Below are 69,666 nucleotides of genomic sequence, written 5' to 3'. Positions count from 1 at the left end.
TTTGCACTTTAAAGTGAAACTTGTATATTTGTGAGTTCATATGCAAAAAATTGTAAGTAGGCATAACATATGTTCCATTAAAAGGGTATTACGTACGTTTCATTGCCAACAAAGGTTTCAAATGTGTTTACAAAAATGTTGAAATCTCAATGATATGAAAATGCCAATCAAATATAGATGTTGTTGAATTCTTATTTATTGATATTGTATTCACATTAGCAACACTTTATTTTATTTTATATGTTTTATGGATTTTTAATGAAATAATGCAAATGTTGATTCACCTCTCATATTTAAATATGAAAATAACGTTAATATTCTTAAAAGTTGTGATGATTCCGTGGAGTTATTGTTGTAAGAGCTTTTATGTACTTTTAAGGGATGGATGATGGCTAACTCATTCTTCCAATATGTTGGTTGTCGTCAAAATGTACGATTTGTCTATAGAGAATGCACGAGTTGATTAGCCATAACTAATGCTAATACATTATTTTTTTTTCTAGACAACTTAACTATAAGTTGGTAGTATTGACTAATATAAAAAAAAAAAACTTGCTGCAATTATATTCATTAATTTTGACATTTAAATGTTCTTCAGCTTATAATGTCTTGAAATAGGATTGTATTGTTAACGTAAGCAATTAGTACAATGTTTATACCTGAGTTAGATGTATGAGTTTCTAATATAATACTTTTATATATAAAAAAAAACTTGAGCTGTATTTTAGCCGAAAATCATATAAACTCTTTCATCCTTTATTAACTTTACAAATTAAATATAGCTTTTTTTCACATTTTATCACAAAATTTTAAAAGGATAATTATTTTGATTTGATTTAAAGTTTAGAAATAAAAGGAACAATAATAATAGTTAAAAAGAAAAAAACATGATTAATTTTTTTGGTTGAAATTAAGTTTAAAATTTATAAATAATCAAATCATGAAAACCAAATCAAATTTGAACTCTTGCAAAATAAATTTAACTAATATATATTTTCGTTCAAGAAAATACTTTTAAAATATTACAATTTATTTATTTTTAAATCATAATTTTATCTCGAACTAAAACAATAAGATCTTTCGAGAATACAAGTTAAAATGATTGAACTACCACTAATTTTTTTAAGATTTATTATGGTTTACATTTGTCTATTCTTTTATAATAACCGTTTAGCTTAAATTTAGCATACCATAGCTAGATTTAAAAATGAGATTTTTTTAAATGGATGTTTGGTTATATTTATAAATTTAATATATGTTATTTTTTTTTTAATCATATAAGTTTAAATTTAATTTAAAATGTGAATGAGAAAGAATAAATATAGAAAAGGGAAAAGGAATTGGGATAGCGAAAATAAATGAAACTAACAAATAAATAACAATAAGAGAGCAAATCTCAACCATTTTGACGGATTGGATATATCGGCTTTGCTTTCTCTCGTCGGAGTTTCCACAACTCGGTCTCACCTTCTCTCTCATTTACGCCATTAAAGGTTTCTTCAATTTCCCTTCTCCCATCACTTCCTTTCTTACTCTTGCATTACTTTTCGATCCAACTTCTTTCTTCTAATTCTTTTCCCCATTTTTGTTTCCATTCTGTGCTCAATCAGATTTTCGTTTTCCTCCCACTTTTCTCACCAATTTCTTTGCTTTCTTCCGGATTTTTATTCTTTCCTTTGCCTCTGCTTGTGGGTAATTGCCTGTTTTTCAAGTAAGATAAAAGTAAGCGAAGATTGAGCTTGTATTGTAGTGAAGCCTGTGTCGTTTCTTTGGATTGCAAAAAGGAATAATTTTGATGAGAGCTGTTTCAATTCTAATTATACCCTCGAATTTCTTGTATTTTTATATAACTTGTAACAATCCACATCTGAGTCAAACGAGATGTTTGATCTCAGTGTAGGACTTTGCCTGTTCTGATTAAACTACGAGTTTCAGAACCTTTTCTTTTGCTCATGGGGTTTTCTATGATTTACATCTTTGTATGTTTACTGGGTATTTGTTAAATGGGGAGTCTTTTACCTTGAGCTGCATTTTTTTTTAACTGGCATTCCTTACTTCCATTGTGGTAGGTTCGGGGTTTTGGGAGATACTCTGCAAGTTTCTGCACTATGGTAAGTTATTTTACTCTTATTTTAGCCAACCCTAATTAGGAAAATGGTAACGTGTGACATTTGTTTGAGCTTAAAGAAAGGCAGGATTTTTGTAACCAGACCTTTGGCCTAGTTAGTTTTTAGTGTTTTATTTGGGTATCTATGGGCTGTTTTTAGGTATGTTTTTTAATTTTTAGACTCTTGAATATAGAACTTTTCATGTTGAACTGAAATGGGCACAATTTTCCTAATTGTGGGAGGATTCGTCTATGGTTCACTCTTGGACTATTACTTTAATGTTATTTGATAGAATATTTCCTTATTCATTAGGACCTTACATGAATAGGATTTTTTCTATAGGTTGTACAACCGTGTCTTTGAGTTCTAAATATGTTGAATATTTCCTTAGTGACATATTTGTTCTTTCTAATTTTTGTTCTTTAAAGTTTAAAGCTTACCATCACATCATAATGTAATTTTTGTGCAGTTCTTCGACGGGTATGGATATCATGGGACTTCATTTGAGCAGACATATCGGTGCTATCCTGCATCTTTTATTGAAAAGGTTGCTGAACATCATTTTTTAACTCAATTATTTACCTTTAGGCTACTATAGTTTTCTTTCAAAAGGTCAGCAAAAAGCTGTTTTAATTCAATCATCATTATTCGGTCTCTGGATAGTGAAGGTAGCCACATCATTCTATTTTCTTAGTCATCCTCGTCTTATTATGCACATCAACAAGATTTCTGAAATGAAATTATAACAGGAAGGATGTTGGTCTCATTGAGTCATGAATGTGTCTGTGTAGTTTGAGTTGCTACTTCTTGAGTTGTTTAGCTTGATGAATTTAGACATGGAGATAAAATATGATTTGTATTTTGGAATATCTTCTTAAATTCTTAACATCTTTTTTCTAGTCTAAACTCTGTTTATTCAATCTATTTTGCAGCCACAACTTGAAACTGGTGACAAAAGTAAGTTCTCATGATTTATGTTACTTTCTATGGTCAAATATCCCATTCGTGCTAACTTATCTTCGTATGCCTATCTCTTCATTTCAGTCATAATGCCACCATCAGCCCTTGATCGCCTTGGTATTTTCTAGTTTTCTATGACATAGTTCCTTTTACCTTAATATTTTTATACATAATACATTTATTATTCTTCATGTATTGTGCAATGGTAATTTAAAATCAAGCTAATATCTGCAGCATCTTTACATATCGATTATCCAATGTTGTTTGAGCTTCGGAATGATGTTACTGAACGACTTTCCCACTGTGGTGTTCTCGAGTTCATTGCTGAAGAGGGAATGATCTATATGCCTTATTGGGTAGTCACTGAGTGCATTTTAAACTTATTTGTATTTTCATCTCATTTTCTTTCCAGGAACATGTACTGATTGGTTAGTTTCCTCCACAGATGATGGAGAATATGCTTTTACAGGAGGGAGATGTTGTGAGAGTGAAGAATGTTACACTGCCGAAGGGAACTTATGTTAAATTACAACCTCACACAAAGGACTTCTTGGATATATCCAATCCAAAAGCCATGTGAGTTGCTAATTATAAATTTTTTATTGCCCCCAATCTATAGTTGTGACCCTTGGAGTAGAGACATTTAAGTTTTTTGACTTGAGAGGCCCTTGATCATGATTTATGGGTAGTATTTCTGCTAATAAAACCACGATATATTTGGTTCCACTTGCTTGGAGAAGAGACCCTTCGTAGTTTTTAGATTTAAAATTTCTTCTCTCTTGAGTCTCAGAGAAATTTTTTTGGGGCAGAAGCCTAGTTTAGGTAGAATAAGACCACAGTAATTATTTGAGACTTTGGGTTGGGTAAAGTCCCCAGATTCGATGGGTTCACTAGAGCAAGAATGACGGTGGTGTTAAGAGTTTAAGATTATTGATCAGGTTTTCTTCTTCTTTTTTCGTTTTAATATCGTCTCACGTTTGAAGGTATAGTTTTCCCATTTTACTATTGCTTCCCATTCAGAAGATTGTCTGAAGACGTAATAGGTGGAAGCAGGATTTTCTTTCTAATTAGACACTATGCTCCATTTTTACCCCTCCATATTCCCAGAAGAACAAGAAGGTTAAAGTTATATGAAAATTTTCTACTAAGGTATTGTCGTATTTCCATTTGTGATTCTGATTTAATCAAATCATTTTTACCCCTCCATATTCCCAGAAGAACAGAAGGCAAAAACCCTCTTCGAAAAGGTTTGATAGATTCTGATTTGCTGTGTGTGGGACAGATTAGTTTTTTTGTTAATTGGTCGTGAAGTTCCTCCTAGAAACTCACTTTGTGCGTCATCTTGTTAGAAATGGTGAGAGCCAATCTTGGTCAAGCAGCTACTACTAGCGTCCCTTGGAAACCATACCCTAGCTGATTCGCACTGTAGTCTTTCAAGATTGGCAAGGCAGGGCATGGTCAGCTTTAAAATGGATTGTTTACAGATAAACCCTTTTCCTTCTTGTTCTTAAGAGTCTAAGATTGTAGGTTCTCTTTGTCAATAGGAACACTATTTTCAAGATTTTTAGGTGGGGACTCTCAGTGTTTGAAGTAGATCTTCTGAAGGAATCTGACAACACTCTCTGCCTACTTTTTTTGGTTAAGAAACTATTTCATAAATGCGAAATAAGAAAATAATTAAGACACAATCATATTTTCTTCATTGCCCTAACTATGAGCCTCTAGAGAAGAGGTACCACTTGGATCATTTCCCTTTATGAAATGGTTGAAATCTTTTTTCGTTTTGTGGTAATTTTGTACGTGAAGATTTTGAAAATACTTTAGGGTATTGAGTTCAATCTATTTTTGTTATTGTTAACTGATGGGCTTTCTTGAATTAACATTATCTCTAGATTGGATATTTTGAATACCTGCTCCTCCACTCTTGTAAATGTTTCATGTCGTGTGTAGTTTTTCCTCTTTTCTTTTACTAAAATACATTTCATATCCTAAAATCTCAATCTTCCTCCAAATATCAACAAGCTCTTTTAACCTCTGTCTAATGTATCAATCACATGTCGTTATGCTAAATCCCATATTATCTGTTGCTTCTATGGTAGACATAGATCCTCAGGTTGGTAAATATAATCCCTATAACACAATTAATATGCAGCTCAAGTTCTTTCCATGAAATAAGATGAACGTAGTTCTTTGTGCTTTAAACTAAAAGAGTTCACTTAATGTAGAGTAAAGCTTCTGAAAGTCAGTCTTCTGCATATCTAATGGAACTCAAATATATTGAAGTTAAACAGTAATGAATTATAAGATAAATCAAGTATTTGAGCTACTTGGACCCCGAAGCCATTCATTCCACCCTACCTTCCACCTTCCCTACTCTCTTTATAACCAACAAGCTTAACATACTCTTTAATTAATTACTAACATATCTTTATAATATTCCAATTAAACATAGCTATCAATGTCATACAGCTTGGAGACGACTTTGAGAAATTTTTCATGCCTGACAACCGGAGACAGTATCATGGTGGCATACAACAACAAGAAATATTACATTGATATAATTGAAACTAAGCCTTCAAATGCAATAAGTATAATTGAGACTGATTGTGAAGTGGACTTCGCACCCCCTTTGGATTACAAGGAACCTGAAAAGCCCGTTCCATCTCTCCCAACAGGCAAGGCTCCAGTCCAAGGTCAGACTATTTTTGTGTAGTGACTTCATGAACTTACAAAGCAAAATAGTATTGCTAATCTTATTTGCTGGGAACTCTTTTTATTTATTTATTTGTACTTTTTTCCATATTTGAAACATGACCAAATGCATTTGCATATTCTTTTTTCTTGTAGATGAGGAACCACCTGCAGAAGCTGAACCCAAATTCAATCCCTTCACTGGAGCTGGGAGGCGTTTGGATGGGAAACCATCTATGCAACAGGCACCACTATCTTGGACTTCAATATCCAAAGACAAGCAAGTGGATACAAGAACTGTCACTGGTCAGCCTTCATCTGGATCTACCTCTCGGAATGCTTCCAGGCAGTCCGAAGGAAAGCTCGTTTTTGGAGGAAATGCAAGCCGAACCCCCAAGGAAACTAAAAAGGTTTGGCTGCTTGCTCTGTGTCATTTTAAAATGTCTGGAAGTGCTTTGAACTCATTTATAAACCAGGATTATCTACGATATATGCATATTTCTTACCTCGAGATTGATACTATAAGTTTATGATAGTTGCGCTATATTTGTAATGGCTAATATTCCGTGTCAATCTTGAATTGAAATGATTAACTTACTAAATAAATGGATATTTTGCAGGAAGGTGAAAAGGATGGTAAGCAAGAGCAGACTAAAGAGAAAGAAGAGGCCAAGTTTCAACCTTTTGGTGGGAAGAAGTATTCATTAAGAGGTTAATTAATTAAATTAGATGACCAATACTTTATCTTGTTTATCTATATGCTTTTGTGATAGCAACAGTTTTAAAAATGAAAAATTTAGCACAAAAATTTCTTTTACATATAAAAAATTGTACATTGGGAAAATCATGAGTCACTGCTGATTTTATTTGCTCTTCCCATTGTTGGCTGTCTGTACCAACAGACATTTGAACTAAGAGTTCTTGAGAGAAAGCATTTATGTGGTTGTGGCTGTAATGAGCAGGATGTGTAAATGAAACTTCCTTATTTCGATTCTTATTAGTTAATCTCGACTTTCCACTTTCATTTAGTTTGTTTAGATACAATCCTTGAATTCTTAGTCAGTAGTTATCAAATAAATTTTGGTTTGGTTTTAAAACTATTGATGAAAAGTAGATTAAGGAAAATAAGGAAACTACTGTTCTTAGGCTTAACTTTTGTAAAAACAAAAACTAACAAAATAGTTACCCAGTCTTAGAAATGTTACATTTTTTCTCTTTGATTCTATATTTCAATGGTTTGCACTTTTACCTCAAAACTAATTTTCATTTTTATTAACTAAATTTTATTCCCCTTTAGTACTTATAACTATGGAGAATTATTTTATTATGGATATCGAAAAAAAAATGAAATTGATTATAAAATATAGTAAAAAAGTTTAAATAAATTCTAAAGAATGAATGTTCCTGCGATTTATAAATAGTTTTAATAATTTGCTAAAAATGCCAACATCATTTAATAAAAATGGATTTTGATAAATCAAAAACATTTAAAAGGGTTAAACATGATAGGGTTAATTTTAACTATTTGGTCATTAATTACCACAGAGAAATGGTTTTAAGGACACACATTTTAATCATACTTAAAAGGACTTCCTAAAGAGTCTCTTGATAAATACTTGGGACAGATTTTAAGATCCTTTCCATCGTTCTGTAATCCATTTGAAGTATACCTAATATTAACTATTAGGTGACACATTCTTTAAAAAAAAATCCTTCGAAACAAAAGATGCATATAAATGGACGTAGCTACAAACCATTTTAGACATCCTTTCATTGGCTTCACAGGAGCCGCACAGAAAGTCATAGATCGGCAACACAAACTATGCATTTTATTTCAACAAGTAGAAACACAATTTTATTAAATTTCCAAAAAGCTTTTCAAATACTAAAAGGATTTCCTATTGTCTTTTAATTCATGTACTTCCTCGCTCACATTTTCAACATCTGATGCCATTATTACAAGCAATCAGACAAATTAGGAAAAGAAGAAAAGTTGGTCACATTAACAGAAAAATAGGTATATGCAACGGATGAACACTTAAATTAACCAAAAGTTGAAGCATGTCACACACTCTTCTAGTGGTGATTTTTTCTATGTCAAATTTGCATATCTGAACAAAAACTAGAAAGCAAATCAACAAGGAAATACTATAATTGTGTTCATTCAAGTTTACACATCAAAGAACTCCTTTTATCATCATCAACTCTCATGAGGCCACGAACCATTTCGACCTGCAATAGTCAAACCAAAACATTGTGTTCGACATTAGACCTCCAAGCAAAAAGTAACCAAAACTTGAGTCATTGTATATCGAGAATTATAGTTAATTGTAATATTACGTAAATGGTTGCTTTAGAAAGCAGTTTGAACACTTGCAAAAGTAGAGCAATTTTTAAAATTTTGTTTTCAGCAACATCAGACAAAATGGGTGAATTTCACTCGGTAAAGCCAGCCTTACGAACAAAACACATTTTTTTCTAAGAAATAAAAAATATGATAGAAGAAATGGAAACAAGACTAGTGCTAAAAAAGATACAAACTCAGCAAGGAAGCGAATAAGCAAGAAATAAAATTTAAATACAAGAACAATATAATAGTTCATTAAGTTACAATCCAACTTGAGTTACACTCAGATGGAGGAAAATAAACATTGTTGCTATCAGCAGCCAAATGTAAGCTTACCTTTATTTATTCCCACGATAATGAAGATTTCAGTGATCTTCCCGCCCATAGTCATATATGATCTCGATCTGTATCATTACACATAGATGTTGATGTTATATTGACTGATGAGATTACACTCTTAACAATTGCATGCAAATTTATCAAAGGACAGTGTAGAGAACTCAAGTCCGCAACAAAATATCAGATTAAAACAGCCAAAAAAAGAAAAAAGAGAAATAGTGTGAAGCTGAGTTCCTATGCTCTAAGTCTCTAACCCCTGGGAAAAGAACTTCAACTTTTCCATTTTCATGTGCTTCCTCCAAGATTAGGGCAAAGGACGTTTAGCTTACACAAATGCTTATCTTTGGCCTTTGTGGAAAAAAATGCCACTTGAAAACTATACATATTTCAAAACTGTGATTTTAGTAGACATTTCATTTGAGCAATAAACCAATCACAGATCATTATAATTATTATGTAGTTTCTACATTGTAACCTCTCTTAAAAAGCACTGAGGACGAGGTGGTTAATGATGATGCTATATGGTTTTTCATAGGGAAAAAACTGTACGATCAATAGAAGTTGACAAGGTTATTGATGATGTAGCTATAAAGTCCCGTGAGGCGTAAAAACAAGTAACAAGACATATGCAAATAAACAAAAATAATCCTTTTTTAAGAAAAGATTGAAGTGGTGAGAAGGAATTAAGACCTAAAACATTTTACGAAAAGAAAAACGTGAACAATCTTCAAAAGAGAACTTACCCCTGCAGGTGGAATTGGGTTTCTCGTAAACTTAGAACCACCGGGAGCCCATGGAACTACAGAGTAAAGGTAAAAAAAAATTAGGATTAATGACTGCATAAATAGTCTTGTTCAAAGCAGAACAGAAAAACAAACAATGAAACGATACTTCAAAGTTTTAGGTAGGAGCTGGCAACCATCAGGGAGTGGGGGGAAATTGTTTTTACATTCGCACGTCTGCAACTTAACTAACAGTCAACTAAAAATATACTCTAGAATTGAGGATTCCTTCTCCCAAACTCATCAAAGACCGTCATACTTCATAAAAAAAAAAAAGTCTATATTTCAGAAAAGGTTTTCACAAAGGATGATGATAGGCATGTAAAACTGAAGATCTTGTGACAAAGATATCCTCATACCTAATATGGTGCTAGTTCCTTTGATGTAATCATGGATGTTAAGGGGATGGTATACATATGCCTGGGTTAAATTTATAGAAATTAAGGACACTAAGCAACTAGGAGACCAAGGTTTCCAAGAAAATTTGAATCATGATACGGAAGAAGAGAAATAGGAGAATTTTTCAACATAGGTTGTCTTCAGTGGATTATTTTTTATCTAAAGCATAGTAGCATACTACGAGGCAGTGTTCAACTTCAAACCATGTGAACTTTTACTATAGCCTACTCATTATTACAAATAATTAGAAGGCTTCGATATAATATGTTGCTTCTTATCAGAAGTAGGTTTCTCATTCCCCCTATCCTACAGTTGTTCTTCATTTTGTGTTTATACATCACTCGTTTCTCATTTAAAAATAATTTTTTTACTTATATGAAATGATATTGTATTAGAACAAAAGAAGGAACAATCTACAGGCTTTGGGTAGCAAAAATCCCTCCCAACAAATATAAATAAATAAATATAAAAAATTTCATGCAAGCATCTTAGATTCTTGGATACTCAAGAAGCAACAACTAAAGGAAAATCTAAAGTTTATGGCTAGTTACTATAATTCCAATCCACTAAATTGATTCTTAGAATGGAGAAACCCATAGGGTATTGTCTTTTTTTAAAATTAAACTAGAAATATCTTGTTCATATTGGTTCAACAATACAGTTTCTATTATATTATTCAAAAGGGAGAAAAAGAAAATCAACGACTTAGCAGCATTTCAAATAAACAGAAAACACACCTGATATCTACAGGACAGATATTAAAGTATAAGACCAGGAACTTAAGAGAAGTCAATTTCATCATGACAATACCATATTACATAATCAGTAAAAGCATTTAATTTGGCAACCTTACTTTTTATTAACTGCCACACGACCAAATTTACTCATCATTGTGCTTACCGATATAGGGATCAGGATGGCGCCACTTATCATAGGAAGCTTCCCCATTCTCTATCAGCCTATCTATCGTGTCAAGATCTTCCTGCAAATCCACCCCAAAAAGGATCCATAAACAATAGATCAATAGCATAGAAATCATAGCTTGCTGAACAAAATCACGTTGATATATACATGTAGACCTTTCACAGCTTGAATTCCCTGATCTAATATTTTAGTTTTAACCTAATGTCCTAGAACAGATCTCCAAGTCCTACTCGGTATTAATAAGACCTATCAAAGCTCTGAAGTTTCAAGTATAATTCCAAGTTAATTCTCATAACTTTCTAACTGCCATCCAACATCAGTCTTCAAACCTTTTTTTTTCTTATTTAACTCCATGGTTCAAGAGAGAGCAACAAACACATGTTAGACAAGCAACTCAATGGTTAAACTTAAATTTATAGGAAAATAATTTCCACAAGAGAATGCATGCTTAGTTGAAACACAAATTGAGGGCAACATAAACCTTAAAGATGATGTATCCTACTGAATTTCCAAGTTAACACAATTTGAATCTGGAAATGGTCATATTTGATTACCAGGATATCAGAATATTTCTCCGCAAAATCCACACTTCTCCAGATGCAGTAAGCACTAAGCAGACGATATTCAAAGATCAACCAATAATATTCATCCCAGAGAACAGATAGACTAACCGCATGTTTAAGAGTGATTCTAAAATAGTTAGAATCACTTTTTTTTTTCATTTTCAAAATCACTCTGAAAATGCTTTTAATCAATCAGAATAAATTTTAAGAGTGAAAAAAGCCCTCAAAATGTAAAATTAAACATTGATTCGATTTTGAGTAATCAAATATGTGTTTCAAAATGATCTTAAACACAACAAAAGTGAAATTAACAATTTCAAAATCACTCCACTAGATCATTCATCCAAAACTATCAATAAAAACCACATTTTAATATCCCATCAAGTAACGCAAGACAATTTACACAAAAAATGCTTGAAAGAAAAATCCATGCAAGTAAAAGAAGAGTGTACAGCTCAAACAATCAATCTAGCCGCACACCCTAAAAAGAAAAAAAAAAAAAACCTTCATCATTTCATATCCACACCCCTATATCAATTAACTCACAAGAGGTCGAAATGCATGAAATTTCTACTCAACGAAAACATAGAAAAATAACAAAAAAAAAATCGATCAAAGGAACAGAGAGAGAACAAACCACATGTCTGTGCGCTTCGAATCTCTCCCGGAGGTCCGACGCCTGAATCAAAGGGAGATTAGAAGAATCAATGACAAAATCAGTTCAAGATCGAAGAAATGTCAAAACAATGAAGTGGGAAATGGGGATGAAGAAAACAAATACATCTTTGTAAAAGAGATGGCGATGAACGGCCCAGTTGAGAGTGTCTTTGAGAGCTCGCCGGTAAAGGATCCGAACCCTCTCCTTCTGGGCGGCTCGCCGAGCCAAATATCCCGCCGTCGACAAAAAGCTCATTTCTCTCCTTCTTCTTCTTCTTCTTCTTCAGATGGCTTTTGTATTTATTGTTTATTGTGGTTTTGTTTTGATTTGGACCAACAATGGAGATAACGGCGTCTAAACGATTTTCATGCATCAACGCACCGTTTTTTACTCTTTTTCTTTTTTATGTGAATTAGAGATAACCGGCGGTTTATATTCCGTCACCGTTGATGGGTTTCAAAATTCTCTAAAGTCATCTATATATATAAAGTTTGATTTTTGTGTTATTTTGTCCAAAAATGTTACTAATTATTTAATTAGTATTTTAAATTTTCGTTTTTCTAAAAAGACTTTAAGAGTTAATCGTGGGATTGTAAATCTAAGAAAATTTGAAAATTTAGAGATTAGATATATATGTAAATTTAAAACTCAAGTTCAAGTTAGAATCAAGTTTATAATGTAAACTAATGTAAAAGAATTTGGCTAAATATTATATTTTGATTTTTATATACAATTCAATAATTAATACACCAAAAAAAATGCCACAAATAGTGTCACGAGTTGTCTAGGGTGTTGTTTATCTATGGACATGTTTAAATACCTCAAACCACTTTTTTTTTTTTATGTTTGTACTTAGTTTAGTATATTGCTTTTCCTTTTTATGTTGTCAACTTTGGGTATGACGTCTTTGTCAAAGCTAAAAAAAGTTTAAAATGTACTGTAGGAGAAACCCACTAGTTGAATCTCTGACCAAGTTTTGTCATACTCTTTGCAAGCAAAACTTTCTTTGCAATTAAGAGTCTTCAATGTTTTCTTTAATGGTGTTTTCAATGGTTTTCTCTCTCTCTCATGTTTTATTAAACAATTTTCTCAAGAATATGAAAGGAGATTACATCATATAGTGAGTTTGTTTGCAATTTTTGAATTTTGCATGTCTTATTTGTTGACTGAGCATAACAAGTGTTGCACAATCATTCGTCCTGTGTATGAAAGTTTGTGATTGTGACAAATAGCATATAAAGTACGATGATAGTTGTAATTATACTCTTAAACTTTTAAATTTAAAAATTGAGCCCTAAACTTTATTCAATTGTTAAAGTGAACTTTCAAATTCACATAATTGTATAAGTTGTAATAAGTGTATGAGCTTGAGGATTTGGTTTTTATCATTTGAATGTTTAATTTTTAAAATTATAATAATTAAGTTTAGGGACCCAATTGGTATCGTGGGTGAGTCTCATTTTTGTAACTATTTTTGTAACGTTCTTGGAATCACTTCTCACTATAAATAAAGTTCATCTCTCCTTAATTGTGGAAGAAATCATTTTATAAAAATTCAGATATTAGTATTACACCAAATTGGTATTAAAACTTCAAGAAAATCTTTGGATTGATGGCGAAAATGAGAAACTAGTTACGTGGTGGGAATGCTCACCAAGAACAAGAGGCGGAGAAGATCGTCGCCCTCTCTCCAAGATCCTCTACCATACGCTTCTATTGAGGCTTCTATATGAGATTTAAACGACATGATGAAACTTACTAAAGAAAAAAAAAACTAATATGTTTGAATTGGTAGTCTCTAGCACGAGGAAGAAGAAGTCAACTCTACAATTCCCTAGCTAAGAAGTGCAAGGAGAAATTCAAGAAAATCAAAGAAAAACTTACAAACTTGAATGAGCCCAAAAGTTTGAGTCCATTTTCAAAACGACTCTTCTTACTCCAGAAAATGATGGAGGAAGGAGGATGTGTGTGGATAGTCGAGCAATTCTAATTACAACTACTACCATACTTTATAAGTTTATGCACTTTATCCAAAAAAATATATATTTTTTAATTGTAGTGTTATATTATTTTGTTGGTTCTATTTTTTTTTTAAAAAAAAACATTATTTTGAATCACTTGTAATCATTTCAAAATTTCTTTGGTTTTGAGACACCATTTAATTATACTTTATTTGGGTTAAGTATTTAATTTCATGGCAAATAAAAATTTTAATGGCTAAATCAATCATTTTGTTTGATGAATTTGTATTGATTTTCAATTTTGTTATTAGCAAAGGTACAATTATCAAACATTTTAATCCTTTATATAATTTTTTTTCTAAGGAAAAGTGGAATGAGAAAGTCGAAATTGGATTTTTATTAACTAAATTATCTTCATGTTGAAGACTATAAATAAGGTTAATAGAGTTTAAACCTTCCTTTACATGTAATCATCTTTTACTCATTTTTATGTTTTGTTGATGATTTGTTAATTTCTAATGTTTAGATCCGATTCTTTGAGTTTTGTTGAGATTGTTTGAGTTTTAGATGTCATTTGATCCGGTTGTCAATGATATGAAGATCAATTCAATGTTTTCTTTTCTAACATGTATGTTGGTGAGATTAAGGAGATTTTAGTGTTCGTAATTCTAGTTGGCCTCACTCCTCATTAGTTAATAATGTGGGTGAGATTGAGGAGTTTTCAATTCTCCCGATTCTCATTAACCTCACTCCCTATTAGTTGTCTTCACTTCTTATTTTGGGAAAACGATAGAATTAGAAAAAGTTACTATTCAAGTGAAGAGTTGGTTCACTAAGGATCTAACTTTGTTGGCTAGTTCAACTTATTCGTTTTGTTATCCAGAGTTTTCAAGTTTCACTTCAAGTGCTTATTTTGTCTCCTAAAGTTAGAATTTTGTTAATTTGATTCACTTCTTTCTTTTGAGAAGGAAGTTAGAAAGTGTTCGGAGTACTTTTCTAGATGGATGTTTGCCTAACGTGCTACATGGTTGGTCTTGACATATGTCATTCCTTCATGCAAAAGTGAGTAATTTCTAACTATAAAGAGATGGTTGACCTCTTGGTGTTCTAGGCATTTAGTGGTGCAATGGGCGAGCCTGGTTTTGGTTTGATGTAAAATACATTCGCATTCTTTCATTTCATGGCTTGTTATTTGAAATTATTTGTAGATGCATGGTCATATATTAAGTTATAATGCTCTTATATTTTGTCACAATGAAACTAACCCCGAAAATTCAAATAAAATTGTAACTATACATCTAAACTATTGATTTTCCTTTTAGCACTGTCTATGGAATGTCCACCAGAGTTTAGGATGGGATCATATATTTTTTTTCAAATCTTACCAGTCTTTTCCAACTTTAAAAACTGCACTTCAGCCACCTTGGGATGCATTTAGATAATTGGTAAAATCTATTTGAAAAATAAGATAATTATAAATATGCTCATGATTATTATTTAAGCTAATTTCTTAAGAGGGAACTAATTGTGAAAGATGAAAGTATTTTAATGTTATTTATGAGAAAAGAATCCTACAAATTTGTGGTTGCAAATTTTGTTGTTTTAAACTTCTCACCTTAAATTTCAATTTCTCCTCAAACAACACCATGTTCTTTTGTTTGAAGTTTTTGCTTATTTCTTCTCTCAACTAAGTCGATCTCCATGATTTCAATGTTACATAGATCAACAAATAGTTTTATAAGTCACAAAATTGATTAAATTTGTTTAGATTAAAAACCAAATTGGAGAAAACATTTGAAGGGATGCATGGTGAGATTATGGCATAGAAAGCAGAGCCAGGAATGATCAAAATCAAATCAAGTAGGATCCAAAAAATTTCTAACCTTGTTGAAAGTGGCCATTTCTCAAGCTAAGTGGGTGGTTCCATACCATGCACTTGTCTCTTTCACTCTACACGTTAAAATATTACACTTTTGATAGAAATATGTTTGTAATCTTCTTATCTTAATGCATGGATCACAAAATTTATTGAATTTCTTACAAGGGTATTTGGTTCAAAGAGTTGAGTTTGGTGTTTGGTTCAATGAGTCCATGGCCCTACAACTAAATAGCTCCTACCCAAATGTTCTTTTAGTTTTAATTGAGGCTCTTACAAAACGAATGCTTCTTCATCAAATTTACTCCCACTAAATGGATAGAGTATACTTAAATTCTATGGCCCGTGAATTTCTATTATTTTCTTTTATGATTTTAGTTTTTTTCCATCCATATATGTTAGTTGTTCTTGATATGAAATAATTAAGAAATCTTGAGACCGAAGGAAAAGCCTTATTATATATGCTCATGATTAATGCGAATTCAAGCATCTTACATAGGATTTGAGAAGAAGACAAACTAAACTAAAAATCATCACCAAAATGTTCATTAAGCTGCTAAGAATACACAAAAATAGTTTTTTTTTTTTTTGTTCTTTTTAAATTGCTATAAAGCATCATCATCATAAACACAATAAACATAGCAATTAGTCTTCAACCATCATCATCTTCTTCTTCTTCTTCTTTCATCTTCTTGATCTATAGAAAAGCTTAGTATGTGTAGCCCTTGACGTACATATCCTGGTTGGCTTCTTCGGACTCACCCTCACCGGTGTACTTCCCAAGCTGGGCGAGGGAGTTCGACTTGGCTCGTTGAATCAGAGCATCCTGTGCGATCTTCACATTTTCTGGTAGTCCACCCCATGTCTTCAAGCAAGTGTTTTGGAGAGCTCTAGCATATGAGAAGGACACATGCCATGGGTTTGGTGCTTGGTTCATCGCATTCAAGTTCAATGTAGCCTCTATCTCAGATTGCCCACCTGATAAAAACTGTTCCACAACAACCACAGAAAAACAACCCACATTCAATTCATCAACTTAATTCTCAAATCACCGTTATACCTAAAACGTTGAGCTAATAACTAATACGCATGACTTTCTAGATGACATCCTTTTATACCATCTTAAATCACCAATTATTCTAAAAGTTTGAGTTAATAGAGGAAGATAAATTTAATTTATATCATCTAAGGGTAATAAGCGTTCAAAGTTTAAGATATGTTGTAATGACTTGCCATGATTCCAGGAACAGCAGGAGGGATTCTTCTTTTGAGAAGAGAAAGAGTGTACTCAGCAACTGTCTGAGGGCTTGCTTTGTCTTTGCTCTCAGCTCCAGGAGTAACCATGCTTGGTTTCAAAAGAATTCCTTCAAACAAAACATTGTTCTCTGCAAGGTAGAAGAAAACCTCTGCCCAAACTTTCTGTGCTACCTCAAAGGTTCTGTCGATCCCGTGCTCACCGTCAAGCAAGATCTCCGGCTCGACGATCGGAACCAACCCATTGTCCTGCAAATTGCAAATTCAAAATCAAGTTATAATAAATCAAAATGGGGTATTATTAAAAGTTTGATTTGTTGAGACCTGTGAGACTGCAGCGTAGCGAGCAAGACCCCAGGCGGCTTCCTTGACGGCAAGGGCTGATGGGCCGTTGGGAATGCTCACCACTGTGCGCCTGGAAACTAACATTGTCAGTGTTTTCAAGTTTTGGGATTTCGAAAACGCTTGATAACTATTTAGTTTATAAAAAAAATTTGAAATAAGACGGGTTTTTTTATTAAATGAAGCTGAAATGAATGATGATTTGTACCATTTGGCGAAACGAGCGCCTTGTTGGTAGTAAGCAGCAGCACGAGAAGCAAGGCCGTCGAGACCTTGGCACCACGATTCGTTGTTGGAACCAGGAAGTGGCACCAAACCCTGTTTATTTTTTTACAGACGTTGGAAAAACAGAGGAATCTATGTTAATAAAAACAAACAAGCTAGTTCACTACGAAAACAGGTTAATTTTTTTCTTTTCCGGAGCCAAGCCTTTTTGTTGAATTCAAACTCTCAAAATTTCCAATGCCTTTTTGAATTTCTATTAGGATTATATAGGGACAATGGTCTTACCTTGTCAACTTTGATTCCAGGGACAATGCCTTGCTTGACCAAAACGTCGACTATCTTCTCGCCATCGACAGTGGATTGGTAGAGAGTCTCTTCAAAGAGGATAGCACCGGAGATGTACTTGCCGAGTTCGGGTGCAGTTACGAGAAGAGTTCGGTAAGCTTGACGGTTGGCCTCTGTGTTTTCTAATCCAATGGAAGCCAAACGCTTTCCACAAGTTGCATTTGACTCATCCATGGCCAAAATTCCACGTCCTGGAGATGCCACAGTTTTCTGCAACAACACAACACAAGTTGAAAGATTAAGACTCCATTTAGTAAAGATTTTTAAATTTATTTTTATTTATTCTCATCTTGTTCCTGTAGTTTTCAAGTCTCTTTAAGAACAAAATAAATAAATAAATGTAAAAGTAGTTTTAAAAACTTGGTATGGTTTATGGAAACATGAGTAGAAAGTGAAAAATACAATAAAGTAACTCATTAATGAAATGGGTTCAAAATAGAATGGACACACAAAAAGATTCAAAGAATTCTATCTTTTCTTTAAAAAATAAAATTGTTCGATGACAGAGGTTTACTGGACAACTGCTTGAGCTACATAGAGATGACAGAGTTTCCTACAACAATCCATCACCTCTGGGTTTCAGCAAGCAAAAATTTAGAAAGTTGAAAGGTCTTGTTTTAGCTTTTCTATCCATATTTTCATACCATAATTTTCACGTTTAGAAGTAATATTGAAAAACATCTATTTAAAGTTAGGCATCGTTTCCTATCTTATAATCTCATGCAGTCAAATTATTTATATAAAAAATATCAAAACCGTAGTGTTTTTAAGTATTCAAAACTTGTCTTGATATTTGAAAACATCAGTTGGAAGTGAGAAAGAAGAGAGGAATGGAGTGTAAAAGAGAATATTATTATACTTACGGCGGTTTTGACCAACTCATCATTGTAAGAGCCAGCGCGGACGATGAGAGTGGATGGGGCGGCGGTGGGGTGGCAGCGGACGACGGAGACGGAGGGTTGGCGGAGGGACTGGCCCTTAACCCACTCGAACTTATCGAGAACAAGGGAGGATTTGAGAAGAGAAGCAGAAGCCATTGATGAGTTGAAATGAAGGAAGGAGGTTGAACAGAGTGTTGAGAAACGAAGGTAAGGTTCAAAAAAAAGATCTTATCTTTTTTGTTTCTTCACCAACGCTCTCTGATCTGGTTGCTGCCTCCGTGGCCACAAATGTGAAGCCATTCTCTTTGTATTTATAGTTGCTTTGTGTTTGTTTAAAGATTGCCAATTTGAGGCCCTTGTCCATCTTCCAATATTTCTTTGCCACCTGGATGATAACTTTGCTGACTTGGCACCCCCTCACTCTTCCTCATGCTTTTACTCCATAAAAACCAAACCCAACCAAACCAATCCGGTTTTATGAAAAATGAATCTAAACTAGTTTTACTTGACTTAGTTTATTATCACTTTGGTTCTCGGTTTTTTACATTTCCTTTTTTTTAATTATCACTTGGTTCTCGGTTTGGTATTGGTTGGTTTTTTAATGAAAAAACCTATATGAACCAATACGTTCTGGTTTTCTTCTAATATGGCCAAACCAAACTAGTTGATTGATTTGGTTTTCCAATTCTACATTTTTTTTTGTTGGACTTTTAGCTTTTTTTTGTTTTGTTTCTCTTATTATTATGTAATTATTTTTTTTTAAATTGAAAAAAAAAACAAAAGAGAAGGAATTGGACAAAGGGTTATCACATTCATGGTTTTGTAAAGAATATGAGGCTATGATTCTGTGTTGATTTGAGAAGAGAGGAAGAAAAAAAGGGATTAATGGCTATGGTTCAGTAAGAGGATTTGATGAGATTTGTGATCACAATGGAACAACGGTAGATATCTTGCCACGTCATCATTTTGGAGGTGATTTTTGTTTTATTTTTGTATTATGCTGATGCATTTCCAAATAGACCTTTTTGGTTTTATTTGTTTTGATGCAAATATGTGTGGTTAATAGTACTGTGTGGATGGGAGGGAGTATGCTTTGTGCATACGAAATTTCATTGTTTCTTTACACAAATGCTTCACAAATTATTTGGGTATTGTTCGGTTCGTGTTAAAGTTCGTTTAAAGAACAATATGATAGCTAGCACGATTTTGCAAAAAAAAGTACAGTGTGGTTTATCGATCAAATTCCTAACCACTTGTAAACATGATGAGGGAAAAAAAATGGTACAAAAAGAAATATATGCATTAAGTACTTGATAATGTTGATTTTTATATCAAATTTATGCTTAAATTTCGAAATTTTGATAAGTGTTACAATTCTTTAATAATTGTCACAATTTTTTCTTATACACTTTACTCGGGGGCAAGAAATAAACAGAAATTTGGTATATATAGTGTAAGTATCAAGCTCAAAGTTTGACGTTTTATTCCTCTACTCCATTCACATCGTAAAAAGATAATAATAGTTGTACAATTTGATGAAAGTAAAAATTTAGGTTAAAATTTGATATATTCAAACAATTTAAAAGGTGGGTTTAATTTTTTTTCATATATAATATACTAGTGTGTTGCCACATGCCTTCACAGTAATACTTTTAAATTTTAAATTAACTTAATTTTGGTTACAGTGCATATTTATTGTTAAGTAAACTTCACAATAGTTTAACAATAAATTTTCACACTACAAGAAATTAGGCATTCTCAACATCGAAATGGACATCGGCGAAACGTACATCAGGAATGTCCCACCATTTCCGACACCGTTAAGCAAGCGTCGGCGAAGATATTCATTTATGACGTCTACGTTTAGACGTCGAAAATGGTCCACTAACCCCTAACATTAATGTTCATGGCGTCGGAGAAAGAGATATTATTATTTTATTTTAAATTTTTCCCGACGCCATAAGTGAAATGTCAGGAATGAATGACACTTTTTCTAACGTTTTACTTTACGACGTTGGGAATAGGTGAATCTTCCGACATTTACAAAGTTCGGTCAGGAGATCCCCTAAATATTTGAGTTTTGTTTTCACGTAACACAAAAGTCCAAAATTAATTGTCGTGACAGCTAAGAATGATAAAAAAACTATTTAATTGGAGAAATGTACACCAAAAAAAGAGTAGAGCTTAACATCAATCAAAAATGATAAATCGTCTTTACAACTATATATATATATATATATATATATATATATATATATATATATATATAACACAATTATATCATCCTCCCAATAATATCGATGGAGAACAATTTCCATAGATAATGTTGATTACTATGAGATGATCTGACCCTTGATCCATTTACATTTGGTTGCTTTCAATGATCCCCATACGTCCTACCATTCATAACATATGTATCTAAATGTGTTTTTTTTATTGTATAGTATTTAATTAATTATCATACTTTTACCATTAAATAAATCAAATATAGAATGGTAAGTTAATTATCATATTTCATTGTCAAGAAATATGATTTTCTTAACTATTCTTTTAGTCCAACAAAGTAGGTGTTCTTTCTTGAGAATAATCATAAACTTGCAGCTTTCATCTTAAATAAAGGCATTTATGTTTTTAAGATACTATTAATGAATCTTTTAAGAGAAGCATTGAATTTTCATCTCCATATAATGTGGTTTTATGGCAACCTTCCATAGCTTTTTCTTTCTTGCTATTACTTACCCTTTTATTTATTTATTTATCTTACTATATATATAAAATAGAGAAAATCTTTACTTCCCATTTTGTCCCTCATTTTTAACAAAATGACTATTATACCCTTGTGGGTAATTATTATTTGTATGTTTTCCTTAAATTTAATTAGTAGTTCTTTAGATTTAGTAGCAAAATAAACGAATTTAAAATATTTATGCATCCACAATATTAGGAAAAGTGTTGTGTAAAGAATGTCATGGAGGGCTCTCATCATATGATCAATATTCGTATTGTAAGTGATTATCAAAATATCTCTACATTACTAAACTAACTATTTGATCAAACTTAGACCAATTCTATATATATATTAAAATTCATTCAAGTTTGTTTTTATTTTAGCGATGGGAGTTTGAGGTAGAGGTCCATGGGCTGTCTTTGGATGGGCTTAATGTTTTACTAATAATCAAACCCTTTCTAAACATATTTTAGAAAGATTTAGAGGTATAACATTAGACTACTAAATTTTATTTTAATTTTAGAATAAAAATTAACTTTAATGCGTTTTTTTAATAAAGTTTCTAAAATTTTACCATTTAATTTTATTAAAAATGAATTGAAAATATTTTTAAATAAAAAATTAAAAAACCGTTTCCAAAATATAGCAAAATAGCGATATTGTATTTTTTATTTGATTTTGATTAGAGGAAAATTGTTAAACAACAACCAATAAACTATTTACATTTGATGGCAAAATCAACTTTAATGAGTTTATTCTAATATAAAGTATAAATTTTTGTATTTTTATATTATTCTTAAAAAACCTCTTAATTATATTTATTGTACACGTTTCTTCTTGTTTTTTTCAATAAGACATTTCTCTTTTTTATAAAGGTACATTTTCGTCGATTTATTCAACAAAGAAGAAAATCGTGAATATGACGTATTATATAGATATTATATATATATATATATATATATATATATATATATATATATATATATATTAAAATATTATTTTAATTACTATAGCTTAGTTTGATTAGAGTGCTTATATATTTCAAATGTATAATTTTCATTAAAAAAATAAAAGAATAATAAAATATATTGACTAAAATGATATTACAAGTTACGAGTGGAGAAAACAAATAAAAATAGAATTTGAAGCCACATACCAATGAAGTGTATATTAATTCAAGAATTATATTAAAAAAAACTAATTTAAGTTAATATTTTCCAACTCCCAAAGCTGTATTTAATAATTAATAATATCTTCAATAATACTTTTTTTTTTCCTCCTTTAACATTGTCAGGGAAAGCAAAGCAGAATTTCCAATGCTTCACATTTATTCTGAAAAAGGTATAAATAAATAAAAATATCTTACTTATATAAATTAAAACAAAAACCCTAATTGTTATAAAATAATAACAAAAAAGGATTCCGTTGCCGGGACTTGAACCCGGGTCTCTCGGGTGAGAGCCGAGTATCCTAACCAACTAGACTACAACGGATCTTGAGATCATTAAATTAATCTCTCTTGTTTTATTTTAAAATAGTTGAGGTGGAATTTTTGTTTAAACACAATCTTTAATTTTAGAGTTAAAGTGGGAGCTTGAATTTTACTTATTTATGTTGAATTCCACTTGGTACTTGAAAAATATTGTTTAAGTTAATCCATTTGAATGTTATACAAAAATATAGTCAAATATTTAAACATAATTACAATTACCACTAAAATTAGATGAAATTAAAATTTTGTATATTTTTAATGCAAAACAACCCTACAATATTATTTTTGTTGAAATCCACGGATTCATATAGTATTATTGTTTTAGTAATTCCTACCACAAACATTTGTTAATACATTCCATATAACTCAGTCTCTCGAGTAAAAAAGTAAAGGAAATACAAGAGAAAAAAAATAGTCACAACAACATAGCTATTGACCCATCCATTGTGGAATGCGGACTCTTTTTTAGACGTAAAATTTAGTATTATAAAATTCCAATGGTAATTGAAGTAAAATTACCAAATTAAGCCTCTACTCTCTTCGTAAAACCACCAAAGATGAGAGACCATCCTTTTCCCTTTTTTAAACTAAAAAAAAAAAAAAAAAAAAAAAAAGAAACCCCACAAAACTTCCTTCCTTTTTCCGGCGACCCCCGACGCCGGAAAATCCAAATCAACCTCCCGGGTTCGCAGCAAAATACGCCAAAACTCCAACAAAAGGCGCATTAATATAAGTAGTCGGCTCCGATTTCCGAAAATCCGCCCGATCATCCTCATACACATCATCTTCCCCCGGACCACCAACTAAGGCTCCAACCAACACATTAGGGTTCGGATCTGCCGAGTTGAAGTACGCCGACCCTTCCTTACAAGCGATCGGCTGCGGATGGTCGTGTACAGAAGGAAGGGAGGAGCCGCGGTGGTGGATCCGCTGAGGGAAGTAGTTGCCATAGCCGACCATGTAGGAGATGCCCTTGGGATTTTCGCCGAGGATGTAGTCGACTTGTTGTTTGGCTTGGCGGCGGAGGGTGGCGGGACCGACGACGACGTTGCCGCAGTTGACGGTGGAGGAAGTGCGTTCGAGGTAGTTAGCGTAGGCGAGGAGGAGGAAGGTTATGGAGGTGGCGTGTTGGAGGTTGCTGCCGCCGGGCTTGTAGATGAGGCCGCCGGGAGTGTATTGGATGTGGGAAGAAGAAGACTCCGGAATTAATGTGCACATGAAATTATCTGCCGAGGCTCTGTATGATTGGAGTGTGAATATGTTTCCTTCAAGTGCTTCCTGAGAACAGAAAAGGACGACGTTTTTGGATAAACAATGTCATTTAAGAAAGATTAAGATTAAAAGAAAGAAAAAATACCTTAGAGACGAGAACGTTAAGACCAGCATGCTTGTTGTCCCATCCAAACTCATTGTAGCTATCTTCAGCACCAAGAGTTTTACCATTGTCTTGAATATAATTCAAATACGACTCATTTTGACTCGCCCTTCTTAGCCAAGCTGCTCCCCATAGTAGCTCATCCTGTCCCACATCCATATAATTCAAATACTTTTGTATGTGTTTGTGTATGCATGGTGGCAACTAAACTTTTCTTTCTTTTGTGATAACAAAACAATTTTGATTTATTAAGTTTTCTCATCCAACAAAATAATTATGTAAATACGTGAGAAAGTAGTGCTAATTTTTTCTTCTACTTTTTCCTATTTAGTCCATAAATGACAAAATAAGAAAAAGAAAAGAAAAGAAAAAACAAGTCAAATTGTCTGGTGAACAGGACAAAATTATGCCATCACGGGTGCATCTAAATACAAATAATAATTTTTTTATTCTATTTAATTTTGTTATTAAAAGAAAATTTCTTTTTTTATAAAAGAAAAAAAAAAGAAATTTAATCTACATTTCAAAGTATAATTAAATTGTCGAACCTGATAGCCATCAAAATCGCAGTAGAAAGGACAAACACCGTCTCTAATATTAGCATTATCACTATAAGCTCCTCTATAGGTATCAGCCAACTCGAATGCCTTAATTCCATTTCGTAGCAACGTCTCTGCATACTCTGGGTTCGACGACCGGAACGCCATCGACGCAGCAGCTAATGCTGCTGCAGTCTCCCCCGCCACATCTGAAGCAGTCCCTGGTGCGTCCACGGCATACACGGTTCTGGTCGTGTCCATGTCCTCGGGTCTCTCCCAACAAGAATGGTCCGCACTCGGATCACCCACCTTTAAGTTAAATCACAAAATTAGTGGTAATTAGAACGTAAAAAGTAAAACTAAAAAAATGCGGAAGAGAGAGGCATTGATGAGAGATGGGTTGGTTGGGGGTCATATGCCCTTAAATAGTAGGGAACATGATGTACGGTTAGGACAGTCTCTTTCTTTGGGTCCTAACTCCTTCATCATTCACGGAATTCAACTGGGGTCCTTTCACTTTACTTCCAGGCCACTCATTTTTTTGTTCTTCTCAACATATATTTTTAAGATTAACATATTTCGGTACATTCATATTATACCCCATCTGCATGCATCACATTCAAATTACATAAAGAAAAAAAAAATTGTCACTGACATCGTGTAATTAAACATCTAGATGTGTGGAGTACTTTATACTCAGTGGTAAGAATGGAAGATCAATCGTTACCTCTAGGACAAAAAGACATATTTGATTTTAATGCAAACAAAAAAAGTTATTATTATGAAAAAAGATATTGGATTTGAAAGTTAAGATATGTAAGTTATTTTAAAATCGATGTTTAGAAGGTATGGTTAGTTTATGCATGTCGATTGAATTAAGTGAAGAGAAAATTATAAAATGGGAAGAAAAATGAAAATAAATTGTCGTTTAAATCTTACTAAAAAGGAGTGTGAAAATTGAAGGCAAGAGGTAAAGCACAAAATAAGAGGAGGAAATATAGTAGAAAGGGCAAAATGGTATTTGTAGCAAACAGAAAAATTATATTTTAGTATTGGTAATTAGATTAAGTTTTCCCAATAAATAGTGAAAAGGAAAGAAAAAGGAAAATTTAGGTGGGACGTAGCGGGGCCCAGTAAAGAAAACGCCGACCAATAAGAAAGACGGAAAGACTCCACGTGGTCACATTCGGCTGAGTAATCCCATAACGAAAACAGAAATACCCATAAATATCTCCCAATTTACCAAACTGCCACTAACCGCACTAAGACTCCGATACTGCAAGAAATTTTCATTACCTGAACAAAAATCCGATTAGGCTCCGACACCGTTTTGAGGAGATAATCCGTGGCCCAACGAATCGCAACCAACGAATTCCTCAACTCCGCCGGCGGCATGAAGTCGCCGAACTCAATGACACTCCAAGACAAAAGCGTGGTGGTGAAAGCCATCGGAAAACCAAACTTAACATTGTCTCCGGCGTCGTAGTAGCCGCCGGTGAGGTCTGTTTTATAAGTCCAACCGTCGCCGAGGCCGGAGTTGGCACGCCACGTCATTCGTTGATCTTGAGGCAAGAAGCCCGATCGTTGGCCTTCGAAGAACAAGATACATTTAGACAAGGCGTCGGCGTAATCATGAGCGGCAAATGCAGAGTGGAGGGAGAAGAGAATTGAAAGAATGAGGAAAAGAATGGTCCGGTGAGAGAAAATGGGGTTCTTCATATTGGGGGGATTTTAATTTGGGAGTTCTCCTTTTGTTTCTTTTTGTGGGTATTTATAGAGAGAGGTAGGGAAGTTGAGGGCGGCGTCGTCACGAGGAAGAGAGAGAAAGAGAGTGGTGGTGGCGATGGTGGCGGAAGAGTAAATAAGCGCCGACAGAGGGGGAAAGAAAGAAGGAGGAGGGAAGTCACGTGACGTAAAGTATGAGAAAGGGATTAGTTACTTATAACACCATCTCGTTAATTTTCAGTTCCAATTACAAATTAGAACATCTAACTCTCAAAAAAAACTACTACGTCACTTCAATTATGTGTTCTCTTAGGCCAATTTCCAATTTAATTTTTTTTATTAATATTAATTAAAAGTTAATTTAAATTGAATTGGGAGTGTGGGTCCCTGAGTTGTTGATAAAGAGGGAAGAAGAAGAAGAAATAAAAAAAAATAACTAATAATGGAGTGGAAGAGAGGGGTTTGTGTTTTATTCTCTAAAACATTATGTTTCGGAATTTGTAACTGTTACCAAATCTTAGACCATACTCCTATCTCCTCATTAACACCATTCCACTTTTTTATTCAATATAATCTTCTTTTTTTCTACTCTCAAAATAATTCCAATTTATTTTTTCCAAATTATCAAATCTAAATTCATATTTCTTATTTTTATAAGAAAATACATATTGTATCTATATGGTATTAAAATCTATTGATTTGGTATCCATCCACTGAATTGACATTTTCAGTATATCACAAACAAAATCTCCATCAAACATTAATAATATAGACAATTCTATTTAATCTAATATTTCTGCATTTGACAAATATTCATCAAATATTTTTTTTCTTACAACTATTTTAATTTATATTATGTTGGTAAGGACAATATCTACAAATAAAATAAAATAAAAAGAGATGAAGAAATATAAATTTATTCCTAAAATAGTTAATTTCGTCACTTATCCATTATGAATTTTTTCAATACATTTTTATTCTAATTACATTTTTTAAACCATTAGTTTCTATTAGTTTTTTTTTTTTTACACACCCATTCAAAATAAGCCTAGATAAAAACAAAAAAGGAATATAATATAAATTACCAAACTCCTTTCTAACTTTTTTTTTCTTTCAATTTCTTTCTTTCTCTAATGCTGTAAAAAGAAACTGTGTATTGTTGTTTGCCACAAATTATTGAATTGGTTTTTCACACATTTTCCCAGTCTTACGAACGAAAATCTATTCCGTAACAAGTTACTTAGAGAAAGAACATTACTAGACTCTCTTTTGAAAGGAAGAGATTTGAACGAACATATTTCTGTTAAAAATACTTATCTAAACCAAACAACTTTTTGCATAACAAGCGTTGTATAACGAAAAACATGACTTCTATATCTTCATGCGTTTTATGGGATTTTCTCTTTATTTAAACATACGGTGTATTTGTTAAAATTACTCATCTAAATAATTAAATGAGTGTTTTTTTTCTATAGTACTTCATTTTTTTGCTTCATATTACATAATCATAATATGACCGCTCCTCATAATCTTAATGGTTGAAACTCAATTTCAATTAAATACTAAATAAATTTGAATGATTAAGAAGGTGTTTGACATTTTTTAACATAAAAGGGGGTAATTTTAACAATTTTAATATAATTCACAAACATGCTATAATCTTAATCAACAAAAAAGAAAATGAAAAAAAGTTACGAAAAATACAACTTTGTCTCTTATTTCAAAAAGACTCGATAGAAATAATACTCTAAAGATGTAACGATGACTTAAAATAATAACATGGCGATCATTATTCAAGTACTAAATTCTAAAGAATTTCTTCTCTAAATATAGTTTTTGAAACATTTACAACGAAAACACGTATACAAGAATATTGAAACTTTTGACGTTGGAAAGATCATTAGGTGTATTTTTTTAAAAATAGAAGACAAAATTAAAGAATACTTTCTATAATTTAGGGAAGAAAAATATATAATATAGAAAATGTAAGGAAGAAAATAAAATGGGAGAATTTATTATAGGGTAAAGGTGCAATGGAATCAATGATAAAGGAAGAAAAAAAAAGAGAGTGGTTGAGAGGCAAGTGGAGATTCCCATATTGCAAATGGAGCAAACACAATATTCTTACCTTCCTACAAAAGCCATTTTCTATTATATTTTCTCCTCTCCCTCTCTCTTTTTATCACTTTTCAAATATACATCAAATCATTTACGGCTATTTTAAACATCCATGGTAAAAAAAATTATCATAAAGTTAGAAGTTCGAATATGTTATTACGTGTATATTGTTAAACTTGAAAAGGTATATTTTATTTTAAAGATTAAATTATTCGAATATTCACATCATTCTTTGATATCTTTAGACTAATCATTGAAATTTTTAGTAACTAATAATAAGAAAAATATCAATTTATTTTTCGTGAATTTTAATAGTTTTATTAAGTATAACGTAAAATTTATAATTTGTATCAATCCAACTCCTAGATTGGAATCTCAACTCAAATTCAATTTTACAAAATACTTTAATACATGAACTGAAAGAAAAATTAACTTTAGTATTAAATTGATAAAATAAAAAATCTCATATTTTAAAATGAAATGTAATAATTGACCGCCTAAATTATATAAAACTTTGTTGGTTAAATTGACATAAATTAGTAATTTATATTTTAAATTGATACAAGAGGTATAAATTAATATTTTTTTTCTTTATTCATATAATAAATAATTAATAGGTTGAAGAATTGTATATGGTTGTTGTTATTATTATTATTATTATTGGTTTTACACATCACATGTTTTTTAAATTTACTTATTTAATTTCTTTAGAGAAACTAAATCACAATAACAATTGATTTGCATTATTTAGAAAAAGACATTGATATTATTTATTTATATTGCATTTAATAATGAAGTGTGAGTCTCACTAATATTTTCAAGCCATTAACAATTATCCATATAAACAAAGTAATAATAATAATAATGGCTTTTTTTTCAGAAACACGTTATTTATTTATATAAAAAAACTCATTTTGGATTACTTTTAAATATAGCAAATAAAATAAAATGTTCCAATTAAATATAACAAAATAAATTATTTATTTTATTTAAAACAACAAGAAAAAAAGAATCTTCTAAAATTTATAATAAAGAAATGAGCACATGATGGGCAATTAAAAAGAGAGAGAAAAAAGGGCGAATTATCGTCGGAGTTTTAAGGAAGAAAAGTTTGAAGGAATATATTGAGATAAATAGTTATTATTATTTGTTTATTTGTTTATTTGATAGTATTTATTTATTTATTGAGTATTTAAATGGGAATAGATTCATTGTAATTGAAAATTTTAATTTTGCTTTCCCAAAAGAATAAAAAAATAAAAAATCAAAATCAAACGTCATTTATTGAAGTTTGGAATTCTCTAAATTGAGGAATATTCATTAAAATTAAATTTCTACCATGGTTCATCGTGTGCTCTTTATTTATTATTCAATGTTTTAGATATGTGTGTTCCCTTTCTTTCTATATTTTATCACTAAATAATACCCATTTCTTGATATGATTATTTAAAGAAATTTATTATAAATATTAAAATTGATAAAAGTAAAGATATTCACATAAAATATTTTAAAAATAAAACAAGTTTAAAAATTATTTTCTACATAGATGCATCCGATATTCTTCCTATAAAACTTTGTTATATTTATAAACATTTTATGGGGTAAAAAACATCATTTTTTATAAGTAAATAAATGTTTTCCTTTCAAAACTAAATCATTTTTTTATTGTTTTCAAAACAGTTTTAAGAAAAGGAAATAATAAATTGACATTTATCTACATATTTCTTTTCCTTTCAATTTTCAAATACTTTTCTTTTTTTAAAAAATGACTTAAAAATTAAACTTATCTTTTTCTTGATATATAATAATATATTTTGTTGTTCGTTGGGTTGCACCTAACTTTTTTATACAACCTAGTCAATTATATAAGAATTTATCAAGTGACAAACTTTTATTTATTTTTTAAAAGATATATATTGTTTTCTCTCGGATTGAAGCCAATACATGTATATAATAATAATAATTTAAAAAAAAAGTTATATGAAAAATACAACATTTCTAAGTTTTCTCAATGAACGAATGAGGTTCAAACCTTCACTTCACTTTTGTTGTTAAAATAAATGTATATAGAACGAGATTATTACAAAAAAAAAAACAAGGATTAAGCTAATAGTAAAGAAGGATATGACTTAAATTACAAACAATTTTATCTCTTGTACACGCTTATCTATAAAGTTAATAAAGTAGTACATTTATACTCTTCCATATGGTCTACATGCATAACTACAAACTTATAATGGCTATCATAAATTTAACAAAAATGAATGGATGTGAACCTAAATTTAGAGGAGTTTGGATGACCGTTCTTATATATAATGTTATACGAAGTACATAAAATTGAGAGGAACTCAAATTCTAAAACAAAACTTTGAAAGTAAGAAACAAAATTGAGTGAAAAATTAAGAAAGTAATAATAATAAAAAAAGGGAATGAATTAAGAGTAAAGGTGAAGTTGTAAGAGATTGAATGGTCTTTTCGTTTTTCCCTTTGAGATAAGATGATGATGTAATTTCAGACTGTTATGGCAGTTGGGCGGTTACATGATCCCATTACTTTTTTCTTTTTTAATTTCCTTCTATGCTTCAATATAAATAATAGTAATCATAATAATAATTATATTAAAATATTTCTATTTTCAATAAATCTTAAATTTAGTAAATTTAATTTCATGAAATAAAATAGAAAATATGATTATTAGGTTGAATTGAAATTAGATATAGGAAATGGAAGCTTTTTTTTATTAAAGGTGTGAAATGGTTTAGAAATAGAGAAGATAAAGTTAGGGCAATCACTTGTACACATTATATTATATTTTCCTCTATTCTCAAGTTATCTTTATAAATTCCATTCTTTTTTTAAAAAAAAAAAATCTCCTCCTTCCTTAACACACTCCCAATTTCCTTTTATTCACTTATAACACACACTTTCTTTATTATTCTATTCTACTACGTTTTAATTTCATCTCTATACCCCCTTTATTCATTATTATTCATTCTTTCTAAAAAAAGATAAAGAGGATAATATACATTATTCAATCTATGATTTTTCTTTTCACTGTCTTTCTTGAATGATCTTCTAACATGTGGTTAATGTGCTTAATGGGTTGCAATTATGAATGACATAATTAAGTTTATGAGTTGTAATTATATGATGGGTTAATGTGTGTTTAGGATAGAGTCCAAGTATTTGAATTAATGTATAAAATTATTGTTAATTTTGATAAGTTGTGTTGAGTATTATGAAACATCAATGTGTGGTGTTGTTTGAGGAAGTACAAATATTGTCTATTAAATGGGAGGTTGTCGAGGAGATGAACAAATGAAGACAATATTGACAAAAGGTATAATTTAAATGATTTAGAATATGATGCCATCAATTCAATGCATGCTAGGTTGTGTTAACCCTTAAAACACTCCTTTTTGTTTGGTTTGATTTGATTGTGAATGGAAGCAATAGGTGCATCAAAGAAACGACCAATTTCGTTAATTCTTTTTAGATAAAAAGTCAAACCCTCGAGTTTTGAGTCGACTAGTCGAGCTTGTAGATGTCTATCAAAGGAGAAATGACTGAGTCAAGCTTGTCGTTGGCACTCTACAATCTTAAGCACCTTAGAAATTGGCTTGTACTGACTACTTAAATAGGTAAGTAATTCTTTATGTGCTTAACTGAGATAAATACGTACTCCATGTACAAACTTGGGTATCAAATTATACTCAACTTGGCTCTACACTTACGCAAAATTTTTACATATATTAGCACTAACAAATCGTATGTGCTAGAGAAGTGGGTCGGATGAGCGATCAATGCCCACATGGGAGTTTTCTATTCCATCAAGAATTATGGTACATCAATTCAATGATACAAATTTGTATTGTCCCTAAAAAGACTCATTTGGTTTGGTTTGATTTGATTATGAATTGAGGCAATGAGCGCACAAAAATAACGACCAATTTGATTCTTCTAATAGTTTTATGAAAAATTTTACAATTAAATAAAATCGTTTCACCATACTCACTAATCATCTCCACTACACTAAATGTTTTATTTGTTATTACATTTATTGAACTTTTTGTATTTGAGTTAGAAGGTGTGTTTAGTTCGATTTGAGTTGTTTTGCCATGAAAACATTACGTCGTTTAATATTCGTTTAATGAACAAATTTTTTTTATTGATAAGTATAGAATTATTTAATATTGTCTCATTTAAAATAATAAAATAAAACGTTCAATTCAAAGTTTAAATCATAAATTTAATTATTAAACTATCATTCAAACCTATCTTTTGCGTAGTGATAATTGTGATTATTTAGTTTCTACAAAACAATTATTTAACATTATGTAACACAAGTCACACTAGGTCAGACTAATAAACTAGGGTAGATAATAATTAATGAAATTAGTAAACACTAATTATCAAAACTCATCCACTAATTAAATTATTTGAAAAAAAACACTTTTGGTTTCGGACTTTTTCTTATAGACGTAACAACTTAGTTTTTTGAGTTTTATTTATAACCGTGTAGTTCATCCATGCATGTTACTCTTTAAACCCAAAACGAGTATTAAGACTAACTATAAGATATACTACGACAGTTTAACCCAAAATGCGTTAAGTTCAAAATATTTCAACTTGAATGTTAGAAAATGAAGGAGACCTTCTAAATCATAATAAATTTATTATATATTTATATATGTACATGTATATAAAATGTAGGGTATGTATGTATAGGGTAAAGATAAGATAGGTTAGGTGCACCAATTTCAATGGAAATCCTAAAGTCATTGGAAGTTTTGATTTGATAGAGAATTGAATGGAAAAGGGAAATGGGCTTCACTCCATAACATTTCATAAATAAACATTATATTCATCATTCATTCTCTCTTTCTTTTTTTTTTGTTTCCTGCCTAAAAATGTGTGCTTTTCCTATTCTACTATTTCATCTATCAAAACTATCTTTTTCTCCTTAAATTGTAAATTTGATCTTCATCATTTAAGGAAAGTTAAATTTTAGAATATATAGTTTCGCATTGAATACGAACAAAAACTATTTTGATAATTTTTTTTATTAGTTCGATATTTGTAATACAACTTCAAAATTAAAAAATGATTTATTATTTTCTCAACAAAAAAATTAAATACATTTTCAAGTTAGAAAATTATTTTAAATAACAAAGTAAATTGCCAAACACGCTATAGATAGTTTAATTATGTTATTTGTGTTTTAAATTAGAGTACTATATTAACCAAACAATACAAATCTTTATTTTAATTTTAGTGAAAGAAAAATGTTTAATAATATTTCCTTTTTCTTTTCTTTTTTTTAGGGAAGAAAATGACAGTTAGTGGGCCGGTCAGTGCCCAAACTTCAAACGGATTCTATTGGTGCGGGCCGTCTGGGCCTTCCTAATTTAAGTCAATGGGCTAAGCCCAAAATCATAATCAGAGTTGAGCTCTTTTTGGGCCTTCAACAATAGACAGATAAATTAGGTATAAATAGCAAAATTTTAGGGTTTTGGTTTGAAAATGTGTCCAAAAAAAAAAAAAAAAAAAAGAGTAAAATTCTTCAAAATTATAGCAAATGGTTTACGGTATGTGATTACAATTATTTTATTAAATCTTTTTCATTCATCTTTAAAAATTGCGATTTAGTTAGTAATTTTTTTTCTTTCTAATACTATATATCTTTTACATATTTATATTCATCAAAAACTAAGCAAATCACTCAAGACATCTTGAACATCCATCACAATTAATTTTATTAAGACTATTTCATCTTAGTTTAAAAACAAACAAAAGTTACAAATAAAGAACTTGAAGAAGTTGTCTATGTTGAAACCAGTCAACATGACAATCTTGATATGATATGTGAGCTTCCACTCCATGTTTCAAGCTTGATAAAAAGTATATGTGAATCCATTCTATTTTCAAGCTTGACAAAAAGTGGTTAACCCTTCAATCCATGGTAACTGTTATGTTTGGAAATTGTTATAAACAAGATCTGGAGAAAGATGTAGAAATTCTTCAAATTTCATTTCAAATCATCATCTTCGACACTTTTAAAACTTGAATGCTCAAATTTGTAAGAGTGTACTAGCCAAATGCCATATCTTTACAATACCTTTTTGGAGTATTACAGTATTATTAGGTTTTGTATCAAAATAACTTTATATCATTAATTTCAGATTTGCTTACCCTTATTTGTATATTATCTTTGGGATCACACATTATTATTTTTTATATATAAATTTAATATTCTTGATCTCCATCAACATCCTCTTCTTTTCCAGTCTTTTATAGAGAGCTGCCTTATCTGTTGATTCTCTTCCCCACATTATAGGGTCCGTCAAACATTTTCTTTCCTTGAGTCTCAATATAGTTTTACATTCGATTTCCTTGTTGGCTTGAGCTAGTACGTATACTCTGATCTTCAGCGGCTCTTGTAATCCAAGCCAAAAACAAAAGCTCTTTTATTATCAACAATTTCATGACTGTTTTTATATTTGATACTTGATTGTTCGTTTACTTTTGATTTTTTGGCTGAGGATGTGAGCTCAAGGAGGGTTTTAAATCATGCATTCACAACCAAAATGCATATTTAATCCTTGGGGAAAGTCATGTCTCCATCAACCCCAAACAAAATTTCATAAATTCACAACTTATAAACAAGTAAACTCCTCTTTCTATTCATAACGAACCTCAAAGATTGATAATTCAATTATGTACAGGATCAAAAAATAGGAAACAATTGGTTTCAGACATTACAAGAAGGCAGCATTAAGCTCTCAAGCCTACAAAAGGCGAGTACTTTAAGACAGGAGCTGCGGAAGAAGCAACCAAAGAGAAATGTGTCATCATCAACAATAAAAAAACGATTTGGTTGAGTAAAATAAAAAAGGATTTCATGAAAACTCAGACATCCAAGGAAGGATTAAAACAGCATTAGCTCTCAAGCCTGGCGAAGGCGAAAGCTCTTAGGCGGCCACTGCGAATGTTTTGAGAAACAAGCCTTCAAGATATCATCATTGTTATCGAAACAAAAGATATGGAAATTCAAACCCAACAATTATAATCCAAGCACAATGAAAACGGAGATTTAAGATAAGCCATGAACAAATCCAACAGTTCCATGATTTCCCAATGGCAGTGGATATCAGAAGACCCAAAAATCCTATGGTACTCAAACAGTAAACGGAAATCAAATTATAACATAAATTTAGAACAGATCCAACAATTGAACAATGAATATCAACGTAAACTAGTGCCAAGGGAGAATTCGAAAACTAAGATTGGATCATAAAGTAATATTAAGATTATGGAGAACATTGAAGAAATGTTAATCAGAGTCTCAGACATCCAAGGAAGGATAAAACAGCAGAAGCTCTCAAGCCTGGCGAAGGCGAAAGCTCTCAGGCGGCCACTGCGAATGTTTTGAGAAACAAGCCTTAAGGTTTATCATCATAGACTCCTTACCAAATCTATCATCCTAATCAAACAAATATGGAGAACTAAACATCACGAATAATATAATCTTCAAGAAATGATAAAATCATAATGGGATAAAAGAGAAAAGAGAAATAGAATCAAAATGTGAGAAAATCTGAATGCATAAACTTCATGAAGGAAGCAAATGCCAGAATCTCATCTCTCAAAGATCGATGTCGGCAACGTACAGCGCTGAAAACGCTACGGAAAGATTAGAAGCGCATCAGAGACTCTAATTTATTGCCTTACGATTAAAAAAAACAAAGAAAATTTACGAAATAAGATTGAGGGAAAAACAAACAAGGAAAAGGCCTCAGAACATAAAGATTGATTGTGTACTCCATCGAAATACTTCTCAGATGGTACGGACAAAATTTCTAAATCATCGGCCGGAGGAGAACATGAGAATCAGAAGTATGAAGCAGGCCAGTAATCCTGACCCTAACCCTAAAAGTAAGAAAACTGGTGGAAAGATGTAATAGATGGAGAGCGTGGGGAAGCGCTGAGGTTGGGGATTTGAAGGGAAGAGGGGATTGGAAGGAGTTTAAGTAGAAGATTTGTGGAAACCCTAGAACATGTGAAATTACTAATGCACCCTCTTTCGCTTTTCGCCCTTTCATTTTATACGGTTTATTTTGCCCCTAAACTCATCTTTTTCATTTTCTTATTTTTCAACTTATACGATTTATTAGACTATTACGACTAATTTATACTTTTTTTTTTTTTTTTTAATTTCTCTACAAAATAGTTTTTTTCTTTTCATTTTAAAGAATAAGAGAATATTGAAACTATTTACAAAATTTATCAAAATCCATTAAATTCCTAAAATCTTTTCTTTTCTATATTTTGTAAATAATTTTTTTCTTTGTCTACGATAATTCTTTTTTACTTGTTTATGTTATCCATAACAAAGTATATGATTGAATTTGTTCTTAAAAGTATTTCTATCACTCAATCTATCAAATATCCTAGTTGAATTTGATTATTCAAGGATAGTTGAACTATTGAATTACGCAACCGTTCATATTTCTAAAGTGTTGTTTATAGATTATGCAAAAATTATAGGCAATGAAATGAGAATTGTCTCATTCTCTCATATTGGTCGTAACCACATTGTGTTAGTTCACTAAGAAGTGCATGCAACTCTAAAAAAACGTGAGTCTCAATTTCTCAAATGGTTCACCAATCACCCAATGTGTTATGATGTAATATCTTTTAACTTGTTTGGTTTTATTGTTTGTAAAGAAATTTTTTACTTCATAAATTATTATATTTTATATTTGTGTAGGCACATACTAAAGTTTATGATAGACATGTTAAATTTAAACATATTGTTTGAATATTAAGTTCAAGTTTTGTTATCCCGTGTTAGAGATGTTTAGTCAATTTTCATTTTCGACTTGGTTTGAGGGAGTGGGGTGCCCTTCAAATTGAATCTTAGAAAATATTTATAATATTCAAAACTTGAAAGTTTTAGTCTTTAGAATTTGATATCCTTTAAATTTTGGAAGTTTTAGTCTATGGCTTTCAATCTCAAGGTTCTTGTTCATAGAGTTTACATCATAGTTCTAAACGTGTTTGGGTTTGGTATATTTTTTAGTTCAATTGCACTAGACCCAAACATCAATATCTAGTTTGATCAAGTTAATGAATTCGATGAAACAATTCAAACGAAGATACACAACTCTATCAAAATCAACAAACTTATATTTCAATTTCAATCTTACATATCGATTATTTTGTTTAAACAAATAAAAAAAAGAGAGACTAAATTTAATATCGATGGGAAAATACCAATACTAAATTTCAAGGACCTATACATAGAATGAAACCAATACGAATATAGCATTTTAGCCTCAAATTCATCCCCTCTATTGTTAAAAAGAGGAAGAAGAAAGAAAGAAAAAGCAATACCCCAAAATTTTATACTAAATACTAATCCACTGTCACAAAAAGAAGAAAAAACAAAAAACAAAACCTTCCATTATAGTGTTATTCATCCAAGTCTAATAGCCTAGTATTTGAGAGAGGGAGAGAGATTTTGGGGACGAACCCTTTGCGCCAGTAATTCTTATTCTATTGTATCTGTATTTGATGTTCATAGCCAGAGAAAGTCATCAAGAACCTCGAGATGGATGAATCAGATGGAGTTCAAAATCAAGCACCTAATCTTACCTCTAATGGGGTTAAAGATTCGAAAGGCAAGTCTTGTAAGGGCTGCCTCTATTACTCTTCACTTCAAAAATCCAAATCTAAGACACCCACTTGCATTGGATTGTCCAAAACTCTCGACCAAGGTACCTCTCCCATTTCTCTTTGCTTCTTTCATGCTTCGCTTCAGATTGAATTTGATTAGTGGGTAAATGGTTCAGAATCGTATTCGTTTTCATTTTTTATCATCTGGGTGTTGATTACTTTTTTATTTTGTTATGTGTTATTGTATATTGTTGTTTTTTATCTCTTATTTTGGGTTCTGCAATGGTCGCTTCTTGAAACTCAAGGAGCCTGGTGTTATTTTCCCACATGCATCGACTCACCTGTGTTTGGTGTTTTCTCTATGACTATGGTGGTTGTGCATAATTCTATGAAACAAGAGAATGGCAATTCGGAAGATCTTAAGTGTAAGCTAAAGGGTTTCTTTTCTTTTCATGATTATAGTAAGGATTGTCAATGAGGATTTCAAGCACCAATTTTCTACTTGAAAGTGGAGAGGATGGAAGTTTAAAGATTGATGGTATACATGCAAGTGAGGAATGATTTTGACTCTTTCTTGGAAAGGGAACACCATCCCAGGGAACGCCAATGTTTATGCTCGAGTGATTAAGTTCCTAAAAGTAGAACTTGATATTTTATTTTGGGTATTTGCTCTTCCAAATGCCGTTGAAGATGCCTTTTGTCCTCTCCTTTTTGACAAGATTTTGGGTGAGGGGGGTCGCTGAAATGAGGTTGTTTTGGTCACGCTGCCATAAAGAGGAGAGCAAATGGATCAAAGAAGCCCCATTTCTGAATATCAAAATCCAGACAGTAGAGAAAATGTTAGATAGATGAAAGAGGAGGGCAAATGTGTCATGAATCAAGTTATTAAGAAGCAACCTGTGTATTTTGAATGAACAGACACCTGAGAAAATTTGTGAACATTATCCTACGGAGTAGGAATCTTTTGGGATTGAAGTGAGGAATGAACTACACTTGCAGAAGAAGGGCTAAGCATGGTTGCTGGTTGGTGTTGGTACTATGAACACGCAAGAAAAGAAGAGCCTATTAGCTGAACAAAGAGTGGGTAGAATGAGCTATGTTAGTTCACTTAGAAGTTGGAAAGTATGAGAGAAATTAGGAGTACTCATGAAAAAGAAATCAGCAGAATTCAAGCCACTTCCAGAGATATACTGTAGCTGCCATAGAAATGTGATATTTAACCACACAAACATCAAGAAATCTCTTGGTCTAAATATTTATCATTATTTCCCTAAGATGATCTTAATATATCATGTGGGATTAGTCAAAGTTGCGCAATGCATTTAAACTGGTTTGGACACTAGTAGTTAAACTTAAAAAATGTTACAGCAAAATAAAACCCAGAACATTTGTGGTGTCTATAGCGTATCTGGATATGGTAGTTTTGTGAATTCAATGATTGTAGGGATGGAATATTGAGGTAGAAAAGGACCTTTGCGTTTTACCACTGCCAATGTGCGTATTGTTTGGTAAAAAACAGTATGATCGAATGAGATTTCTGTACCAAATGTTATCTGATTTATTGCCCTTAAGTCAAGATGTATTTTCAATACAATTTGGTAACAAATGAAAGTGTTCTAAATGGCTGGCGGCTAACAACGCATGCTAGGTGTTGTGGGGATTTGTTGTCAGGGCTAAGTTGTGGGACTGCTGATTAGAAAAAAATGCAAAGTTTGTTAGAGAGAAACCAGCGATTGTTTGAAAATAAGATCTCCACTTTTGGGTCTTTTTTTTAGCAATGAACACCTCATTGCCCTCGGTGGTGTCACAGCAATTTGCACATTTATTTTGTAATTATCTTTTTATTTTATTTATTTATTTTTATCACAGCAACAAGATTTTTTTTATTATCTTATGTGGTTGATCACTAACAATTCAAAAGGCTTTGGTATTTGGCCTCCTTGGGTGTGGATCCCATCTCCTGCCCCTAGGTCGTTTTCTTTTCTTTGTCTGAATATACTCCCAGGTTTCTCATTAAAAACAAAAAAGTTCAGAATTTGGATGATTTGGTGTCATAAATATCTCCCTAGTTGCTCTAGCAGTGTTGAGCGGACACGCTCACGTCATTCATTTGAGTTTGCGATGAGTTGTATCTAGGATTATCCACATGTTGAAAAGGATCTTGTAGAGGAATTGCTTTGGAATCTATCTAGTTACCGACATTATATCGACTATTGAAAAATTGTGCTAGACTGTTAGCTTCCCTTCAATATATATAGTTCTTTTACTTTTGTAAATCACTCCTGTTCTGATGTGAAGCATATTGACAATAAAGTTTTACGGGATATACAGTAATCATTAATTTTTCTAAGCAGTACCAAACTACATAGTGGGAGAAACTGAGTTGGAAGCTTCAAAAGAGGGACGCAGTCTTACAGATTTCAAGTATGCTTGCGTTGGTTACTCTGTCTACTTAGAAAAGAAAGATTCATCCAATGATGTGCAGAACAAACAAGCTGAGCTCCCCTTCTGCGTTGGTTTAGAGGTTTGAAATATCTCAATTTTTCTATGAGATGAAAAAAATATAAAAAAACATCCTTTCGTTTTTTATTAGAAGAAATGTAATATTAAGACTTTCTTACTTTATTAATGGTGTTGCCTAATGGTATTTATACACAAGTGAAGAAAGTGAATAAACTGTTAAAATAATAACAAATTTAATAACAACTTCTAACAGACCAACTAAAAATAACCTCTTAATTAATTAAACTTCTATTACTCCTCCTCAAGATGGGAAAAATATGTCCTTAACACCCATCTTGCTTAATAGAGGGAAAAAATGTTGCTAGAAGAGGTTTAGTAAGTATGTCTGCTAGTTGATTCGAGGAGCGACTGGGCAACAACTTTAACAAACCATCCATAATGCTGTCTCAAACAAAATGACAATCAAGCTCGATGTGTTTAGTCCTTTCATGAAATGTAGGATTATCAACAATATAAATTGCAGCTTGATTATCACAAAAAACAAGAGCTGGGGATGGTACTTGAATTTGAAGTTCGTGAAGTAGACTTTTAAGCCATACTTGATACCACTTCACAATGTTCACATGACACCGTGGCTAATGCACAGTATTCCGCATTTGCTCATGATCGAGAAACAGTATGTTGTTTCTTGGATTTTCATGATATCAATGAATTTCCAAGGAAGACACAAAATCCTGTGATAGAGCAGTGGGTATATCTAAACAAGATCCTCAGTTGGCATCAACAATGTTAGATATTCTACTAAATTTGCCTTCACCCATCAACTTTAGCTTTTGGGTTGAATTGGTGATTTGAGATGGTATCAAAAGCAGGTGGTCCAAGAGGTCCTGTGTTCAAGTCCCTACATTGTTGTTTCCTCCCCATTTAATATTGATTTCTACTTGTTTGGGTCTTTCTTTATATTTCTAGCCCACAAGTGATGGGGATGTTAGATATTCTATTAATTTTTCCTTCACCCATCAGCTTAAGCTTTTGGGTTGAATTGGTGATTTAAGAGGCTCGCATAGAGAAATCTTGAGTTTTGGACAAAAAAATCCCTTTTTTAGGAGATCCTTTTATATATCTCAGCAAATAGTTTGAGTCATATGAGCTTTAGTTGGTTTTGCCTTGAATTGACTAAGTTTGTGGGCTGTAAAGGTGATGTCTGGTCGCCAATTACTCTCTTCGATATGCTGTTTGGTCATGGAGAATATCCTTGTCTGAAGCAACTAACTTTAGTGAAGGATCCATTGGAATTGATGTTGGCTTTGCACCTAAAAGTCCAGCATCTTCAAGTAGGTGCATAGCATAATGTCTGTGATTAAAACAAACTGGAGGAAGATCCAGCAAGTTCAAGACCAAGGAAGAATATAAGAGAGCCCAAATCTTTAAGGTGAAATCTTTCATTAAGAGCTATTTTTAATTCTTGAATGTGAGTGTCATTAGCTTCGGTTATTATTATGTCATCGACATAGACAAGGAGAGCTATGAAATCATCACCTTTACCTTTGACAAACAAAGAATAATCAACTTTGGATTGTTGAAATCCCAACAAAACAACAAACATTGAGATTTGGCAAACCATTGTTTGAAGGCTTGTTGTAAGCCATAGAATGGACTTATAAAGTTTACAAACCATTTTCTTCCCCTGAAATGTAGCACATGGCTTGTAGCCTGGAAGCATATCCATATATACTTTCTCAAAGGGACCTCCATGTAAGAAGGCATTTTTTACATCCAATGGAACTAATGGCCAATGTTTTGAAACAACCATAGTTAACAAAGTTTTAACTGTGACCATTTTTGCAACTGGAGAGAGTTTCAAAGTAGTCAAGCCCGTTCTGTTGTGTTTATCCTTTTGCAACAAGACGCGCCTTGTATCTCTCTATGGATCCATCTGCTTTATGTTTGATCTTGTAAATCCATGGACAACCGTGTTCTCACCACTTGGTAATGGCACTGTACTCCAAGTTTGATTTGACTCCATTGCTTTTAGTTCAGCTCTCATAGCTTGTCGCCAATGTTCATGGATGATAGCTTCATGATAGAAATTAGGTTCTTGTTGAGCTGAGACTTGAAGTGTGAAGTGTGAAGTGTTGTATGATGATGACAACTCCTGGTATGAAACATATTTGTCAATAGTATATCTTATTGAGTGTTGTGTTAAAAGGATCCATAGTCAGTAGATTGCAATGATGAGCTTGCAAATGTGAAGGCGATTTGTTGAGTCTTGTAGACCTTAATTGGAGATTTTCAACAGGACTTGGCTAAATAGTGGACGCTTGAACCTCTTCATTAACTTTTTCACTTGGTTCTTGCTGTTGACTATGTGATGATTCACATAGTTCGGGTACAGTCTCATGAGTAAATTTTTCACTGTTCGGAGGAGAACTATGAGTTCTGTCACTTCTATGAGGTTGATTAGTACTGTCAATTGCATCAGGCTGAGTACTATTAGGATCATTATTCATTAACATTACAATCATGAAATGGAAGTAAAATGTACTTTAGAACAACATATGTGTGTAGACGCATAATCAACAATCCAATAAGAATTTGAAGAAATTACTTGCTATATGAAAGGAGGATGCAGTCGAGACTGGAGTTGATTAAGGAAATTCTAACATTGCAACAAAGCCTCTGCTGGATTTGTTGTACTATTCATCACGGGAACGATAGTTGTATATGGACACTGATTTTCATTGGACTGAGTAGTAACAGAGTTCACATTATTGGTGGATGTATTTGGATTTTTGTTACTAGAGCGTTGTTGTTTAGACTTAACTTGGTGGATATTCATGGATTTTGTAGCATCTATCAGCAGCATGTCCTGGAAGATCCTTGGAGCATTCTTTTGTTGAAATCGCTCTTTGAGTTCGATCTAGGTACTCCTTGCAGAGTCCACAAATAAAATGCTTGCCGATATTGGCTTAGAGACTTGAGTTCAAGATCCAAGAGAAAACAATATTGTCATTCAGGATCCAAGAAGAGAGAAGACCGCCAGTCGGACGAGGGAGGGATCCGTCAATAAAGCTGAGTTTGTTTTTGACAGATAGTCCAATAATCACCACTCGACTCCAAGAAACATAGTTCTCTCCAGGCAATGGCTCATCGACTAACATAGACTGGTGTTGTTGTGATGCAGATAGTAGGGATTAAGATACCCTGGAAAGATCAACTACTAGGTGAGGAGAAGCATCTCGATGAGGAGTGGGATTGGGCTTCTTTTGCGTTTGGAATGAAGCTAGAGGAGGATTTGGATCTTGAGGGAGATCTTCATTAGCCATGGTGGAAATAACAGTCAATGTGAAAGAATGGGAAGGTTGAAGACTAGTTGGGAGAAAGTAAAACACCTGATACCATATTAGAAGAAATGTAATAATTAGATTTTCTTACCTTATTAATGGTCTTGCCTAATGGTATTTACACACAAGTGAAGAAAGTGAACCAACAGTTAAAATAGTAGAGAATTTAATAACAGCTTCTAACAGACTAACTACAGAATAACCTCTTAATTAAACTTCTAATACGTTTCATTTCTTTATGTAGACATGTTTAGCATAAAATATATTTATGTTAAGCTCTCATCTGGATAGGATTGTGTTGCTCAGCTTAATCTCTATAACTAAACTAAAAATTTTCTTTTATTGGAATTGGAGGTTTGTTATGTATAATGCATGTCTGTGTAAATTAAACTATAGCTTCTGGAACCTTTAAGGTAGGTAACGTTAAAGTGCTGTCTTAGCTGAGTTCTTAATCATATAAATGTGAATTGAAATTTCAAATGTGAGAATTGAAATTTCTGTCACCTAAAGAATATTCTTCTATAATTTTATATCTTGACTATAAACATATGCTTGTTAGGTATTGTTGGACAAAAGACCAGCGGAAAACTCTCAAGCTCATATTCATAATAAAACTGAAGGTACTACAAGTTACCATATAATTTTGTTTGACTACTATATCTCTCAGTTTTCCAGCAGTGCTAATATCCTCCCCATTAGGGTGTAGCCCAAAATTTTGTGGTAGATAGTTTTTCGCTTTTCTGTGGGATATTTGTATGGAGAGATTTTAGAATTTGTAGAGAAACTGAGATATCAGGTGAGGAGGTTTGGGAGGTGGCTAGGTTTATTGCCTCGTAGCTAGATGTGACCATTTTGTAATTATGAGCTTTGTCTTGTTCTTTTGGATCAAAGTCTTTTTCATTTATGGTTGAACTCCTTTTGGTTGTGACTTTTTTTTTCGCGGGAGGCTGGGGAGGTGATTTTCGAGGAGTACTGAAACAGATTTTGTAGAGAAATGGAGATATTGGGCGAAGGGGAGGTGATTTTCGAGTACTAGAACAGACTTTGTAGAGAAATGGAGATATTGGGTGAGGAGGTTTGGGAGGTAGCTAGGTTTGATGTGCCTCACTGTGGATATCAGTAACGAGATGTGACCTTTTTGTAATTATGAGCTTGGACTTGTTCTTCTAGGTGGTCTTTTTCGTGTTGTTACGGTCGGACTCCTTTTTGTTGGAACGTTTTTTTGGTATATATCATTGTATATTCTTTCATCTCTCTCTGCTTTCAAAACGAATTCCTTTTTCTGGGTAGCATGAATCCTCATTTTTATTTTTCTTTATTCTTCTATCTTTATATAAACTTCGATTTCAACATCAATAAACCCATGCACAGAGATATTAATCTTCAAATTTGATCTTGGTATTCTGCAGATAGCCCTGCTTTTCCACAACCACGCAGTTATAAACCATCGTACCCGGCTGGAGACGAGTATCTAAACAGGCAAGAACTTTTCAACTCTTTTCATCTTTAGACTGCTAAATACCCTCAAATTTAGTAGCAATATCAATGTCACAAAAAATTCTAATACCCAAAGAGTGCAACGTCCAGGTTTAAACGAAATGCAGCTCTTGTCGCATCAGGTGTGGCAAGGAATGTGAACAGAGTTTGCAACTATGTAAAAGAGAGTTTGGACGATATCTTATACCCTTATCGAAGGCGTCCGAAATGAGGTGGTACCTCCACAGATTGTAGAATAAACACCAATCATTACAGTATGTAGGTTGAGAATCCTGACGTGGCCCGATCATGTGAAATATCGATAAACTTCTCATCTTTCTTATAAACTGTGTAGAGATGACATCAAGGGAGCACGTCGTCATCATCGTTACTTGGCTGTAATGAATAGAGTAATGATTTTAAAGTTTTATATTTTGTTTATGTTTTGATGGAAAGCCATTGCTTTTGCTGGGAGGACTCAAAGCTTGGCCTTTGAATCTCAGGATGAGTTTGAAAATGAATATTTTTATTAGTTTCTGAGTTCACTTTATGATATTAAATATGATAATATGTGGGGTATTTACTGCAATTAATAAAACCTTGTGATAGAAAATTTTAAATTGCATGTTGGTCCCTGAACTCTTTTTAAATTTTGCGAGGGAAAGAAATTGAAATTAAGATATCAACTACTTGTGGTTGTGAGGGGATGCATATGAAATGCCAACAAGTTCAAACAGATTCTTTTTTAAATTCTACTTTGATTTTGAAATTTTGAAAATTTAAAATTTTGAAATCTCTAAAATTTGAGAAAGACAGAAAGTGATGGTTTAAATAAAAGTAATTAATAGATAATCATCGGTTCAAATTGAAACTATTTAAGTTGAAAGCCATAATGCTATAATAACATCAATTCAAATACATTTCTATAGTCATCTACACTTTTGATTTATACTTTTAAACTTCGACTTAACTATCTGAAATTCATTTGACCAATATTGTATGAAAATCATAATTTAAGTCAAGAAAGCAATGTAACCTTTGGTTACAATCACTTTTAAAAGTTACCTATGCATCAAGTCTCAAATGTATAAACTTTTTCAAATGTCAGTTATCCAAAATGGATGGATTATTAGAATATGTGCATGAATAATTTTCAAAGAAATATTAAGTCTAAATTGATTATTTATGAATGTTCAATCGTTTAATTATTCATTTATAAGTTTCACATAAGATTCTTCTAAATGAAACGTGAAGGAGGGTGTCAATTGGTACACTTATTTAAATACAAAATCTAAGTTATTAATTAATAAATAATTTTATGAGTATCATTAAGGGTTAAGGATTTAAACTACAAATTTCTTTACTCATAAGACATACTATATGCTCATTAAGTTATCCGGAACATGCTATAGATCAAATTGTTACGACTTCTAAGTACATGGGCTATAATGTATTTGATATAGAATAAGTTTTTTTTTTTTTAATAGTGAGCAATAATTAGGAAGATATTAGCATTTGTATGTAAAATGAGTTGGACAAATATGTTTTTTAGATGATAATAATTTAATTGGACAAAGTTAGATATTGAAAGTGTTAGAATACCAAAATGACCAATACCAAAGAAAGTGAGCATTAATGTTTGTTGAATCAACCACCACTTTGGTCCCTCCTTAAAGTAAAGATAATTTCAACCACTCATACCACACTCACCTTTATTGCTCTCTACAATCCCTTCAATAATGTCTCAACAACAAATTAAAAGCTTCAATAATGTCACTTCCACTTTTTTCATTGTTTTGTTTTTTCATTGTTTTTACAAAACAAAAGAAAAAAATCGAGAACAACTAAATGAAGTGAAAGAAATTTTTTAGTACTATAGTAGTATTGTTAGCCATCTAAACAACTATTGAAAGTGTGTGAAGTCCATGCAATAAATCATTGAATGACGTATCAAATAAAATATAGTTATATACTAACTATTGTAGTATTAGACATTTATCGATCCAACTAATTCTCGTGAGAAGAAATAGAGTATTTTATATTCGTGATCTAGCTAAAGTAATACAAAAATACAAAAATCTTCTTCTTTTGCCTACCTAAGCATATCTAATCAAACCTAAATTAATGAAATTAATTTCACAAAAATACTACACTAAAATTAAATGCCCTAAATCTAATTCCTCGCCTAACCCTACAAATACAAATGGATTCCTTTTTAGCGTCACAACAAAAATCTGCCCTTTTGGTCATTTCCTTCTTAATCATCATCATCTACTGCCCGGTTCAACTGAACCCGGTTCAGTTGGTGTTTAGTAACTCGGGACCATTGGGGCCAACTCGGTCGCCGGTTGTGGAACTTCCTTCGTCTTCCTCATTTCAAGTACTTTTCGATGACTGTTTGAGTGAACGCCGCTGCAAAAAGTGGGACTCAACGCCGGTCTATATTCCGGGAAGAGCCGACCGGATTTATACCGGACACCACAAGCGTTACAAAGCGTTTTGGCTCCGTTTGGACCGGTCCGCCACTGTGGGGTCTTTTGAACCAGACAATGGCTGCACCGCCGCGGAATTTGACCAGTTGAACCGGTGGGTAGAAGACCCGTTGACGATGGCGACGGCGACGATGGCTTTTTCCTCTGCTTCTTCGGTGGCTCACCGGTTACGTTCAAAAAGTCCACGTTCTCGCCGGCGTCGGAGAATATAAACCGAGGTGCGGCGGAGGAAACACCGGAGGAGGTCGAGGAGGAGGACGACGACGGTGATTGATTGAGAGAAGAACCTGCGGATTTCGCTTGACGAGACTGTCTAGACCTTTTTGTCCTCGGTCTGACCGGAAAAAACGTCGGCAAACACGAAATAACCGTTCCGGTGAGTTTCTTCTCCGGTTCGGAGCGGTTGAAAGCCACGGCGGCACAGGAAAATTCCGAGGAAGAATCATCGACAAATTGAGAAACCCATTCAAGGTCCGTCAGAGAATCGCCCTGAAAAGTGGGATTTTGATTTTGAATTTTCGATTCAAGCAATTAGAACCAAAAACATTAAAAAAAAAAAAGCCCAGAAATTAAATTTACCGGAAAAGCAAGTTCAACAGCAAGAAGCGACTTAGAATCCTCCTCTCCGACGACCGGAGACCCATCGGACTGGTTCGAATTAGACGAAACAGAGAACCGATTCTTCTCAAACTCTTCACAATCGTCATCTTCTTGAAGTCTCAAAGAAGACCCATGTTCTAAATCGCCATTAGGGAAGTTTAAAAACTCTTCGATCTCAAAATCCTCACCGGAAACAAGATTAGGACCGTTCAAACACCAAACTTCCTCAACCAAAGCATCTTGTTGAGCAGATTTCATGGCTAATTCCCAATGGAAACTTGATTTCAAAGCTTTAGCTTCCAAAAACTCCATTTCTTCTACAACCAAAACACAAAAACAAATAATTATTTTTCCTTAAAAAAAACACACACAAAATTCATTTCTAAACTTTGTATGTTTGAATTAATGATTATTACCTGTTTGAGAAAGGGGGAAGAAAAACAAAAAATAATTGCAAAGGGAGAGAAATGGAAAGATGGGTCAGATGGGCAGTTGCAGATTCCAAAGTTTGAAAGGATAAATTAACCCCTTTTGAAATTTATATCAGAATTGAAAAAGAAAATTAAAAAAATATTGATTTTGATTAATTTTTGGACATTTGGTTTTATCATTTGGTGGGGCTGACTTTTCTTAGTCTTAATGGACAGCAGGCTTAGCCGGCTTCTTCTTCTTCCTTCCTTCCACCCAACCATGACTATGACTCTTTATATCTTTCTTTATATATATATATATACACATATTATTTTTCTTAAAATTTTCAATTTATATTTTTAATTTGCACTCACTTCCACATCCATTCCACTCATTTTAACTAAGTAAATAAATACAAAAGAAAAAGAAAACGTTTTGAATTGAGATTTATGAAGGTCCCCCCTGGTTGTAGGTCCTAGATATGAAATGGTCGTTCTTATGGCGATTTGGACTACAAGAGTGAGCAAGTGTTTGTTAGTGATTCCCAAATTGGATGCGTTCGTCGGTACTACGTTTATTTAACGAGAAATTGAAGGTTTAAGTCGTAACATTAAAGTTAATATATATTACAGTTATTGTAGTCCCACGTTATAAAAGTTAAGGAAGTGATAGACTAAAAGCACTTTAAAATGAACATACGACTTTGGCTTTAAATTGTCCCAAACGAAAGCACTTAAAGCTTAGCGTGGTAATTCAATTTTGCAATGCTTTTTGTGATATGGTTTAAAGTTTAAACTTTAAAGTCCAATGTTTTTTGCAATTATCAAAATATTAGAGTTATAGTTGTCCAAAGTGAAAAAAATAAAAAAAATGATGAACTCCCAACACTGTGAAAGGAGCCTATGATTTTGATTTTAAATTATCCTAGTCGAAAGTACTTTAAACTTAGTATATTAAAACGACCGTTCAAGTGGTATAATGTTTCGAGAGATATTGTATAAGGCTCGTTAAATCCTTACTTTTTTGGTTGGCCGTCCTTTATTCTTCAGTATCGTGGTTAGTTCATTGGTCTAATGAACTTCTTTTAAAGAAAAAATAAACATCCATTTATTGTTGAACTTAAACAATGGAAAGAAAATAAAGTTTGCAATTCAATATATTTGTTTACACCCAATCTAATGCCCAAATATCATTTCACAAAATAGGTTAGAAGTTGAATTTCTATTGAACTTATATCATAACACCAACAATAATATTAATCACGATATTCAAATACAATTCTAAATCACTTTTTAACATGTTCTTTTTCTTTTGCTTTTGGTAAAAAAATCCTCATGGGTCCCCCAAGTATTGATTTAGTCTTTGAACTTTTAATTTATAATCATTTAGTCACTATATTTTTTAATTTGTAACAATCTAATCTTTATACTTTTTAAACATTGGAAAATTCACTAATGTTAGTAATATCTTCACGACCAAGTCTAGATCGTCACAAGTTCAAAATTGCAAAGCTAATGTTAGATAGAAATGCAATCAAAGTCCCCCATCAACTAAATAAGAAGATAATTTAAGAGACAACAACCACGTTCACTAGTACAAAGTATTTTAGGAGAAGCCGAAAGTAAAGTCATAAGAATATATATTGAAGTCAACGACATCACTATTGTGGAGGTAATTGGAGGTATGATCTAAACCCATGACTTAAGAAAGTATTTTGTTTTCATGGAAGGTAAAAGAGGATGTTGACGTGTCTAGTATGAATGCTAACTAAATTTTATCACAGATTAATATTAAAAATCACATGATAGAACATGGTATATTCAATTCCATTAACATTCAGTACAAAATACAAATGCATGGATAGTTAAAATTGAGAATCCAAAAGAAGGGTGGGAGCCACAGATAAGATGGATATGGAAATGAAGGGTGGAGATTAGAAGGCAGATATAAATTGAGAGGAAAGGAGTGAAAAGTAAAAAAGTAAAAGTAAAAGAGATAGAAAGAGGAAGCAACGAGGAAAGAAAAGGCCTTGTGGGGATAATTGATAAATTGGTGTGTGTGTGTGTGTGGGTGTGTCCATAAGGTCACAATCGTTAAATTAAAATTTCCAAAATTGAGCGTTGAAATTTCTAATATTTACAGCAATTGAAATTTCGGCTTTTTGTTCCTTTTCGGGATTTTTGCCCCCGCGTTAATTACGATTCATTCTAGATTGCCTTTTCTTTTTTTCTTTTTGGGGGTTTAAATTTATAGTTTTAAACGCATGGGTTTGTGGCGGAGTTTGTGGGACTGATTTGTTCCCCCCACTCTAAAGAAAGGGGCGAGTGTTTGTTGTGCACCGTGCGATGGGTAGCTTTTTGAATCGGAGAGTTGGTGTGTGGGTGCGTGCAATGCACAAGGAGAATGGTTTTGTGATGTTGTGTTCATTTGTGATTGATTAGGTGGCAGAATATTATGGAAACTCGCGTTGGCAGCCACCCTCAGCGCCTTCCATTATTGACCTTTTATCTCCCCCCTTTCCTTTCAAAATACTTTTTTTTCTTCTTTTAAAATCAGTTTTTTCAAAAATACAAACAAGTCCAAAAATATTTTCAACCATTTAGAAAAAAAATAAAAGAAAGACACACTTAGTAATGAAAAATTTAAACGAAAATAAAATTTGAAAAGATGAAAATAAAATTTGTATGTGAACCATTTCAAATGAAAAAAGCCCACCCGATAACAGAAATGCAAAAAATGTCATCATCAACTAGCCATTAATTTGGTCACACACGTGTAATTCTTATTCTAATACATAATTGTGTGGATAATTCTTATTCTAGTGCATGATCGTGTAGATAATTCTTATTCTAATACGTCATCATGTAGAAATGATATATAATCGCGTACCAAATTTAAATAATTTTGGTTTAAGATCGTACAAGATCATATACCCAAATTTAAACGATCATATATCAAATATTTAGTACACGATTTTAATCTTATCTTGTCTTACTATCTCAATGATTTTTTTTTTTTTGTTTAAGATTGTCTATCAAATATTCGATACACTATTTAATAACACTGCTACACAATCTTGAACAAAATAACACTTGAAAAAAACACAATTGATGATTGATTGAAAACAAAAATCATGATTTCAAAAAATATATAAAAGAAAAATTGTAGAAAAATAAGAATAAGAAAAAATTCAAAAACGTAAAAAACAAACCTAAAATATCGAATGACAAAATTCGAATGTGCATGCATATTTAACAAACAAAATGTCATCATTTTTTTAATATAAAGTTTATTTCTACTGCCTTACCACAACACACTTAACTGATTAAATTATAAAATTCACTTATTGCAACACACTTTCAAATTTCATAAAGTATTATTTAGTCTTTAATTTTATTTTTTCATTTTTTTTACTAATAAGTTTGAAAGTTTTCATTTTGATATCTAATAGATCCATAATGTATTAAATTTTTTCGATATATAAAGGCACACTTTATCGAATTACAGAATTATATCAATTATAAAAAAGCTCATTTGCTCTAGCAAATAATAATAATAATAATAATGTTGCTTCAATGAAAAAACGAAAAATACTATATGAAAAAAATATACATTGTATTAACAAATTTAGTTATACTTCACATCATATTAATGAATATGTCATAGGGTTCGAAGTCAGTTTTCCTTTTTAGGTTTTGTATTTTTATTTCCTTATAATATTACTTTTGTTTTTATACTTATCAGTTCAACTTTAAAATATCTCAATTATTTTAAAATATAATAAAATATAAAATACTTTACCTTAGTATAGTTATGAAATTTTGTTATAATTTAGGAATATTTTAAATCATTTTTCTATTTATAACAATAAATTAAAATATTTATAAAATATAGTAAAATTTTAAATTTTATCAATAATAAATAGTGTATTTGATATACTTTTGTAGGATTAAACATTTTGTTTTATATTTTAAAATCTAATACGAGATGAAATTAAATAAATTTATGCTTTTATTTATTGAATTATACTTGAATTTGGAGTCGGATAGGAAAGAAACATGAATCTAAAAATGAAAATGAAGTAAAGTTACACATTTTTGTATGACCCATCATCTTCATGTCATTCTTCAATCTTATTCAAAACAAGCTATTCACCAAACTCTTCACTTCTCACTACAAATCAAGAGTTCGTTCACTAATCTGTTTGTTTTCTTCTTCTTTTTAAAAAATTAATTTTTAAAAACAATTTGTTTGGGTACTGACTGAATTCTTTGTTGGTTAAAACAATGAACTTATTTTTTTAAAAAAAAAAACATTAAAAGATAACAAAAAATTGAAAGGGTTAAAAGAAAAGGCATAATTTTGTATTTTTTATTTTTTGTGAAATTACTAATAACCATTATTTACTGATGTTATTAAAGAAAAAATGATGATTTGTAAAATGTATTTAATAGAAAAAAAGAGTGACGCGCAATGGATTTGATTTAATTAATTTAATTTGGGAAAACCAATGTTCGGCCATCTTTGACGAAAGCAAAGGCCTTTTCATTGTCCACTATCCTCTCTAACTTATCGTCTTCTTTACATTTCTTTTCATTATATATATATATATATATATATATATATTGTTTTGTAATTTAGTTTTTATTTACTTCTTACATTTTAATTTCGAATTTTAAGTTTAACTTTTATTTGATTATTGAATTTAATAATGTTATTTTTCGCACTTTTTTGTTTTTGTTATCTTAGTTTTTTTATATATATGTTTTGAAGAAATGTTCACATTTACTTTTTTTTAAAACTAATTTACAAAAGTAAAAATTGAGAGATCACTCATTTCAATATCAGAGACATACAATGAATAATTAAAAATATACAAAATTAAAATATAACGATAAAAAATTAGTGAATCAAATCAACACATTATGAAATGTATGTACTGATATTCATTTAAAATATTTAAAATCTAGATTCAAAATATAATTATGAAAAGTAATTTTTTTATAATTATTATAACTATTATTTTAATTTGTTGCTTTTGACATAGTATCATGCTTCTCACCTTCCATATCTCTTTACAGCACAACTTCCTTTTTCTTTTGGTCTATTGAATTATTACCACCTATTTACAAATATCTTAATCAACCCTAACTTTTATATTTAATAATTCCACCCTTCCAATTTTTAGAAATTTCAAATTCCTCTAGCAGCATACTTAGTTGTTTTTATTAGAATATTCAATTTTAGAGTGTGATGTTGACACTAACAAAATCTCCCAGTTGACCAATTCCTTTTGTAAATTATGTATTTAGATATTATGTTTGTAGAGAATTTATGGACCAACAACGCTCTAAAAAGATCTCAAAGTATCTCAATCAACAAATCCTCACTTCATCCACCGAATTATACAAGGAATGAACTCAACACTCGAGTTGACTTCCAATTAACTCTATCGATCTATATCTTCTATTAATAACATAGAAACATTTGTCGGACATTGAGTTTTCTCTAAAGAACAAATTGAATTCAGCTGGCCTCATAACCTTCATTGTTGCACATGAAAAAACAAAATCCTTCATGTCTACAGCTTCAAACAAGTTGAGATTTATAATTAATTTAATGCTAATTGAATAGTAAACATTAGTTTATTTGAAATAGGAAAATATGAAAAGCATCTCTCCAAAAGGCTTTATTTTTACATAAAGTACACTCCACTCCACATATCACATGTTGTTTGTCTTTCAAAAATGGTGTCATTGTTTTTCCACAAATCTGCCCTTATCATCTATTTCCATTGATGAAAGGTAGGCAAAATCCAAGAGCTAGTGGGTTTTTTTTTAAAATAAAGTTAATTGGAATGTAGGGATTTAAATTATGAATAAATAGTGCAATAATTTATTGCTCATTAAAGGGGTCAAAAGGAAGATGTCAATCTATGTATTGTTTTATCAAAGGAATTCAAAATACCAACTCTTCAACCAATTTTACCCACTCAATGTGTTTGGTAATTCATTAGATCCCCTTTTCATCCCGTTTCTAATCGGTTGGGTTTTTCGATTATCATCTTAAGTATAAACCAACATTTTTTAAATTAATATTTAAAATTATATAATATAAATATATATACAATCCGATACCCAATCCAATTTGAAAAAAATCAAAATTTTAAACTCAGCTCAACCTAACTTTTATAATATGAGTTGAGTAGTTCGATTGTTGAGTTATTCTTACACTTATAAATCGAAGTATTTTTTATTTGTTTTTTAAGGTAATTAATTGACTAAAATAATTTTTAAACTAGTTTTTAAGAATATTTAATTTAGTTTCTTTTCTTCAATCAAATGGTTTCTATCAGTAAATATTAGAATTTTATTAAAGAAATTATGATAAAGAGGGTGGATATGTCAAGTTGACTTTATTAACCTTTTCCCACTCCATCTTCAATTAATACTATGGCAATTTGACATATAATTAATGTAAGAAAAAAAAATTAATCTATGTAATAATTTATTTTTAAAATCCAAGCAAGAAACCACACAAAATATTAACTAATGGAAATCAACCTAATAGATTTAAATACTAATTAATAGATGAAGTTAATTGAAAACAAAAGTTGTACTACAAATAATTTCAACTAAACTAAACTAACCATTTCTTATTGCATTTTAATATTTAATATTTTTTAGAAGTGAGTAATTTTTTAAAATATTAAATTTTGAGTTTTTCCTAATAGTTTAAAGAATATAATGTTAAAACGTGTAATTTATGTATAGGAGAGAGGAAAATTTTAACCATAGTTTTGTGTTGTAAAACTTTTGGTATAAATATTCACCTTTCGTCGATGCTTTTGATACATAACATTTCAATCTTATCTTATCTTTATGTTTTTTCATATTTCTACTTTTAGTGCTTGTGATAAGGCGTGACCCACAAACAAAGGGGCAAACTTCCTTGTTGTAACAAAATCACGAGTGAATAAAAGATAAGAAAAAAAAAACGTGCTAGTAGTCCAAGCTAAAGTGTTCAGAATCATTCTACCACTTCTATTGGTAAATAGGTTTTTATAGTGCTAGTTGAACGTAAAGTAATGACTTTTGTTCATATCCTCTCCTTTACGTATCTAAGAGAAAGTTTTTAGAAATGGGTCAGAAAAGAAGTATTTTTTCTTTTTGTTGTGAAACTTTTATATCGACCTTATAATGCAAGATGTTCTTAGCTATATAGTGTTTTTTAACTTAGATTGTTTTAATTCGGAGGGAACAAATTTAAAAAGACGTTTTGCATGGATGGTTGATAAAAAAATGAAAGAAAAAATCATTTGGTTAAATTTGTGGTGATATGTATTTGTTTATATGTAGATATTTTCATTGGCATTTTCTAAATTTTCACGAGGCAAGATAGAGCGACATTTTAATTACAGAAAAAAAAATCAATGAAACGTGAAAAAAAAAATGTTGCTAAATTGAATATAAAAAAACAATAAAAATGTTAACTTGTTTAAAAAGTGTAAAATGTTCGACGTTTATCGAAATTAACATAAAATTTTATTATCTATCTATTTCAAACGTTGGTTAGATTCATTCTATTACAAGTCTACAAAAATATTACTTTTTCAATGCAACAAAGATAAAACTGAAGGACAAAGTAAAAAATGGAAAATGGCAAAATCCGCCCTTGAAAGGTAGTCTTCAATGCAAATTGTCAAATATCCAAATTTGTATAAACAGTTAAGCCATAAACGATGAGTTACTTTTGTTGTTAACCAAAATGAAGCAAATCAACCAAAACTTGAACCTTTATTCGCACAATTTTTTCAATCTAAATTGGAGAAACGACAATCTCAAAGGCTTTACAATGATCATTAAACATGACAATGATCTTAACAAATGAAATAGATACTATCATAGAAAATTGATTTTGATTTTAATGGTTTCTTCTCGATCAGAAATGAAACAAAACGAGTTGTGGTTATAGTTGTTTGGTTTGGTAGGTGAACTCTACCTCTTATACTTAATTTTATTTCATACAATTTTGCAATACATTATATCATCTTTCCATAAAAAAAAAAAAAAATAGTTATTTATTTAATTTCCAAAGAAACCCTAATTATTTATAAACAAAATTCCTAACCATCTTTTTCTTGAGTCTTGAACCTCGTCCTCTCCAGCTTTTCGGTGAACCCATATTCTCCCAACAGCACGTCCGTCACGCCTTCCCCTTCCGTTCCCGGCAGCCACGCCGCCTCCAGCGCGTCCAATTGTGACGTGTATTGCTGCCTCGTCAGAGGCCGGCCGGAGACGATGACAACGATGCACACCTTCTGGATCGTGTCCGAGCCTCCTTCGGGGATAGTTAGGTTTAGGTTGTCGCCTTTGGGCTCGGCGTGCGGCGTTTCTCCTACAGCCACAATGACGTGCGAGAAGTTGTTCGCCTTGAAGTAATCGGTTGTTGGATTTATGTTGTAGATGACCTCCGTGTTTGGATCAACGGTTTTCTTCACTGCCTCGAGAATGGTGGTTCCGGTTGTTAGATTTTTGTCCGCTGAGTCCTTGCCAGGTGATTGTCCGGCCGCCGCAGATTGTTGGCGTGAGTTCCGGCTACTAAGATCTATGGTGCTTTCTTTGACAGAGGAAGAACTGTTTCATCAGCATTTTCGCAATTCTTCAATAGAACAAGTGATTTCCTCACTGCTTCTCTTGCCAAATCTGTGTCCCTGTTCAGTGTTCATTTGAATTGGTATAATATTTCAATTTTAAAGTACATTTCCTTGTCTTTTCAGACCAACTAACCTGGCTTCCAAGCTCATTTACAAATCTGTCACCCGCCAATGGATTCTCAAACAGGCCCATCATAAACTTGACTCTCAAAATCCTTCTCACGGCGTCGTCGTTGATTCAGGACATCAGAATAACGTTCTTAACGATAAGGTAGGTAGGCCATCGATGAACTCAGTGTAATTTGCAGGAACCATAATCTTAATCACGACAATAAAACTAGTTTTATAAGATGTATAGATGCTATGTTGATTGGATTGCTTATGTTGATTATCTTACCATGTCTATTCCAGCTTAAACTCCAGAGAGAATTGAGAATGTGTAATTTGAATGAGCTGGGTCTGTGATCTTATCAATACCTTCTTGATCGGAGATTACAAAACCCTGCAATAGTTACGTGTGTTCAAATTTAGGGGATTGTCATTGTATAGGCTTATTATTCATGAGGATCTAGTGCAAATACATACCCTGAAGTTTAGTCTGTTCTTAAGCAAATCAGTGACGAGTTCATGGTTTGAATGCATATTCTCACAGTTCCAACTTCAGTAGGAAACCATTATTGTAGAGACACCCTTGATTGTAGAGTGATAGTATCCTGGCGTGTGAATGCGTAACAATCCATGCTTGCTGATAACTGTGTTCTAATTGATACCGCATGTTGTCCTGCCATCGCCTACAAAATAGAAATGCTTTGCACAAGCTGCAACCTTTTCTCTGTTGCAAGGCCAAGAGGTTTTTTGAGTAGGTTTTGTAGAATGGAAAATCTGTCCAAATCTTTAGTGGTTGAAAACTTGCCTTCCAACAACATAAGGAATAACTTTTGAAGAACTAGATGGGGTTTGTCCTTGCAACCCAGCTATGATATCTGTCATTTCTTTGACAATGTCAGGATCTTCACTGTAGCTTTCATAACACCTTCCCCATCTCGTATCTCTACAGACCTGAAATGAAAATGCTCATCGTTCTATTTGAACTAGACAAGTTTATATAAATAAAGGGAAATGAATTTAAGAAAACATACTGCTATGCATGGAGCAAAGACATAATCTATCCCAGTTCATCTAACTTCTTTAGCAGTAGCAGCACCAATCCTTCTTAAAAGTTCAGGTTCCCTGTCACATGAGAAAACTATTTAACCACCAATATCTCCAAATGGCATTGGGAGTTTGTGAAAACAAAGTTTAGATCCTCCTCTCATATATTTTCGCCTGGTTGCACCAAGACCGACATTGTTGAGGAAGATGGTAGCATTGTAGACGCCATTGTGACCATGGACGGCATCAATACCATACATTATTGGAATTCCAAGCCTACTTGATAATGTGGCCTGCTGGAAGGAATTCACCATGTCAATCCACTCCTGTGCAGTAGCCTGTAGAGATGGGGTACTGCCTCCGTTGCACACTGCCAATGGAGTAATCTCTTATGATTTCCGGTGTGGTGGCCGAAGAATCCAACTGTGCCATCTGCCCAACCTTATCTGCTAGAGTCATTCATTCCATCAGGTCCTTGATCCGGATGTTAAGTGGCTGTATAGGGTCCTTATACTTGACAGTCTTCCTCAACAGCCACCAAAGCTGCCCAGCAACAGAGTAAAACCACCATCACCTTCATCTTCTTCTTGGTGAATGGAATCTTACAGGAATTGAGTTCAGATCTATCTTTAGGTTGATTATGCCCTTTTTACTTTGTATGGTCAAGTTGGTAGTCCTTAAATTTTTCTTTCTTCTCCATTTTAGGTAACCTACAACGGATTTTGAAATACTAATTCTTAATCTCGTTTCTATATATGCTCATCTTCTTGGAGAAAGATTTTTAACTTAATTGCTACTTTGTTTTGGATTTGGTGTTGGAATGATAGAACCTCTTGATTTGCCTCAGAAATATTTCTATTTTGAAAACCAAATGGAAAACTTTGACTCTAGAATTAGTGTTGATATAAAGAATGAAAGTTGCTGACTGTTGATTAGCAACAATAAGTGAACAAATATCCAAAGGAACTTTGTGACGAGGGAGTTATCAATGTTGTCTCTTAGGACACTCGTTACCACTTCTTGTTTACTGTTTTAATCAACAGTCAACCTAATCTCACATTTAGTTACTATTGATTACATTGTTTGCATTGCCTCTGAGAATCTAAATTGGATATAGTCTTTGAGGAATTCGACACTTGAAATACTCCTAGGTTTATTACTTTATTGACTCGTGTGGCTTAACTGTCATGCTATCATTTTTCATCTTTATCATGAGCATAACCTCTCTGTCCACAATACTAACTTCCACCCCTAGTGATTTGTTGTGTGGTTAGGTTTGATGGTTTAGGGTTCGTCTGAGGTTCTTCCCTTTTTAAGTCGTGTTGTCTGAGGTCGTGTTTGGTTTCTTGATATTATTATTTTTGTCTTGTAGATGGCACAGAAGAAGAAATGAATTGTTTCTTAATGTGTAGTTTAATTGTTTCTCAATTACATATTTAAATAGAACATTACATTTAAATTCATATCTTCTATAAAGAATTAACTCTAACTCATATACAACTTTTGTTCATGGCAGGGTAGGTCGAAATGACATCTTTGTCATCATCCCTTCCTTTCTATTTCATATTCGTTCCCACAAAATCTTTCATTTAATTTTGTGGTGATTTAGGTGCAAATTCTCCAATAAATTCCCATTTAAAAGAAATTTTGAGTATCCTTAAGAAAACTCTACTATAGTTTAAATGTTTAAATTTCAATATTAGAACACATATTCTTCAATTTAAATATTAGCACATTTGTTGGCAACCAAAAAAAAATATCCGAAATATATATATATAACAAATTCTCAGCTGATAGACATGCCTAAATTATAAAAAAAAAAGATGTATATAGGTTTGGGTAAAAAAAATGACGTTTGAGAGGAGTATTAAATACTATCGTGAGTTTGGATAAAATAAAACCCTTGAAGTTTTGTTTTAAAAATGTCACTAGACCATTTAAAAGTTTTGTAAATGTCTTAACTTAAAAAAGTTAAAAGAATACTTCAATTAAGTAATCTAATTTTTAGACTAAATTTTTATCATTTAAAATGGAAACTTAAATTTAATTTCATCATTGTTTAAATTTATATTGATATGTTGATATTTATATTGGTTGAAGGGGTGAATCAAATTCATAAATCATAATAGATAAATATAAAAATGGTACTTATATAAATATAATACACATGTTTATATTTATTTATTTGAAAGTGAAAAAATATTTATTTACTAACTTAAATTTAAATTTTGAACTTGATAATTTTTTCATAAATATTTATCAAAATTAAAATTTTAGTAAAATTATGAGTTTGATTTATTCATTTATACTTTAACATAAAATTCAACCAAATCTCAAAATTTTAAAATATTCTCTTAAAACATACTAAAATAATTATAAAAGAAATCTCTTTTAACTTAAAATTTTGGTTGGATGATAGTTTTTTTTAAAAAAAAAAACTCAAGAATACTTATGAAAATTTTACATTGTTTTTTTTAAGCAAACAAAAATTTAACGGTTTTCATCTAAACTCTTTTTAAAAGTTTGAAAAACATTTTTTAAATTTTTAAAAGTTTAGAGGTATTTTTAACCTAAACTATAAAGTTTACTAATATATATATATATAGCACTCACAAAAATAACAAAACAAGTTATAATAATTAAGTTCATAGTACATATACTTTATTATTTGCAAAAGTGACAAAAACTAAAATGTCACAAATGTCCTTCGTTACTGATATACATTTGATACACTTTATACGTGTCTGATACACCTAATACCCCTTGATACATTTGATATTTCTTGCTGATACACTTGATGCATCTAATACTCTTTGATACACTCGATACCTTTTGATATACACTTGAAACATCTTGATACGCATGATACTCCTCGTTACACTTGATTTTTCTCGATACACTTGATACCCCTTAGACCTTGATACTCTTGATTAGTTTGATACACTTAAAAGCTCCACTTATAAGTTTGATACACTTGATACACCACTAGTAAACTTGTTATGCTTCATTGGTACACTAAACAAATTTAATACGTTTGATGTACATGATATATTTGATACACTCGATGCACTATGCAAATACACTTAATTAGTATTGTTCACTTATAATTTGATTGATTAAATACATTTGATATGCTTGAAATCCTACTTATACACTTGATATACATTTGTAAACTTGATTCATGTACTTGATAACAATTCACTTTGCTGATATGCTTTAACAATATGTTGTTGATATACTTGATAATGATATATTGCGTTATATTATTCATATACATAATAATACTATAATGAACTTCATAAAATTTGAAAAAAAAAAAATGAAAACTATGTAATAAGTATATCAACCAACTAATACATAATATAAGTATATAACAATTATGGTATACAAAACTTAAACAAAGTAAAACCAAAACAAAATCAACGTAAAAAAATAAAACAAAATTATTTTAAACCATATTAAATTCAAAATACACATCGAATAAAGTAAAAAAAGAAAATCACAAATGAAGTTAAATTACTCTAATCAACAACACTGTTATAATTCAATTGACAAATTGTTGATTAATTTGATTGCGTTTGAAAATTACATTGCATTGTTACCGTTCTAATTTGGGTAAATACAAAAAAAAAAAAAAAAAAAACTAGTACTGTATATTGGAGTTTATTACAATTAATCTATTAATGAAATTTCGTTACGATCATACAAAATTTCATTACGAATCGGTAAACATGACCTAATATCAGGGCCGATGAATATTCATTCACACAAGTCTAGAAAAAAATAATACATAACAATAATTGATAAACAACAAGCTTACCTAAATCGATATCAACTATATATTAACGATTAAGAGATTTGCGATTTCATTTCACACACATTTTTGTATCAACAAAATTAAAAAACATTCTCAAACTCATAACCAAACATATCCAATCACAATCGTTGAATACTCTTACTAATTAAGGTATCAATAGTACAAATCGAAGGTGAATGAGTTTAAACAATTAACCTCTAACGTCGATTAAGCAAAGTTGTTGTTAGATATTAATTTTGATTTATTTATTATTTTGTCGAACTTTATTCTATAAAAAGTTGAAAATGTCTGCTTGTAAGAAAAGGAAGAAATGATGAAAATTTAAGAAAAAGGATATTATTGAAAAATGTGAAGCTAAGGCATGCTCACGCACTTTGAGAGATAAAAAGATAGTAAGTATATATTAAGATGAAACCTTAATATGGAATTGGACTTTATAGTATAATGAAATGTATACTTTATGATTATTTTCCTTGTATGGAAGTAATGATTGATAGCAATAAAAATGGTAGATTATTTTATACGCCACAATATTGCTAAGCTCTCAATTCATTGGTTGGCACCATTATTTATAATTATTATAAACCAATATTTCTCATTATATTCCAATTCTAACTTTTAAGAAAATTCAAATTAAAAAGATGATAAAAGATTCCAATCATGTTTTGAATTTCATAATTTAACCTACACTGTCAATTTGGAAGAGAGATTCTTACCTTGTTATAATTTTATCTATAAGTTTGTTGGTTTATCACTATCTAATTTTTCGATCTTTTTTTTTATGTTTTTTTCGTTATTGAGTGGACTAAACGTTAGAACAAAATTGAAACTTATTAAACACAAAATTAAAAACTTGTTCTTCTTAACACTTTTTTAAATTAAAGAAAGCATAGTTTTGAAACTTCAAAGACTAAGTTTTGCTTGATAACTATTTTGTTATTTTAAAATTAAGTCTATAGATTACTAAAACTTAAAAAGGAAACTTTCAAAAAATTATTTTTATTTTTAAATTTGGTTAAGTATTCATATAATGAAAAATGCAAATCATTCTTAGATTAGATGATAAAATATGTTTAATTTTTAAAAGCATGAATAGAACTTAAACTTCCAAAATGTCGAACTAATTCAAACGTAATATATTTCTATCTCGAAGTTTGATTATCAAACTATCCACCTCAAAGTCAAATTAGAAAGGTTTGAATCTATGCCCTTTCTTGAATTCTTTTTAAAAATAAAAAAGTAAAAGTCAAATATTAGATGGAGACAATTTTCGAATTAAACTTTAGGGAAAAAACATTTGGATACTTTTACATAAACGAGTCAATGTTTTTACAAATATAATAAAATTTTATAAACTACGATAAATATAAACTAATTCACTCCTAGTTTGGTTTAAGGAGTCGGTGAATTTCACGTAATCTTTTACACGAACGTTTTTTTTGTTGACAATTTTAGTATTTAAAACTAAAAAACCATCTTAGGATTAATTTAGGATAAAAGTAAATAATCATAACTTTGTACATAAAGAAATTAAGAAACTTTCATTTGTTTTTTGAAAAAAAGGATTTTAGGTAATGAAAATGAAAGAGAGACAAATGTAAATACGAAGCCTCCGAAAGCCTCAAGTGCTCATCTCATTCTCTTCCCAATTTTCAAAAACTAAATCAAATTATTTAAAAACAAAAACCTTTCATCTCTCTCTCTCTCTCTCTCTCTTCTCATCTTATTTTTTCTTCCTTCTCCGATCCCCCCGCCGTTTCTCCTCCGATTCCCGCCCGCCCAGATTCCTCCCGTCGTATGGATGCCATCCGAAAGCAAGCCACTAAGCTCCGTGAACAGGTCGCTCGCCAGCAACAGGTTTTTTTTCCCCCTCCTCCGATCGAACCCTAAACTCTTTCCTCTTGCTTAGATCCATTTCTGTGTTTTCTTCAATCTCTTCAAGCTTTCTTCTTCATTTTTGTAAATATTTTTCTTCTTCTTTCATGCCTTAGCTTCTTTGTTTTTTGTTTTTTTGTTTTTTTTTTCTCTTTATTTCGGAATATTCGATAATGCTACTCCTGGTTATGTGACTTTGATTCGGATGTCAATGCTTTTGTTGATTCATGACTTTTTTTTTTTACGAATTTATGGATCTGGAAGTTAAATCTTTGATTATCTAATCTTCGTTTATCTTTTGCTGGTGGATAATTTAAAGATAGAGATGAATGTGTTTTCCGCGGCATTTCTTATCAGCTAGGAGCCGGTAGTTTTTTGTTTATTGTAACAGGATTGATGTGATAGGTAACTGTAACTTTATGCTTTTTAAAGAGTTGTGGGTGAGTGTCTTATTCAGAAGAAATGCTCTTCAGAAAGTAGATAGAAATGGAAAAGAAGTTGAAGGAATGTGTTTCTGATCCATTTCCTGATCATATCTCTTCTCCATTTGTTTATTCATGGTTGCTTATCGTAATTTTAATGGAAGAGTGGTTAGCTTAGATTTTATTTGTGTATTATTGGTACTGCTAGAAAAGTCAATGACATAATGCAACCTCATTTTGTATTGTAGGCTGTACTCAAACAGTTTGGTGCTGGAGGATATGGAGGTTCGGATAACATTATTACGGATGAGGCGGAGCTTCACCAACACCAAAAACTAGAAAAGTTGTATATATCAACTCGTGCTGGAAAGGTTGCTACTCATCCTTATGGTTTCACTTCTTTATCTTTTCAAATGGTTGTTTCTATATTTATGTGAATTTTTTTCTTCTTTTAGCACTTTCAAAGGGATATTGTACGAGGAGTAGAGGGATATATTGTAACCGGTTCAAAACAAGTCGAAATAGGTAAGTTCTTTTATTTTTTTAACCATTGTTGTTATTTAAAAATAATTATCTTTGAGTTTAAAGTCTTACAATTGAATTGAGATTTAGATAATATTTGTTTGTAACATTTAGATCATTTTGTCATTGTTCTGTTTGTTCTCATTATTCGATAGGAACAAAGTTGTCAGAGGATAGCAGGAAATATGGTGCTGAAAATACATGTACTAGTGGCAGCACGTTATCGAAAGCTGCATTAAATTATGGGCGAGCCCGAGCTCAAATGGAGAAAGAACGTGGAAACATGCTGAAGGCTCTTGGCACTCAGGTTAGATTATGGATTTCTGTGCTAGATTAGATGTCATTTGAATTATAGCTAGTCAAATTCTTGCTGATTTAATTTTAAAGATGATTTAGTCTTTTTAGAAAAGTACAAGGGCCGTGCATAACTCATTCAGGTTAAAAATTCATGGTTAGATCTCTTTGTTAGGAATATAGGCAATTAAGGACTATGCCCATTCTGAGTTGAAATGATGAGGAACCCATCCATCCTGAGTTGCAACTCTTTAAATGATACTTTATTCACTAAGGACAGTGATTCAAGTGTACTTACACATTTCAATTAACAGGTAGCAGAGCCATTGAGAGCAATGGTTATGGGTGCTCCTTTGGAGGATGCTCGACATCTTGCTCAACGATATGATAGAATGCGACAAGAAGCTGAAGCTCAGGTAATTCGTCAATACTTTAAGATCCTCCATTATTTAAATTAATTGAAATGCTTATCGGAATGCATAGGAAAAGGGAAAAAAATTGTTATGAAATATGTGAAAAATGGATCTGAAAATTTTATGTTGGGTTTACTAAAATAATTATGGAATCCAAATGATAATGAGATTCATTACTAGCGATGTTATCTACTTTGACCTATATGAAACTAATTTACAGTTGTATGGGATCCACAATAAAATTACGGAGAAAGGAAAATGCTATGGTAAAAACTGGTGGATCTACATTAATAAGTAAATGGGAGTGGGAGTTTCCTATCTCTTGATGGAGTCCTACAGTATAATAAGTAGAAACTGTGGATTTACTAGTAGGAAATGACTTGACTTGATGTAAATTACAACAATGGGATTGAGGGTTACATGCGTACCTTTTCTCATTCTTGATATGTAAATAGGCCTTTTTTTTTAAAAAAAAGTTAATATATATTTTTATTGGCTCAGGATGTGATGTACTTTGGTAAGGTTTCAATTCCATCCTACGTTTAATTAAGTAGCACTTTATGTTCTACCTAGACAGGCTATTGAGGTTTTCAAGCGCCAGGCAAGAGTTAGGGAAGCACCGGGCAATGCTGAGATTACTGTGAAGTTGGAAGCTGCCGAAGCGAAATTGCATGATCTAAAGTCAAATATGGCAACAATGGGAAAGGAAGCTGCAGCAGCCATGGCTGCTGTTGAAGCTCAACAACAGAGGCTAACTCTCCAACGACTCATTGCCATGGTGGGTATAATGTTATCAGGACTTTTGGTGGTTTTCTGATTTTGTTTAGATGTATTTTATTTTTAGGAGTCCAAAGGTCGAAATTAATGGTATTGTATCATCCTGTATTTTGAAGGTTGAAGCAGAACGTGCCTATCATCAGAGAGTCCTTCAGATACTTGATCAGCTTGAAGGCGAGGTAGCAATCATGTGCCAGTTTGGTTATGAAGCTATTCACTTAATGTTGAAGAGTTATTAAGCATGTAATATTCTTTTGATGGTAGATGATATTGGAGCGGCAGAGAATTGAAGCTCCCCCGACTCCTCCTCCTGGTCCAAGTATCGACAATAGCATGCCGCCTCCCCCATCATATGAAGAAGTCAATGGTGTATTTGCTTCTCAAGCACATAATGGCTCAACAGATGCCATGGGTTACTTTTTGGGAGAGGTAGCTTGCCAATTTCCTTTTTCTTTGGTCTATTTGTTTTATAAAAATGCTAGCCAACTTTGCTCTTTGTTTGGGAACTACGTATATTATATTCTTTCAAAAGTCACAATAGAAATCTATTAGAATTTTGGACATGAATGGGAACGATTGTAGTGGTGAGCTGCAACAGTGTCGTAGTATTCAAGTTTCAATTTCAATCAGGTCTCTGACACACTTTCAAATCCCAGTTTTGATAATTGATCTTACGTTCTAACGAATTTTTACTCCAAAGGTAGCTTTGACATATTTATGTAAGGTCAAGGATAATGTCGCAACTTTAGAAAGAATAGGGGTAGTTTTGAAACAAAGAGCAATTTTTGTTTGTTCTTTCTTACCTTTCTTGGGTAAATTACTGTCTTGTTTGTTTTATCATCTCTCTTGTAGGTTATGCATCCGTACCTAGCTGAGTCAGACGTTGAGCTCAATTTATCAGTTGGCGACTACGTCGTTGTCAGAAAGGTTACATGCGTTTATGTATTGTAAACTAAATTCATACACCCTTAAATATTTGAATGGCAACATTTCAAAGTTATCCTTTCGGATTTGGAACGAACCTTGCTTACTTACCGATTGTGTTTTCATTTGGTTCTTTCTTTCTTTGAACAGGTGTCGAACAATGGTTGGGCCGAGGGAGAGTGCAAAGGTAAAGCAGGTTGGTTCCCGTTTGGATATATTGAAAGAAGAGAACGCGTACTCGCAAGTAAGGTTGCTGAGGTGTTTTGATCACTTTTGCTTCAATTTATTCGTCTCGGAATATTGTATGTGTATTTTTTTCTTCTTTTTCCTTTTTTCTTCTTTCATTAGGTGTACTCATATGATGCATCATGTTCTTGCTCATAGGATGCACATTCTACCAATTTTTGAGATTTTGTAACATAGACATCAACAATATCTAAAATTGATCTTTGTGGGGTGGGTTTAAAACTTTCTTTTTATTGCTTTTTACCCCCTTTTTATTCCCTTTCTTTCTTTCTCCTCCCCCCTTTTAGGAAAGGTTCTATTTGGCGTTCTGTTTTGACACGGTTGTATTATTCTCCAGTTTAGCCAATGAAGAACTTTGTTGATTTTAATTCTATCTCATTACTTTTATTTATTTAAAGTTGTGCATTGTTGATGAATTATTGTAAATTATAGAACTTTTTGTGATTTAGACATTGAAAATTTCAATTTTCACATCTACCACTGTTGTTGCCGTTTGTCACCCATCAAAAGCTATATTCTGTATTTGAAGTATTGATTATTCGATGATTCTAAATGTAGTAAGATTTTTAGGCTTTCTTTATTAGTTTCGTGGAGAATAGCACGAAGGGCCCAGCTATTCAGATTGTCATGTGGAGCAATATTTCTATGCCACAAACTTGGAATATGAGTGGGGTCAGGTGGGTTGTTATATCGAATTAGTCCATGATTGAAAAGAAAAAAAAAACCTTTTTCTTAATATATATATACACAATCGAATAGTAGCAACTTATGTTGGTGTGATTGTGTTGGGGTTATATACATGAAAATTGAACTTTTATAGGTCAAATTGTAACATTAGGTTGAGTAGTTATTGATGCAATTGTTTAAGCAAAGATGGACAACTCTATATTGCATGATATAGAAGACTTTTAATCTTAACAAACATAAGTTATTATCAAATTCTTTAATTAAAATATGCCATCACTATGTTCGTTGAAATATGTTCGATTACATCCTCAATCTAAAATTGCATTTATTATGTTATTTCTTGTATCTCCTTTTGATTGTTTTGTTTCAAGTACATTAGCCACCTCTAATCATAAGAAAATGAATTGATGCTTTTTTAATGCAAATTTATACTCATGGAAACCTCCATTTGATCAATTGTGTTTATTTAGCGTTTTAGGATAAGTGGGAAAAGGTTCGAAGATTTGAACATTCAATAAGTTGTGTTTATTTATCAACATCCTTTTAGGACAAGTGAAAAAAATGATTTGAACTTTTTAGAACGAGTGAAAAAAATGATTTGAACTTTCCGTAAAAGAGTACATGTCAATTATCTTTGAACTATGTTCACTCATATAATCAAAAGTTAGATTTTTTTTACCTTTTCATTTTTTAAAACTGCTTTTTAGGTAGATAACAATTTAAATCAAACTTAATAAAATTTTCACCACAGGGATATTTTCACATTTTTATGGATTTTGATATCG

At 31.7% G+C, this 69,666-nt stretch overlaps 7 protein-coding genes, 4 non-coding genes and 1 pseudogene across 14 annotated transcripts; 3 read left to right on the top strand and 9 right to left on the bottom strand.

Annotated features, from left to right (window-relative positions):
- The first annotated feature begins 1,341 nt into the window (after positions 1-1,341).
- Positions 1,342-6,764, top strand: LOC101204569 (ubiquitin fusion degradation protein 1 homolog). 2 transcript variants are annotated; one of them, XM_031881465.1, is made up of 10 exons: positions 1,342-1,493; positions 2,070-2,111; positions 2,578-2,655; positions 3,041-3,065; positions 3,153-3,185; positions 3,303-3,424; positions 3,514-3,644; positions 5,538-5,743; positions 5,916-6,169; positions 6,380-6,764. In XM_031881465.1, exons 2-10 carry the CDS (start codon positions 2,109-2,111, stop codon positions 6,473-6,475), a joined length of 948 nt encoding a protein of 315 aa, XP_031737325.1. In that variant the 5' UTR covers positions 1,342-1,493; positions 2,070-2,108; the 3' UTR covers positions 6,476-6,764. The 2 variants fall into 2 exon arrangements, with proteins under 2 accessions (XP_031737325.1, XP_004150137.1); XM_004150089.3 differs by having other exon boundaries at positions 1,343-1,493; positions 5,538-5,761.
- A 970-nt stretch (positions 6,765-7,734) lies between these two features.
- LOC101204810 (NADH dehydrogenase [ubiquinone] 1 beta subcomplex subunit 9) lies at positions 7,735-12,102 on the bottom strand. Its single transcript, XM_004150090.3, has 6 exons — positions 11,895-12,102; positions 11,751-11,792; positions 10,527-10,608; positions 9,189-9,244; positions 8,443-8,510; positions 7,735-7,991 (listed from the first exon to the last, which is right to left on the bottom strand). Exons 1-5 carry the CDS (start codon positions 12,024-12,026, stop codon positions 8,472-8,474), a joined length of 351 nt encoding a protein of 116 aa, XP_004150138.1. The 5' UTR covers positions 12,027-12,102; the 3' UTR covers positions 7,735-7,991; positions 8,443-8,471.
- Positions 12,103-16,040: 3,938 nt separating this feature from the next.
- LOC101204323 (fructose-bisphosphate aldolase 1, chloroplastic) lies at positions 16,041-18,959 on the bottom strand. The gene is made up of 6 exons (XM_004150088.3): positions 18,638-18,959; positions 17,715-17,984; positions 17,413-17,522; positions 17,187-17,277; positions 16,842-17,111; positions 16,041-16,596 (listed from the first exon to the last, which is right to left on the bottom strand). Exons 1-6 carry the CDS (start codon positions 18,809-18,811, stop codon positions 16,318-16,320), a joined length of 1,194 nt encoding a protein of 397 aa, XP_004150136.1. The 5' UTR covers positions 18,812-18,959; the 3' UTR covers positions 16,041-16,317.
- Positions 18,960-22,803: 3,844 nt separating this feature from the next.
- On the bottom strand, positions 22,804-22,876 carry TRNAE-CUC. The gene has a single exon. It is a non-coding gene; the product is annotated as a tRNA-Glu (tRNA).
- Positions 22,877-23,157: 281 nt separating this feature from the next.
- Positions 23,158-26,611, bottom strand: LOC101206719 (endoglucanase 24). The gene is made up of 4 exons (XM_004150097.3): positions 26,086-26,611; positions 24,799-25,098; positions 24,233-24,394; positions 23,158-24,153 (listed from the first exon to the last, which is right to left on the bottom strand). Exons 1-4 carry the CDS (start codon positions 26,506-26,508, stop codon positions 23,548-23,550), a joined length of 1,491 nt encoding a protein of 496 aa, XP_004150145.2. The 5' UTR covers positions 26,509-26,611; the 3' UTR covers positions 23,158-23,547.
- Positions 26,612-35,537: 8,926 nt separating this feature from the next.
- On the bottom strand, positions 35,538-35,660 carry LOC116402287. The gene has a single exon (XR_004214800.1). It is a non-coding gene; the product is annotated as a small nucleolar RNA SNORD14 (small nucleolar RNA).
- Positions 35,661-35,973: 313 nt separating this feature from the next.
- Positions 35,974-36,096, bottom strand: LOC116402286. The gene has a single exon (XR_004214799.1). It is a non-coding gene; the product is annotated as a small nucleolar RNA SNORD14 (small nucleolar RNA).
- Positions 36,097-36,422: 326 nt separating this feature from the next.
- Positions 36,423-36,505, bottom strand: LOC116402273. The gene has a single exon (XR_004214787.1). It is a non-coding gene; the product is annotated as a small nucleolar RNA snoR117 (small nucleolar RNA).
- A 1,528-nt stretch (positions 36,506-38,033) lies between these two features.
- Positions 38,034-46,213, top strand: LOC101205057. The gene is made up of 5 exons (XM_004150091.3): positions 38,034-38,411; positions 40,665-40,834; positions 44,677-44,737; positions 45,527-45,596; positions 45,705-46,213. Exons 1-5 carry the CDS (start codon positions 38,246-38,248, stop codon positions 45,823-45,825), a joined length of 588 nt encoding a protein of 195 aa, XP_004150139.1. The 5' UTR covers positions 38,034-38,245; the 3' UTR covers positions 45,826-46,213.
- Positions 46,214-47,543: 1,330 nt separating this feature from the next.
- LOC101205298 (GATA transcription factor 5) lies at positions 47,544-49,344 on the bottom strand. Of its 2 annotated transcripts, none has more exons than XM_004150092.3 (3): positions 49,102-49,344; positions 48,665-48,999; positions 47,544-48,574 (listed from the first exon to the last, which is right to left on the bottom strand). In XM_004150092.3, exons 2-3 carry the CDS (start codon positions 48,995-48,997, stop codon positions 47,903-47,905), a joined length of 1,005 nt encoding a protein of 334 aa, XP_004150140.1. In that variant the 5' UTR covers positions 48,998-48,999; positions 49,102-49,344; the 3' UTR covers positions 47,544-47,902. The 2 variants fall into 2 exon arrangements, with proteins under 2 accessions (XP_004150140.1, XP_011649263.1); XM_011650961.2 differs by having other exon boundaries at positions 48,665-49,002; positions 49,102-49,343.
- Positions 49,345-57,075: 7,731 nt separating this feature from the next.
- Positions 57,076-59,535, bottom strand: LOC101206958 (annotated as a pseudogene).
- A 4,829-nt stretch (positions 59,536-64,364) lies between these two features.
- Positions 64,365-68,565, top strand: LOC101205534 (SH3 domain-containing protein 2). 2 transcript variants are annotated; one of them, XM_031881536.1, is made up of 10 exons: positions 64,365-64,578; positions 65,267-65,389; positions 65,474-65,543; positions 65,696-65,847; positions 66,149-66,250; positions 66,825-67,025; positions 67,141-67,203; positions 67,289-67,453; positions 67,877-67,966; positions 68,099-68,565. In XM_031881536.1, the coding sequence occupies exons 1-10, from the start codon at positions 64,519-64,521 to the stop codon at positions 68,213-68,215; spliced, it is 1,143 nt and encodes a 380-aa protein (XP_031737396.1). In that variant the 5' UTR covers positions 64,365-64,518; the 3' UTR covers positions 68,216-68,565. The 2 variants fall into 2 exon arrangements, with proteins under 2 accessions (XP_031737396.1, XP_004150141.1); XM_004150093.3 differs by having other exon boundaries at positions 64,366-64,578; positions 67,877-67,951.
- The last annotated feature ends 1,101 nt before the right edge of the window (positions 68,566-69,666 follow it).

Source organism: Cucumis sativus, chromosome 2 (assembly GCF_000004075.3).
Source record: "Cucumis sativus cultivar 9930 chromosome 2, Cucumber_9930_V3, whole genome shotgun sequence".
In the NCBI taxonomy this organism is placed as follows: Eukaryota; Viridiplantae; Streptophyta; class Magnoliopsida; order Cucurbitales; family Cucurbitaceae; genus Cucumis; species Cucumis sativus.
This window is presented reverse-complemented; position numbering and strand designations above follow the sequence as displayed.

What these genes read in the sequence shown, in the direction of transcription:
- LOC101204569 (XM_004150089.3), top strand. An exon ending in CTGCATCTTTTATTGAAAAG is followed by an intron (nt 2,656 to 3,040) that starts GTTGCTGAACAT and finishes TCTATTTTGCAG; the next exon opens with CCACAACTTGAAACTGGTGA. An exon ending in ATATCCAATCCAAAAGCCAT is followed by an intron (nt 3,645 to 5,537) that starts GTGAGTTGCTAA and finishes AATGTCATACAG; the next exon opens with CTTGGAGACGACTTTGAGAA.
- LOC101204810 (XM_004150090.3), bottom strand. Translation starts at nt 12,026, where the DNA reads ATGAGCTTTTTGTCGACGGCGGGATATTTGGCTCGGCGAGCCGCCCAG. An exon ending in GCCATCTCTTTTACAAAGAT is followed by an intron (nt 11,793 to 11,894) that starts GTATTTGTTTTC and finishes CCTTTGATTCAG; the next exon opens with GCGTCGGACCTCCGGGAGAG. An exon ending in ACCCAATTCCACCTGCAGGG is followed by an intron (nt 8,511 to 9,188) that starts GTAAGTTCTCTT and finishes GTAATGATACAG; the next exon opens with ATCGAGATCATATATGACTA.
- LOC101204323 (XM_004150088.3), bottom strand. Translation starts at nt 18,811, where the DNA reads ATGGCTTCTGCTTCTCTTCTCAAATCCTCCCTTGTTCTCGATAAGTTC. An exon ending in CTGGAATCAAAGTTGACAAG is followed by an intron (nt 17,523 to 17,714) that starts GTAAGACCATTG and finishes AAAAATAAACAG; the next exon opens with GGTTTGGTGCCACTTCCTGG. An exon ending in CTGCTGTTCCTGGAATCATG is followed by an intron (nt 16,597 to 16,841) that starts GCAAGTCATTAC and finishes GTTGTGGAACAG; the next exon opens with TTTTTATCAGGTGGGCAATC.
- LOC101206719 (XM_004150097.3), bottom strand. Translation starts at nt 26,508, where the DNA reads ATGAAGAACCCCATTTTCTCTCACCGGACCATTCTTTTCCTCATTCTT. An exon ending in CTAATCGGATTTTTGTTCAG is followed by an intron (nt 25,099 to 26,085) that starts GTAATGAAAATT and finishes TTTAACTTAAAG; the next exon opens with GTGGGTGATCCGAGTGCGGA. An exon ending in GCGATTTTGATGGCTATCAG is followed by an intron (nt 24,395 to 24,798) that starts GTTCGACAATTT and finishes GATGTGGGACAG; the next exon opens with GATGAGCTACTATGGGGAGC.
- LOC101205057 (XM_004150091.3), top strand. Translation starts at nt 38,246, where the DNA reads ATGGATGAATCAGATGGAGTTCAAAATCAAGCACCTAATCTTACCTCT. An exon ending in GTCCAAAACTCTCGACCAAG is followed by an intron (nt 38,412 to 40,664) that starts GTACCTCTCCCA and finishes TTTTCTAAGCAG; the next exon opens with TACCAAACTACATAGTGGGA. An exon ending in TATTCATAATAAAACTGAAG is followed by an intron (nt 44,738 to 45,526) that starts GTACTACAAGTT and finishes GGTATTCTGCAG; the next exon opens with ATAGCCCTGCTTTTCCACAA.
- LOC101205298 (XM_004150092.3), bottom strand. Translation starts at nt 48,997, where the DNA reads ATGGAGTTTTTGGAAGCTAAAGCTTTGAAATCAAGTTTCCATTGGGAA. An exon ending in CTGTTGAACTTGCTTTTCCG is followed by an intron (nt 48,575 to 48,664) that starts GTAAATTTAATT and finishes CCCACTTTTCAG; the next exon opens with GGCGATTCTCTGACGGACCT.
- LOC101205534 (XM_031881536.1), top strand. Translation starts at nt 64,519, where the DNA reads ATGGATGCCATCCGAAAGCAAGCCACTAAGCTCCGTGAACAGGTCGCT. An exon ending in AGGTCGCTCGCCAGCAACAG is followed by an intron (nt 64,579 to 65,266) that starts GTTTTTTTTCCC and finishes TTTGTATTGTAG; the next exon opens with GCTGTACTCAAACAGTTTGG. An exon ending in GAAAGGTTACATGCGTTTAT is followed by an intron (nt 67,967 to 68,098) that starts GTATTGTAAACT and finishes TTCTTTGAACAG; the next exon opens with GTGTCGAACAATGGTTGGGC.